At 31.7% G+C, this 70,184-nt stretch overlaps 8 protein-coding genes and 1 pseudogene across 11 annotated transcripts; 6 read left to right on the top strand and 3 right to left on the bottom strand.

Moving 5' to 3' along the window:
- The first annotated feature begins 11,338 nt into the window (after nt 1-11,338).
- Nucleotides 11,339-13,937, top strand: LOC110619490 (zinc finger A20 and AN1 domain-containing stress-associated protein 8). 2 transcript variants are annotated; one of them, XM_021762989.2, is made up of 3 exons: nt 11,339-11,498; nt 11,633-11,728; nt 13,139-13,937. In XM_021762989.2, the coding sequence occupies exon 3, from the start codon at nt 13,161-13,163 to the stop codon at nt 13,671-13,673; it is 513 nt and encodes a 170-aa protein (XP_021618681.1). In that variant the 5' UTR covers nt 11,339-11,498; nt 11,633-11,728; nt 13,139-13,160; the 3' UTR covers nt 13,674-13,937. The 2 variants fall into 2 exon arrangements, with proteins under 2 accessions (XP_021618681.1, XP_021618682.1); XM_021762990.2 differs by having other exon boundaries at nt 11,349-11,498; nt 11,600-11,728.
- Nucleotides 13,938-20,715: 6,778 nt separating this feature from the next.
- Nucleotides 20,716-21,771, top strand: LOC110619732 (zinc finger A20 and AN1 domain-containing stress-associated protein 5). Its single transcript, XM_021763283.2, has one exon. The coding sequence runs from the start codon at nt 20,932-20,934 to the stop codon at nt 21,469-21,471; it is 540 nt and encodes a 179-aa protein (XP_021618975.1). The 5' UTR covers nt 20,716-20,931; the 3' UTR covers nt 21,472-21,771.
- Nucleotides 21,772-25,288: 3,517 nt separating this feature from the next.
- Nucleotides 25,289-29,310, top strand: LOC110619735 (annotated as a pseudogene).
- Nucleotides 29,311-30,534: 1,224 nt separating this feature from the next.
- LOC110619728 (DNA damage-repair/toleration protein DRT100) lies at nt 30,535-32,047 on the bottom strand. The gene has a single exon (XM_021763279.2). It carries the CDS (start codon nt 31,870-31,872, stop codon nt 30,781-30,783), a length of 1,092 nt encoding a protein of 363 aa, XP_021618971.1. The 5' UTR covers nt 31,873-32,047; the 3' UTR covers nt 30,535-30,780.
- Nucleotides 32,048-36,459: 4,412 nt separating this feature from the next.
- LOC110618704 (putative tRNA (cytidine(34)-2'-O)-methyltransferase) lies at nt 36,460-39,343 on the bottom strand. Its single transcript, XM_021761918.2, has 7 exons — nt 39,128-39,343; nt 38,930-39,030; nt 37,879-37,947; nt 37,662-37,720; nt 37,190-37,250; nt 37,054-37,107; nt 36,460-36,861 (listed from the first exon to the last, which is right to left on the bottom strand). Exons 1-7 carry the CDS (start codon nt 39,294-39,296, stop codon nt 36,583-36,585), a joined length of 792 nt encoding a protein of 263 aa, XP_021617610.1. The 5' UTR covers nt 39,297-39,343; the 3' UTR covers nt 36,460-36,582.
- Nucleotides 39,344-43,006: 3,663 nt separating this feature from the next.
- LOC110619188 (SURP and G-patch domain-containing protein 1-like protein) lies at nt 43,007-48,582 on the top strand. 2 transcript variants are annotated; one of them, XM_021762462.2, is made up of 9 exons: nt 43,007-43,300; nt 44,456-44,902; nt 45,686-45,812; nt 45,941-46,047; nt 46,728-46,886; nt 47,274-47,414; nt 47,508-47,690; nt 48,088-48,266; nt 48,392-48,582. In XM_021762462.2, exons 2-9 carry the CDS (start codon nt 44,485-44,487, stop codon nt 48,416-48,418), a joined length of 1,341 nt encoding a protein of 446 aa, XP_021618154.1. In that variant the 5' UTR covers nt 43,007-43,300; nt 44,456-44,484; the 3' UTR covers nt 48,419-48,582. The 2 variants fall into 2 exon arrangements, with proteins under 2 accessions (XP_021618154.1, XP_021618153.1); XM_021762461.2 differs by lacking the exon at nt 43,007-43,300 and having other exon boundaries at nt 44,443-44,902.
- A 7,434-nt stretch (nt 48,583-56,016) lies between these two features.
- On the top strand, nt 56,017-59,387 carry LOC110619213 (transcription factor bHLH130). Its single transcript, XM_021762501.2, has 8 exons — nt 56,017-56,166; nt 56,515-56,667; nt 56,758-57,379; nt 58,070-58,374; nt 58,454-58,624; nt 58,724-58,789; nt 58,871-58,939; nt 59,034-59,387. Exons 3-8 carry the CDS (start codon nt 56,797-56,799, stop codon nt 59,103-59,105), a joined length of 1,266 nt encoding a protein of 421 aa, XP_021618193.1. The 5' UTR covers nt 56,017-56,166; nt 56,515-56,667; nt 56,758-56,796; the 3' UTR covers nt 59,106-59,387.
- A 575-nt stretch (nt 59,388-59,962) lies between these two features.
- LOC110619215 (ras-related protein RABA4c) lies at nt 59,963-63,646 on the top strand. 2 transcript variants are annotated; one of them, XR_006351241.1, is made up of 3 exons: nt 59,964-60,507; nt 62,492-62,995; nt 63,303-63,646. XR_006351241.1 is itself a non-coding variant. In XM_043958351.1 (2 exons), the coding sequence occupies exons 1-2, from the start codon at nt 60,281-60,283 to the stop codon at nt 62,940-62,942; spliced, it is 678 nt and encodes a 225-aa protein (XP_043814286.1). In that variant the 5' UTR covers nt 59,963-60,280; the 3' UTR covers nt 62,943-63,139. The 2 variants fall into 2 exon arrangements, 1 of the variants encoding a protein (XP_043814286.1); XM_043958351.1 differs by lacking the exon at nt 63,303-63,646 and having other exon boundaries at nt 59,963-60,507; nt 62,492-63,139.
- Nucleotides 63,647-66,375: 2,729 nt separating this feature from the next.
- LOC110619201 (beta-amyrin 28-monooxygenase) lies at nt 66,376-68,213 on the bottom strand. The gene is made up of 3 exons (XM_021762479.2): nt 67,209-68,213; nt 66,934-67,121; nt 66,376-66,856 (listed from the first exon to the last, which is right to left on the bottom strand). The coding sequence occupies exons 1-3, from the start codon at nt 68,149-68,151 to the stop codon at nt 66,554-66,556; spliced, it is 1,434 nt and encodes a 477-aa protein (XP_021618171.1). The 5' UTR covers nt 68,152-68,213; the 3' UTR covers nt 66,376-66,553.
- Between the last annotated feature and the right edge of the window lie 1,971 nt (nt 68,214-70,184).

The following is a 70,184-nucleotide window of genomic DNA, read 5'->3' as shown; positions in this document are numbered from 1 at the left end:
GCCCAAGAGGAGAGGGCTCGCTTGGCGCGGGTTGGGCCGGCCTGAATGGAGGAGAGGGGTGAGCCCGGCCTTTGAAGGCATACGGGTTAGGCTTGTCTCACGTGTGTATGGGCCTCTGCTTGATGGGCTTTTGGCTATGGTCGAGACCCTGGTCCGGGGTTAAGAAATCCAGCGGTTATCAAAAATAATATAAAAATTAAAAAACTTTTGCTTAAAGCTGATAGAGTAAATGCTAATAATATTTAAAGTACTAATTGATTTATTTTTAGTTTGGACAGAGAATAAAACCTTTTATATTATTATTTAAAGAATTTATTATTTTTAATTTATAAAATATTTACATAAACATAAAATTAAGTCACGTTACTAATCTTGATTAATGAAAAAATATTATCCATTAACAAAACAAAAACTATTGAATGAGGACTCACAGATTTAGTCTGAGGACTCACAGATTTAATCTGATAATAAGATTTGATATGATAGTAAAGTATATTTAAGTAAATCTAAGAGATTTTATATTTTATTTTTTCAATTTTTAATTATAAATTTTAAAAAAAAAATATTCTCCTTGCTTGGAGCATATAAATATATTAATAAAATTTATATATTCTCCTTGCTTTCAGCATAGAAATATAGAAATCAGCATTACCAATTTCAAGGGACGAGTAATTCTCCTTGCTTTGTGCATATAAATATATTAATAAAATTTATATATAATGATTTTCAAAATATAATAAATATATTTTTTTAAAAAATAAAAGCTAATTTCTTTACAATAATTTAAATTTTCGTTTAATCACTAATTTTTTTAAGTGTAATGTAAAGTACTTGATAAGATATTTTCTCTTAAAATATTTGTAAAATAGTAACAAATAATTATGTAATGCTCAATTTCAACCATGTACATTTGTTGGAAAGTTTAATTTAGCTATTTTGTTTAACTTTCCTCTAAATTAACTTCAGCTTCTTAATTTTTTTTGTTAAATTAAGAAATTTAACTAAAAAAATAAAGAGAATTTAAGTCTATTGATATTTATTTTCAATCAAGAAATAAATAAAATTAGCTTAAAAAATTTAATTTCTCAAGTTAAAATTGAGTTGAAATTGGAAGGGTAATTTACAATTAAGTCTTTCAAATTTAGTAAAATTTATTAGGTTGTCCTTATTTAAAATTAATATAACAATTAAATTTTTTAAATTTCAAATAATTGACAATTTTGTTAAAAATAAAATTAATTTATGATTAGTTTAACTTTTACTGACAAATTTACCTGTAGGAGGCCGAATTGTCTTTCCAATTTTACCCTTAACCTTTGTCGTCAAAGCCCTTCCTTGTTTAACAATTAAACAAAAGCCTCCGTTTACATATTTGCTCAAAGCAACGCATTCAGAACTCATCCAAAAAATAATTCTAAAAGAAAAGGAGAAAGAAAGAGAAAAACCCATGTAATTAAGATGGGAAAAATTGAATCTTTATATAAAAATCAATCCTTTATTCCAATCTGTAAGTAAATCCAATGAATCAAATAACAATAACTCTCAGCTCAATCCATCAAAATATGTCTCTCCAAAATAATACAGATGTAATAATATGTATAAACAATAAGAACCCATCTCGGATCTTGTAAAAAAAACAAAAAAGGAGATCTTTAGTGCTTGAAGAGAGAAAGCATGGACAACAAGAGAGAAGAGCAAATCACAGCTACGGGCATTCCCAGAGAATAAGCAGCTCCTTTATCCATAGCTGGAGCTGGTGCTGGTGCCAAATCTTGAGCTGAAACAGAAGCTGCAGCAGCAATAACTGCCACCATGAAAACAACAGCCAAGGACTTGAATGAAGCAGAAGCCATTGTAAATCTTGAAATCAAAGATATCAATCAAGAAACAGAGAGAGAGAGGGGTGAACAAGAACAAGAGATGTTTGATTATTGAAGAGGAGAATGAAGAGAAAGGGGGAGGCCAGAGAGATATATAGGGAAAGATTCCGTGTGGGCTCCACAGAGAACGTGGACAGGTGGATGGGAAATCAAGACACGCAGTTCAAAGTCCCCGCAAGGAAGAGGCAGCTGCTGGTTAAACAATTGGAACGTTAATGGGAAGCTGTCAGGTTGCACTGTTTTCTTTTCTTAAATTATTAGGTAGCCGTTAACCAACAATAATTGTCTATGATTCTTGACTTTTACTGGGTCTCAGACCTTCGTTAACATCGAGGAACAAACGGTCGGTAACGGTGAGTTTTAATGGAGTTCTTGGGCTCGACTGCACCATTGTTCATGGCCCATTTCAGCCATGGTGGTGTTTCTGTTTCCCTCTCGTAAATGTTGGCCTACTCTTTTTCATAGCTCATTACTGCAAATTAAGCTTTAAAAAGTTTAAGATTTAATATTTATATTTTATAAAGGGTTAAATATATAAAAGTATATATTTACTTGGTTCACATAGATAAAATTAAAATTCTTGAAACAAGAATGATAGAAGTATAGTCTTATTGAAATTATGATAGAGAGTAAATACAGTTCAATTTTGTTTTAAATGCAAACATGAGAAAATATCATGTCTCTTGGTGTTTCGTGAGTGAAAGAGAAAACGGGTGAGAGACAGAAGAACTAACAGAAAATAAAGATTTTGGAACAGTAACAAAAGGAGATTGAGAATAAGAGTGTTTTTGGGTCGATCCTCGAGCTATTTGTTTTCATTTTGTTTGGACTTTTTTTTTTTGAGTTTCTCCATCTTTATTTCTTTGGTGGTTTTTTTTTAGTTTAACTTTCGGTTTTGATTAGAAAAAAATTGAAAAAATCAAACCGAACCGATTAGAGATAATAATATGTTATTTTCAATAATATAGAGAAATTAAATCATATTAAGATTAAAATATTTTAATTAAATTTTAAAATGCTAAAAATAAAGTGTAAAAAATAAAAAAATTATTAAAAATCGAAACCGATTAAATCGAACCGAATTGAATCAGACCAGTTCGATTCGATTCAGTTTCTGACTAAAATCAATTCGGTTTGATTTTTATAAATACTAAAATTTTAGTTTTTGATTTATTCAATTCAATTTGACTTTAAACCGAACCGACCAAATATTCACTCCTACTGCCATGTCCTCTTTTTGACCTATTGTGTGGATAATCGATTCAGTTTCGAAAGCCTTATTTCTTGTGTTGTATGTTGTTTTCTTCTCCTATTTTTGTTTTTCTGGGTTTGATGCTTGGTTTGCGTTTTGCTTATTTTGATCTCTACATTGATTGCCTATGAAAGCGTTTTGGTGGTTCTTTGGGTTCGGCGGACGTTTCGATGCAATGTTTGTGTTCTGTGTGTGGTTTGGTCCGTTTGAGTTTAGTTTAATTTTGGTCTGATTTGATTTGATTTTGTCTTTATTTTAGCTTTGATTTTCTTTATTTGGGCCTTTGTTTTGCTTTTCAGCTCTCTTGTATCTAGCCCACCGGCCCTTATTAAATGCTATTTGATGAGCATTGATAAAAAAAAAAAAAAGAAAAATTATGTCTAGAATTTGAGATTATGGAGAGAGAAGGGAAGATGTCATAGAAAGATAGGGCCATTATTGAAGAATTTGAAGGCATTGAATAAAGGATAAGCTAAAAATTTAACTTGTATTCAGAGTTAAAAGAGGTCTTATATTTAAATTTAAATCTAAATCGATTATTAAAAAAACAAGAAAATTACTATTTAATTTCTAAAATATAAAAAAATTTACTAGTTAATCTTTCAGTTTTAAAAAATATAATATAATGTCTCTAACATTTTAAAAGATTTAATATATTTTTTAAAATGTTAAAGATTTTTTAATATATTTTTTAAAATAAAGAGGCTAATTAGTGAATTTTCTAATATTATAAGGTCTAAATAATTTATAAAAAAAAAAAGAGATGAGTTAAAACTTCCATTTTGCTCTTATATTGAGCTATTCCAATATCAATTCCTCCATTACATATCTACTTTCAATTCCTATCAATTGAAATATCCTCTATATTCTTAGGCCTCCCCCACCCAAAAATCTGCCATAAAGCTTCATAAAATCACCATAATTTCTGCCATAAAAAATTTCCAGATTTTAGTTTCTTGATAATATTTTCTTAACCGACCAAACTCCACACAATTACCAGAATACATGGTGAGTTTTGGATGGTTCAACTGGGTGAGGAATTATTGGTTTTAATCGTTACTTATGTATATTTACTCAAAAAAATCAATTTTTTTTAAAAAATAAATGATATTACCCATTAATTTGTGACGAAAAATATACATATATAGAGAATATTCTATAATTATCAATAAAAACAGTTTTTGCTTAGTAAATCCAGGACACAAATATATGAAGGAATCTTTGGCTGATAGACTAATAAAGGGTTTCTCTTACAGATTTGCGCCGCAAGATTGATTTTTTTTTGTTTTGATGTATAGGCTTGGGTCTTGAACTTGTATTAGCCTTATTTTCTATTGCCCTAATGGGCTTGTTGTTATACTCTTCACTTGGGGACTTTTTTTTTTTTTTCTTTTTTCTTTTTGTCCGAAGGGATTGGGAAAGTTGAACTCAACATTTCTTAGTTTAATTTTTAATGCAGTTATCATTGAATTAAGCACTCGACTATCTCACTTATGAACTTTAATGTAATGGAAAAAGTAATTCTGAATTAAGCACACAACTACCTCACTTATGGACTTTAATGTAATGGAAAGAGTAATTAAAAAAGAAACGGTTGAATCATAATTTATAATATTGAAATTATATGTATGAATCTATATTAAAATTCTTACTTTATTATTTTGAAAAAAACCCCTTAATTTGTGATTTTTTTTATTAAAAATAAAATACACACTAGATTCATAGACACAACTGAATTATTGTCAAACTATAATATGTTATGATTTTTTTTTCATCTATGAATGAAAGAGATTGATATTAATTTTGGTCAATGATTCAAGCTTGAGATTATGGGGCCATTTCGCTCTCATAGCTAGCATTTGTTCAGTACTCTATATCACCAACAAAGACTTTGAATTCGTATAACGATCTAATAATATTAAGATGAAAATATTTATGCTCTCATAGCTAGCATTTGTTTAACAGTCTCTAAGTAATTTCTCTTCTTTTTAACCGGGACTCTGGTGATAAACCTGCTAGTGAATATATTGGCTAGATAGACAAAGTTTCTCACGCTTCCCGGCTCTAGGCTATTAAACCATGTCTGAGCTGGTCCTTTCAAGGTCGTAGGGAAGACTTTGCACATTAGAGTGCAATTGCAACTCCATAAAGATCTTGTAATTCAACACATGATCCCATGGGTTTTCTGCTCCATCATATGTAGCAACATCGGCATCATGACCTTCTTTGATATAGTCCCAAGTTGGACCCTCTTGGTGAAAGGTGATGAGGTCGGCAACATCGGATTGGCATTTTCCCTGGCTCCGAGCTCCATTAGCAACTACTTCTTTAACTTTTCTAACTTCTAGTCAACCCCTACATCATCATTTCTAGGTCTCTTGTTCTTGCAGCGGTGAATCCCTCCCGATTCCTCACCTTCCAACTCTTCTTCAAGCTCAAATGAAACTTTCCTCCATATCATTTTCTATGAGATCCCTTACTACTTTGCTTCAGTTCATGCCATTGGTTCCTTTCTTCCTCTTGTCTCTTCATCCTCCTCTCCTGTCCTCTTGCTGCTTTGTTATGGATTCTGCCAGTTTAAGGTAGGTTAGGGCTCACTATTGTTGGGCCCTTTCATCATACTCAGCCAACTCGAGGGGAGGGGAGAGGGGGGAAGGGGGTATTAAGGCCTCTTTGCTGCAAAATTTGGTTTAACCAGTTAGCAGTGTTTTGAAGTTGTAAGGCCATACTTTTGAGTTCTTGATCGGACAGTGGGGTATGAGACGTGGTTATGGTCGAGTTTGGTTAGTGGTTTGGTAATGCAGGTGATGGGGTTGGTGGACTAGAAAATGAGAATAATAGGCTTTTTAGGGGTTGAACTCAGATCTTTTTGAGTGAGCCATGTGTGATTTTCTCCAAGGTTGGCCATGTGGATCTCAGTAGTTTAATGAGAATTGCAATAACATTTAGATCCCTTCGTTTCCACAGAAGGTGGCAATTGATAACGAGATCTAAAATGAGCCTAGGAGTATGTGTGGTTTGGTAAGCTTGGTCTTAGTTTAATTATTCTCTCATTTTATTTCTATTTTTCTTTATCTTTTTGGACGTGCCTCCGCCGTCCAACATCCTTATCCATATGTCACTTTCATGCGGATAGCCTGTGTGTGAGTACGAGATTATGATTTGCGTCAGGCGACTATTTAATTTTTTTTGGGCCTTTTGGGACACGACCTCTATTATTGCGAGCTTTGTTCTCATACGGACATTGATGATTAGTCGGGTCTGACCGTTTCCAGACTCTTTCGAACTCTATCCGATCCATGGGTCAGATCTTGATTAGTCTAGATTCCATCTTATGTGCTACGTTATGAGCTTCAATATGGGCTGCTGCATGTTTGGCGATCCGAATCCATTAGTCATAATAGCTTATCACATCCATATTATTACATTGTGACAATGAAAAGAATATGCCGAGTTTAAAGAAAAAACTGCATAAATTATGTGAATGATTTTAATAGCTTAATTTCTTTAAGTGTTGGCATTTAATTCCTGTGAAATTGTAAGATTAAAGACACAATCATTTGTGGTAAGTTTGATTCTCTTGCTTTGAGCATAGAAATATAGATCACCATTACCCATTTCAAGGGACGATTAATTTCTGCATATACTCGAATACATACATTCGGTAAATAAATATAAAATATACATCAATTGAATTTATAATATGTCCCATATTTAGATTTAAATTGATAAAATTTTATTGAATAATTGTCCATATATTTTAGTGTTAATAATATATTTCCCTACAATACTGCAGTAGTTGAAATTTTCACGTAAATAGAATTGTTTTGCTTTATACATACTGATCAATATTGAGTCTAGAAATTTTTTGGCTGATAGAGTAGTACTTAAGGATTTCTCCTACGGATTTGCACTGCAAGTTTGGTTTGTTTAATTTGATATATAGACTTGGGTTTTGAACTTCATAATTTCTCCACCAATTGTAATATGGCAATATCCGATTATTTCATCTCTTGGGTTACGTTCCCCCACTGGACTCGTTCAAAAGCAATAAGAGTCAAGAGATTTCACCATGCAAACCTAAAAATAGCACAAAAAATAACCATATTCTACCGAGAAAAACTCAACAAATCCAGCTTTATATACCCCATGATACAGCCAATATTCTTCAGGCTGCAAATTAATAAACTCCATATTCACAGGTAGATATTCGGCTTAAAGCTTTTTATCGATCATAATTTCATTTGGGCTTTTCTGACGATATCTGCCTGAACCACAAATGGAAATGAAGAAGGTTGCCTGTGCTGTCCTCTTCGCTGCGGCCTCCATGAGTGCAGTGATGGCTGAGGAGGCTTTCTCTCCAGCACCAGCACCAGCACCAACAAGTTCTGCCATTTCTAGCATGCCTGTTGTTGGATCTTGGTTTGGAGCCTCCCTTGCAACGTTCATTGCCCTCTACCTCCAATAAAAGAAAGAAAAAAAAAACAAAAGAAAAATCAAAGAGAAGGAGAGAGATTAAGAAGTAATAGAAGAAAAATGGTTCTGCCATCGTTTAATTTTTATTTGTATTATCTTCTTTTTGTTTTCACTTTGGAGATACTTTCTCTTCCTCTCATGTTAATCGATTGTTAAAAATGGAATTATTTGAAAAAAAAAAAAAAAAAAAAAAAGAAACCCTTGATGGTTATTGCCATAATTTCAATTTGATACTTGCATCTTTCTTTTTCCCATGTCTCCAACTGGCCTCTTGAAATATTTGTCCATTGCATTTCTGCATAACCCTTTCACTTTAACAAATGAATCTCCAATCAGTTTCTTCAATCCATCAGATGAAATTCCTATTACCCTTTTCATCTCGTTAAATGCATTCCCACTAGCCCAGTCATGATTGGGACATCCCAATGCAATCTGAAGGCTGAACATTTGGGCAAAGGAGAAGATGCATTGTTCTCTCAAGTGGTAACTGAGTTCCCATCGGGTTTTAGGTAAGACTCCTGCCACTAGGGGACAGGAGACTGCTTCCTGAGACTAGAACCCCACACTCAGCTTGAGTGCCTTGAGAATCTCGCTTCCACTGGAACATGCTGAACATTTTTTCAAATCATGCAAAAATGGAGAAATATTTTCAAAAACATGCAGGATCCGAAAATATTTTTGGATTCTGTGTGTCAACGCAGCGTGTTCACCAGTCATACTGGCGAACAAGCGTGTTCGCCACCTATGGTGTCGAAGAAGGGAGAGTTCGACACCATGGATGTTGAACTCTGTCTTGCTGAGCTTGTTCGCCACTATGAGTGACGAACAAGCTCGTTCGGGCCACGGAAGCAGTACATTCTGCTCTCGTGGCACACCAGCTTGGCGGAAAGAATTGTTCGCCACTGTAAGTGGCGAACAATTCTGCTGAGTGGCATGTTCGCCACCCAAGGTGGCGAACATGCACACAGGAAAAGTGTTCGCCACTTACAGTGGCAAACACTTTTCTCTTTATATGTGCATGCAACTCACATGCATGCAGTTGCATGCATGTGGTATGAATTTGTTCGCCAGCGATGCTGGTGAACAAATTCTTGTAAAAATAAAATTTTTAAAGTAAATATATTTTTAACAGTATAATAAATTTTAATTTTTTAAAAATAAAAATATATATATATAATATTTTAATAATAAATAATTTTTTCATACACTATTTAAATTTATAAAATATTTTAATTTTAAAATATATAAATTTATTAAATAATATATTAGATGATTTAAATTTAAATATTATAATAATAATATTATTAAAAATTAATTTTATAATAAAATTAGAAATAAATTATTAATTGATTGATGATTAAAAAATATATAATTTTAAGTATATAAAATAAATTTAATATTAATATATTTTAATTAATATCAATAAATATATTTTAATTAGCATAAAATTTTATTAATTTTTCTAAATTTTTTAAATATATATTTAAAAAATTTAAAAAAATTAATAAAATTTTATGCTAATTAAAATATATTTATTGATATTAATTAAAATATATTAATATTAAAATTTTATTAATTTTTCTAAATTTTTTAAATATATATTTACTTTAAAAATTTTATTTTTACAAAAATTTGTTCGCCAGCATCGTTGGCGAACAAATTCATGTGGTATCACATGCATGCATGTGATATAAAGAGAAAAGTGGCGAACACTTTTCCTCAGTCAACCTCTCGCCATGCCACTCAACAGAATTGTTCTCCACTTTAAGTGGCGAATAATTCTTTCCGCCAAGCTGGCGTGCCACGGGAGTAGATTGCACTGCTCCCGTGGCCCGGACGAGCTTGTTCGCCACTCATAGTGGCGAACAAGCTCAGCAAGGCAGAGTTCGACACCCATGGTGTCGAACTCTGCCTTCTTCGACACCATGGGTGTCGAACAAGCGTGTTCGCCAGTATGACTGGCGAACACGCTGCGTTGACACACAGAATCCGAAAATATTTTCGGATCCTGCATGTTTTTGAAAATATTTCTCCATTTTTGCATGATTTGAAAAAATGCTCGAACATGCTGGCACCATGTTTCATGGGAAGCCGAGACCTAAGTGCACCAGGAATACCTCTAGGAGAAGGAACTCTTGTAAACCTAGCAGTAGCACATGGAGAGCCACGGGCAATACAGGGCCATGTCATGATAGGAGTAGCTCCTCTGTGGACAGGGCTTCTCTTTACAACCTGCAAGAGTGAACCAGCTATGAGAATCCATCAAGCAGCATTTCTTGATCCACGTTAGATTCCACATCAAAAACCAAGAGAAGAATTCATCAAGTTAACATCCTAAATTGAATCTCAAAATGAAGTTTGAGCATGAACTGAGACAAGTCTTCCTTGTTATCAATGTGACCTGTAAACTGACCATGTGTGTTATAATTCAGCGTCTGTGGAAGGATAGACCTGGTCCAGACGACTTGGTAGATGATCAGGTGAATTATAAAAAAAGTTATAAAAATTTAAATTCAATATCTAATCATTTATGAATGATTAAAAATAAAAAGGCCATATATAATGTAAAATTTAATAAAATTGATAATTTAGTTCTTATTATTGTAATAAAAAATAATTTAATTTATAAAATTTTATTCTATTAATAAAATATTTTTCATGTTAAAATTCACAAATAAACAATACCAGTTTAATATTTTAAATTTTACATTTATAACAGTTTAATAATTTAAAGTAATTTAATTCTTATAATTTTAATATTTATGAAATTAAATTCTTTTAATTTAAATTAATTTCATTAATCAAAAGAATTGTTTTATTAAAAAATAAAAATTTAAGAGTAAATCATTTATTATTAAAAAAACGTGACGTGTATAATTGTCACAAAACCTCTTTTTGAAGGGAGGGTAAGATCCGATTAAGGAGTATAGAGAAAATTAGGAAAAGATATGGAAGCCACAAGAAGTTGCCACGTATCCTTGCTGACTCACTCACAACTAACACTTTCACGACACGCGGCACCCAACATTACACGTTAACTCTCCCTCCCTTTTCTTAAGCCTCAATCACACACTCCCAATCCCAGCTGATCCCAGAACTTTTGTTTTCTTCTAAATAAATTGAGGAAAATAAATATCTTTTTATATTTAAATATAAAAAGGAAAAAATAAAATTATAATATTATCTTTACATATTTAATTAAATCTCTATAAATTATATAGATATTTTTTATTATTTTCGAACATTTTCTTCTCACTTTTCATTTAATTTAAGAAAAAAAAGTAAAATCTAAAAGTTATTTTCCTTTTAATATTTTTTTTCTTTTTATTTTCCTTTTATGAATAAAACTAAATTGAAAATTACTTTTAATTTTCTTACATGTTATTTTTCTAGGAAACCATTAAAAACCAGAAATAACGTAAAAAAATTTCAAATAAGTATTAAAATTTCATTTATATAACATATAATATGAAAAATCACATCAGCTGTTATTAAATTTATAGTAACGCACTCACAGATTAACACAGTAATAAATTTATTTAATTATATTTTAAAAATTTTTAATTATTCATTATAATTTTTTTAAAATAAAATTCAAAATTTAAAAATAAAATTAAAATCTCTCAAATTTATCTAAATACACTTTAAATATAATTTTTCCTTTTATCCCTTACATAATAATGAGAATTATTATAAATAAAATGAAAATTTATCAATTCTGATTTATCTCCAATTTTCTTCCAAGAGAGCGATCATCTTGCTAGAACCCACCACTTTGGATCATTCCGCCATCTTCAACCTCACCGCCTCTATGTGATATTATATACCCATCTCGATGCTCGTTTTCTTCTCTCCTCTGTTTCTGCTGCCACCTCCTGTTTGCTCTACAGGTTCCTTTTTAATCCATCTCTACCTCTGTGTTTTATTTTCCTTCATGTTTTGTGTTTTGCTTCTGATATTTGAGTTGGGTTCCTTCTAATCTTGTTTTCAGTGATTTTTCTTTGCTGGGTTTTTTTTGATGCAGGGGAGTTTTAGGGTAATCTCTGGGGCACAGATAATTTTAGGACCTTGGGGTCACCGGAGGTCACCGGTTTTAAAAGATTATCTTCCCTGCAAACAGGTAACAGTAAGAGATCTGTTCTAGTCGCCCAGTTCTGGTTATAGTTATATTTATTGGTAAAACATTTCAATTTAGTATCTTTTATCTCTTAAACACTGTAATTTTTATTGAATTGGGAAGTGTTTGTTGAAGGTTGTTTCTTCATAGCGAGACAAAAACATATTTGTGTATGTATGTGTATGCACATACTAACTTTCTATGGTGGCGGATTGAAGATGGAGATTGGTTGTGTTGTAAGAATTTACTGTTGTTATTATGAATTTTTTAAAAAAATTTTTGCATTCTTTCCACCTTTGTACTTGGATTAATTTGTTTTTCCATTTTTGTGATAGTTAACCAATTGTTTGATTTTGTAAGTGTTTATTTGAGAGTATTTTGATGGATTATGCTAAAGATGACCTATTTCATGTGTCATTTGGGACCTCAATTATACTTGGCATTTTTCATTGCTAGAAAACATTAAAAGAATTGAAGTGTTTAAATTTGTCCTTTTGGGTTCTGATTTGTAAATGATGAAGGGGGAAATGCAAGCTTGTGCTCGTTCGGATATCCTTATCATGCTCTTTCCAAGTCATCAAAGAGCCACTTAAATGAAGAATGTTTGTCATGTATATTGTCTATGCATCCTTTTTTTCAATTAAACTTGTTGAGAAATTTATTTTTTACTGCTCTGTTTGTTTTCCCTGAGAAATAGAGTACTAATAGATAATCTCTAATGAGAGATTTATCTTTACTTTATTCAGGATTTGAAGCGTAACTATGGGAAGCAAAGACCATTCAGTGCTACATGTATAAAATATTGCATGGTATTGGTGTAATGCGTTAAGTTATGCATAAAATTATGAAGGGAGTTAAACCGGTAAAGTTAGAATGTTACTTGTTAGGTGCAAATTAGATCTCAAGTTTACTTGTATTGCAGCAACTCTAGAACAAACAATTTCTAGAAGTTTTGCCAAAATCCAATAGTTAAGGCTATCAATTTATGGTTGCCCAAAAAATTTGTTTTTGATAGCGTTAGTTTGAGCATTGACGTGTTCTTTGGACTTTCTAGTTCCCCTCACATATTTTGAAGTTCTTTCAGAATAATGAATTACTTCCTTATTGTCGTTCTCTTATCTTCTTTCCTTTTTTTCTTCCTTTTCGTTTTATTTATTTCTTCTGTATTTGTGTGACTTAGTGCAGCTTGTGTAATAGATGTGGAAATGCCTTTTCTTTTTATTGGTTTGAATTGTTAATTCTTTTAAGAGTTGAGGGTTTGGATCTAAAGTTAATGTTGCTTAATATGGTTGGATCAATTAGTGTTTGGGATTGGGATGTTGGGGGATAATTAGTTGCCTCTGCATTACATTATCTGTTCCTTCTGCTTCAATATTTTCACTTTTGTGTTCTTACAAGGTATGTCTGTTACAGGAAAGTAACATTTTGTTACATAATGGAGCATAATGAGACAGGATGCCAAGTTCCTCTTGACGCCCCCAAGCTTTGTGCCAATGGTTGTGGATTCTTTGGAACTGCAGCAACTATGAACTTGTGTTCTAAGTGCCACAAAGATTTTGTATTGAAGCAAGAACAGGCTAAGTTTGCATCATCATCCCTCAAGTTTGATGCAAATGGTAACTCCAGCAGCAGTGGGAATGAGCCTTTTGTTGGTGGAGATCTACCGGATATTTTGACGGAGTCTTTGGTCAGCTCAAGCCTGGCATCCTCTGCTTCAACACTGAACATGGGTGGTGATACTTCGGTGAAAGCAGGTCCAACTAGGTGCAGCACTTGCAAGAAACGTGTTGGTTTAACTGGTTTTAGTTGTCGCTGTGGAAGTATTTTCTGTTCAGTTCATCGCTACTCGGACAAGCATGGTTGCACCTACAATTATCAAACTGCTGGACGGGATGCTATTGCCAAGGCCAACCCTGTTGTGAAGGCCGAGAAGCTTGATAAAATCTGAGACGTGGATTGCAGCTCGAGGAAGGTATTACATTATGCTTTGTATGCCATGCACAAGGCTTCTGTCCAGTTTCGCAGCTTGCATCAAGATGTTTCGTCTTGAAAGGTTGAATAACATATGATCTTGCATCTTTCCAACTATTAGCCCTAGATGTCCTAAATGTTAGATGTTAAGGATGTGTTACTTGGCCCTACGTTACTTCTTGCTAAGCTTGCTAAATGAAAGGCACGCAAAGGTATGCTTGTGGTTTGCTGTTTCATTTCATTCCGGTTTCTCTTTCTATTCATGATTGATAGAAAGCTATGATATTTTGATATGATTGATAGAAAGCTGTGATATTTTGATGGTAGTCCGTCGATGCAGGGGAGTTTATGTTCTGTTATCTAGTTTACCTTATGCTTCTTCAGCTCTTGAATCTTTAGCCGAATTATCAATTGTTGGGTAGTTTTCGCATTATAAGATTCATCTCCCTGGCATCTGTTTGTCGCTGCTTTTGAAGTCGGAGCGATTTCATTTGTTTGCAAAAAATAATTTTAAATTTTAAATTGATCCAACTTTTCAAGAAAAGAACTATTTCTCTAAGGGTTTTTTAGAATTTATCAATTTTATTGGTTTTTTAGATTTTTTTAAGATTGAATATGAGAAATTCATTTCTTGTTCCTTTCTTTCACCATCTATTGTCTAGTATGAATCTGTTCTTTCAAGTGCAGAAACATGCTTGCTCTTTCACTATGGTCTTTCTTATTGTATTCTGAATGTTTAGTTAAATCTCCAGCTATGTCGCCACCTGAAAATGTTTTTGCGGCTGCTCCGATTGCCTTTGTTGGTCTAGATCAAATTTAGATTTAGAGTGGTCGCTGTCTGGTCTGTTTTTTTCCTTTTAATTGAACTCGAGTTCGGAATTAACCATTTGAATTGCTTTTCTATCGGATTAAATCCAAATTGCAATTATTTTAATATGATCTGATTTTGCTGTGAGTCGAGTTTTCTATTAAATTGAAATTGAAATTATTGAAGGATTTCGCCGTTCAATTTGAATCTTCCTATATTATTAAATTGTGATTAATAATCTTTCACGAATAAGGGTTTTTTTCTAAATAGGGCAATAGACCCAAAAAAAAGTGGAAAAATTAATTTAATTCGTGATTTTTAAATTTTGTAAAGTATTAAGTTCTGTGTTATCATAACTTATATGCATTATAAATTTCAGAGAATAAGCTTTATATTAATGGAATTTTATATTAATTTTAAGTGTTAAATAATTATATTTTATAAAATTTAGAAGTTAAATTATTATAATTTAATAAAGTTAAATGAAAGTTGGGAACAAAAGCAGTTGAAAGTGCAAATTGGCTTTTTATAAAGTTGAAAATTAAAGTAAATATTCTTTTTCAAATTGGCTTTTTATAAAGTTGAAAATTAAATTAAATATTTTTTGAAAATAAAAAGGAACTAAAAATTTGTAGATAGGTGGGACCAATCCTGAATCGGACCGGCGGATCCTTTCTTAGTTTCCTTATCTTCTGAAAGCGAAGTGCCTGGTGGCGAGGTCACGTGTAGCCAATCACAAAGCCTCAGTTTGGAAGCTTCATTGGTGATATGCCGCGTGCAAATAGCTGGAATTGAGAATGGATCTCAACCGTTGAAGCTTCAGCCCGCCCCCCGTTTGACTTTCCGAGGGCAAGTCACGTCAAGAGACCTGGTCAAATGCTGGACCCACCATTAGCCGCGAGATAAACATTTAAAGTGCTTAATATTTTTTTTAAAATTATTTTAAGTGTTTAATAATTAAACACGCTATTGCAGAGAATCTAATTAACACTTCATTTTATTACTGGTAAGAATTTTTTTTTTAACTTATTATCCTATGTTTGGTTATTATATTATAAAAATAAAAACATTAATAAATTTATGCATATACAAGTTGGTATTTTTCAAAAAAAAAATAATGTCTATAAATGGTTAGTTTTTTAAAATACTGTCGATTTTTATAAATGATTTAATTTTCTATTTAATTATAAAAATATTTTTTATTAATTTTTTTCAGTGCTTTAAAAATTAAAATATATGAAAACTTTTATAAAATAAATGGAGCTTAAGAAAACCAAAGTAATTAAACATTTTTATAAAAACCATGATAATCACATGTTTTTCAAGTTTGAGTGAGCAAGTAAAAGCACGCGCTGGTGGAGACAGGCATTACATGCACACATGTAGGCGTGAAGCACACGTGTAAAATACGCCCGGGGCGAGAAACGGGGATGCCCTTGAGGAAAGGTGGTGGCTGGTGGGTGGTACAGGCGGTCAGCTTGGGTGGCTCAAAGCCTCCTGCTTCCTTGTCACCATTACCACGCAAGTGGGCTGCGGTGGTTAGTATAATTTCACATTTGCCCCTCTATTTAATATTGTGGGAGTAATGGGCACATGGGTATAATGGACCCATGGGTATAATGGACCAAGTCTAAACTCCAGACACTGCGGGTGCGCGGTGGTGGAGATATGTACATTACGTGTCCGATTAGCCTATTTTAATTCCACTAGCTATTCTGCCCTATAGATAATTTTATTTACAAAATTAGGATTTTTTTATGAAAATTTAATTATTATTTATGTTGCATAATTGTTATATATATATATATATATATATATATATATATATATATTATAATTATAATTATTTGAAAATAGGAAATTGACTATAAAATCTCTCATCTCTTGATTGTGGAAATTTTTATTTATAAAATATAATAGAGTTAATAATAAAAAAATTATACTTTTAATTGTATTATAATTACATTATATGTTTTTTATCAATTTAAATTTAAATTTTTAAAATCGTTGAAATTGTATTTTATATTATTTATGCTGTTAAAATTTAACAAAATTTTTATGTCACTCGCTACGTTAATGTCATGTGAATAAATTTTAGAGTAAATTTTAGGATAAAATTAATAATAGTTTTTTTTTGAATTAAAAAATTAATAATAGTTTAAAATTTTAGAGTTGAATTGCAACAAAATTAAAAGTGTAGAATTTTTTTAGTAATTATTATTTTATTAATTTTTTTTAAGAAATCAGAAAATAAAAATTAAATTTATAATAGATAAATTATATATTTTTTTAGTCACTTAACTAAATCAGACTAGAAAATTAAATATTTAATTTATATATTAATATTTTTTTAAAATTCATTCTAAATATTAGTATAATTAAAAAAATGGTAGATTAATATTATATTTAAAAATTAAAACAATAATTAAAAAATTTTTAAAAAATATTTTATTATTTTTAATATTTTCAATTAAATTATATTAAATATTATTTTAAATTATTTTTCAATATTTTATAACTAATGTATTTAATAAGATTATTTTTTTAACTATAATTTTAAAAGTAATATTAAATAATAAATATATTAAACAGACTAAAAAAAATAATTGATAGTGATTTTAGTCAAAATAAAATTAAGATAAATTATTATTATTATTATTATTATTATTATAAAATTATTGATAAAAATTTTTAAAAAGTTTGAATAATAATAATAATAATTTTTAAAATATATTTAATAATAAAAATGTAACAGTCCGGAAACCGGTACCCTCTGTTTAGTTCTACTCACCTCTGCTCCTCAAGCAGAAACCTGACTGACGCTGCAACTGCTAATCCTGACGACCTCCCTGAACTGTCGGGTCCAAGCCTATACAAATGGACTCGAATGAGGTGTCAAACATACTCTTATCAACTCTTAAACAATCCCCTATAACCCCCTCTGAACCTCTGAAAACAATCACATAAACATGCAAAAGAAGGCTGGACAGAGCACCTTCGGCGGCACCTTCGGCGGCCGAATGTGCATGACAGAGCCGAAAGTCCATTCTTTCGGAAGCAACCTGAGGCAGCCGAAACTGCCTCCACAAGGGGTTCGACGGCCGAAGCCTCCCTTCGGCGGCCGAACCTGAGTTCATCCAGAACTCAGCTTCGTGCATGAACAAGCCTGCCAAGCACCAACCCCACTCCATACATGCATACCTCCTCCTTCACTCACATATACTCAGGTATATGAACCAAGGGGTCCAAAACTACCTACTAACCCCAACAAAACAGCAACTATAACACATATACATACTTCACCATTAAAACATCAAAACTAAACCTATATACATAACTCTCCCCTTAACCTCTTTAAAAGCTGTTATAAATCATTAAAACAAGTGTAAAGACTTCCCTTACCTCTTAAAAACAGAAGAGGAACAGCCAACTCAGCAACTCCTCCTCCAAAGCTTCAAACCCTCACAACTCTTCTTTTCTCTCAAAAACGTTCAACCCCTTTTGCAAAAGACCAACCCTCTGCATAAGCTGATTAAAGCTTGCAGATGAGTCAAGGGAGACGTGGCCAAACCTCTGGTCATGATCTGGAGGTGAACACCTGGCCAAACCACGGACTGAGGAGTGTGCACAACTAACCGACCACCTCAGCTTCGGCTGGCGAAACTGCATGCAAAACCATGCAACTTTCGGCGGCCGAACATAACCTTCGGGGGCCGAACATTGGGCACTTTCGGCGGCCGAACTTACCATTCGGGGGCCGAACATGACAGAAACTCCTTAGGCCACTTCTCCTCAAAACTTAACTCTTTGCTGACTCAAACCTTTGAACCACTTAAAAACCTTTTAGAAAACCTTCACTCTTACCCTTCTAGAACTTCTGACATTCCGGAATTCCACCGGATGGTAAGAATTCTGATGCCTGAACTAGCTGGGTATTACAAAAAAATAATAACTTAATAATTTTATAAATTTCTAACTGGATTTAGTTAAATAGTAAAAAAATAAAATTTAATTAATAAAAAATAATAGTATAATGAGAATTGCACGTATAATTTTTTTGATTAATTCTAAATTTTATAGATATAACGTAAGTAATTTTAAAAAGACAAATTTTATTTAATAAAAAAAAAAAAATAATTATAATAAAATAAAAAATACAAATTTTTATACCATTAACTTAATAAAATATTAAACCTCAACTATAAACAAATTGCTTAGTAAAAACCACAATCCTAATAATGTCAACGATAAAATCATGCTTAAAAATGAAACTATTTAATTTGATTTTTTATTATTTATATAAAATAATATATTAATTAAATAAAGTTAAATTAATTCCTACTATACCCCCTAAGGACTAAGGGCTTTAATTTGTGCTATTTTTTCCCCTTTAACAGAATTGGCTTTTGGGGTATTATAAAAATAAAATATTTATAATTAATACTAAAAATAAAATTTTTATTTAAAAAAAATATTAATTAAAGCTCAATGATTATATTGCAAATATAAAAAATAATAGTGAATGATATGCAGGATGGCAATTGGGATTTACCGTCAGAGTACAAAGAGTAGCTTCGCTTGAATATTAAGCTATCTAAGATGTCCACTTGATAGCTTCTCACTCAATATGACCCTATTTCAACATTGTGATTTAATTTTTATTTAAGAGTAGTTTAATTATTTTATAGTTATAATTGATGACAGCTGGATTTCTTTATTTCGGTTTGGGTCAGGCCCACAATATCAGCCCATTATCTAGAGGTCTTCAAGCCTCATACACGCATCAAGTCCGGTCCACTCAGGCTGGAGACCGGACTCCCATCAATCTCCTCAATCAGGCCGGCCAAGCTCTTTGGGCCCGACGAACAAATCTTCTTTGGGTTCAGCCCATATCATATTTTCCGGTTCAGCCCGGAATCAGGAAGGAGACCTACCCATCCTTCACGTGAAACTACCCGCACGCGCGTCCGGAAGAATCAAGGGTCGTTACGCATGGGACAGCGATCTGATTTTCTCGTACGTTTATATCAACGTGACAGGGACAGGTGGCCTAATGACATACATTCTATTACACGTCACTAGCGGATAAAAGGAAACAGATAAAGATAAAAGGAGAAATACTCTCCTTTACATCTAAATTTTTTTCCAATTTTATAGAACTCTTATAAAATTCTACTCTCTGAATCTCAGATTATCAATAATTAAATAATAATTTTTAATAACAGCTTTAATGATAATATCGAGTAATTTATATATACATATGTTTTGCAAATTAGCATAAATTTAATTTTCTTTTCCAAGTTTATGGTACATTATATTTTTCCTATAATATAATATAAATAGAAAAAAGGAGGAAATTGAAAAGGATATTGAAATATAATAATGCAAAAAAGCAAGCTTGAAAATGATAAAAATATGACAATTTGTCATCGGGTTATAAACGTGTATCTTCATCTTCAATAAATTGTAGCTTAGGTAATAAATAAAAATTAATTGATTTCTTTTTTAAAAATCAAAGTGTATTTTTCAACTAATAATATAACATACTAAAAATGATTTGCATGAATTAGTCGAAAGAAAGAAAATTGGATATTTTGACTTATTATTTACTGTGAGGAGTAATATTTTTTATTTGAATGAAATATAATGTCATAAATATGGAGAAAATATTTAAATTTAAACTCTCACAGAAATAGTCTGATGATAAATGTATTTAAATAAATTTAAATAGTTTTAAATTTTATTTTTAAATTTTTGATTTTTATTTGAAAAAAATTCAAATTTTTTATATTTAAAAAAAAAACCAATTAACTTACATTTAATTGGCTAAAATAGTAATAATTGAAAATACAATAATTATTATATTTTTATCATAATATATATGGAATAGGTGAAAAATGAAAAAGGGGCATGGAATAAAAATAGTTATTTCCATTAAGAAAAAATCAAAAGAATGACATTAGCAAAGCCTTCATTGAGCATGGAGCATCAATAAGGAATCAAGTGGTTAAAACACCGGACCCACACATCCATAAAATAGGCAAGCTGCATAGTATACTTTTCTCGATAATGACGAGCAACACGTCAGAACCCAGATCGATTAACCGTACCAAAACCAATATCTCGCAGGTAATTCTACTTGAATTCTAAGGATATTCTCGTAAATTCACGAAACTCTCAAAAAGAAATGTTTGATACGCGTCTCTATGAGGCCCATATTCCATCGCCATTACCGACCTCTCCTTCCCTTCATATCCCCATAGCCTCCTCTCTTTCACCCTCCAAATTCCACCTCTCCTTCTCCTCTTCATCTTCTTTTCTACCTCTCTTTCCCTAGAAAAGGAATCCGAGATTTCTCAATTTCGTTTCTAAATCCTGAGAAAAAAGGGATATTTGATCCCGTAGAATCCAAGTTTTGAATCGAGAAATGGCTCAAAAGACGGAGAAGGAAGAGACTGAATTCAAGGTACCGGAAACCCTTACCTTGTGCGTTAATAATTGTGGAGTTACTGGTAATCCTGCCACCAATAATATGTGTCAGAAATGTTTCAACGCTACTACCGCTGCTAGCACCTCTAATTCCACGGCGGCGGCTCCGAACACCTCAACGATAGCACCAGCATCTGGTGTCTCATCCTGCAGCGAGATCTTGACTAAATCACCGAGATCTAGCAAATCTCCCTCACCTGTGAGGAATCCGCTTCCTGAGTCGAGTCGAAAGGTGGAGACGTCGTCAGATCGGGGGAAATCTGATGAATCCTTGGCTGGGAGTGGGGTGAACCGATGCTCAGGGTGCAGGAGGAAGGTTGGGTTGACCGGTTTTCGTTGCCGGTGCGGAGAGCTGTTCTGTTGGGAACATCGATACTCTGATCGTCACGATTGCAGCTACGACTACAAGGCAGCCGGCCGAGAGGCGATAGCTAGAGAAAACCCGGTTGTCAAGGCGGCGAAGATCGTTAGAGTTTGATGAAAAAAAAAAAGGTCCAATTCGAACACAGAACATCAAAAATTCGCGAGGATCGGTACTCTCGATCCTATAATTTCTCTTTTTTCCTCTTTCAGAGATAGAGATCTCGTTGGCCAGTAAAGATTTAGGGGGAGGGAAGAAGAGTTCGATCGATGAAACTGAATCCAATCAATCATTATCAGGATGAAGATCAAGTTCTAAATTCTTCTACAGATTTTCTTTTTCTCTTTTTTTTTCTCTTTTTTTTAATGGAAGATCATTATTATTAATATGATTATTAATATTATTATTGTGGCTTAATCGTGTTTGCTCTTCATTTTTTCTCGATCTGATGGATAGATTCTGGTAATGGCAATGGCATATGAATGTAAATTAGAAGAGAAGTTTACGGCTTTTTCGTCATTTCGTGTTTTTTTATTTGGGGGGTTTGGCTTGCAAGTTGCAACTGGAAATTTCGGTCGGAAGGTTTAGAAAGATCTGGGGTCCACAAATGGGGAAAGATGACATGTGATGTTTTGTTTTCTTCCGTCCTTTTCTCATTTAAACGCGAGCTTTTGCTTATTGGGATGGCAAAATATCGCGATAAGTTTACTTTTCGGATGACATGATTGGCATAGAGCATGGCCCAATGAAACAACGCCACGTAAGCAGGTATAAGGGCAATAGAAAATCAAAAAGCTGTAAAGTTGGGCGTGAAGGGGGACAGTTGCGTGAGGAAATTGGTTATTGGGTTTAGGGTCTGTTATAAAATAATGGTCGTGGAGGAAGAGGTGAGTGGGGTGAGATCTCGAGAATGGTGTGATGATCGAACGGTTGTGATTGGGTGAAGTGTAAAGGCTTCATAGCGGCGCGCGTACAGCGAAGCATTGAGAACTAGGACGGGCATTAGAGGGTAGGGACCATCGGTGAAAGGAACTGTATGGTGTGTCCTTTCAGAGGCAGGAAAAGCTGTGAGAAGGATATATAAACCAATGGGAGATGGACATGTGTTGTTGGATTACAGCGAACTGGGTTTGGGTTTATTGTAATAAAGTCGTGGTGGATAAGAATTATGGCAGATTCCCGTTTATATTTCAAAGTATTTTTTAATTGGTAAACACATAAAAATTTTAAAAAATATTATTATTTAGTCTAATTAAATTTTTATATTTTAAAATATATATTTTTTATATATATTTTTTAATTTTTTTAAATATATTTAAAAAAATAATTTTTTTTATTAACTTTTTAATTATATATTTTTTAATTTTTTTAAATTTTTTTAAAATAAAATAAAATTACAGTAGTTTATTTATATATTATTATAATTTTAAAAAATATAAATAAAAATTATAAACGAATATTAAAAATAATTTCTCTTAAATTTTAATATTATTATTGTCAGTCTCTTACATTTTATTATACAGGTTAACAAGAATTAATAAAATTTGATGAGAAAAAATTTTAGTTGAATTTCGTAATATTATATAGATTAAATAGTTTTTTTTTTAATTTTATCTATTCTTAAAATTAAAAAATATTTAATTTAAATATTCAATATGTATTGATCAAAATTATGTTGGGTAAGATCTAAAGTTTCATATAGATTTAAAAAAAAAAATTACTTGGGAGTTTCAGTTAAAAAAGAAGTTAGATTTCCTTTTCTTTAAGAAAGAACTTAACACTTAATTTCCTCATTCTCCATTTCTTTAATATTATGAATAAATTGATATATAATTATTTTTAAAATATTGATTTCATAATATTTTAAAAGAATGAAGAATATTTCATATTACAATTATTTATATTAGATATTAAGTGCATGTTTGCCGGGATTCTATTTAATTTATTATATTTTTATACTACAACTAAGAAATTCCGTTAAGTTAATTTTGAGTAGATTTTAATATATTTAAAAACATAGTTTTTCCAAAAATAAGTTAATTTCTTTCATCATCAATTTTTTTTATAAGTAAATTTTTCTATTTTTAATGTTTAATTTGATAAATAATCGGCTTTCTCAGTCCGGTATAAGGTCAGGCTCATAACAGCTGTCCTTACCCAAAGGATAAGATGCTCCTTCAACAACCCCGCCTGGATCACTCGGCCATGAAGATTGGGGCTTGATCATCCGGCCTTGAGGTTGGATCTCCTTTGGGCCGGTCCCCTTACATTATGCTCGGTAATGGGCCCCGTAGGAGAAGATATCCGGCTCACATATCCAGCAAACTTGCTTGTGTACTGAGGAAATTAAATGACCGTTGCGTATGGAACAGATATCTGATATTTTCGTACGTCCGTATCCGTATGAAAGAGACAGGTAGTCCAATGACAGTGAAGTCATTACACGAGATAAAGGAAAAGAATAAAAGAGATGAGTATCCTTCTCTTCGACTAAACTTACAAAATCTATTGTAAAACCTTATTTTTATGGATATGAGATTATCAAAATTAAATATTTTATTTTTTAATTTACCTTTAAATAAATGGAGCATTTATAAAACATTAATTAAATTGATCATAGTTATATTAATTAAAGGATAATATAATCTTTTTGTTTTATTTTTATTAAAATTTGATATATTTATTGTTTTGGAAAAAAATCTCAAAAGATAGATTAAAAAAATTAGGAAATACTAGTCCCCTAATTTTTTTTTTTTTTAAAAGTAGACATAATTGAAATTTTTGGACAAATGAAAGATTTACTTTAATGAAAAAAAGTTAAAGGATTCTTTCTCTAATAAGGTTGTTTTATTTTCTTAAATTTATGGTAAAAAGCAGGGAAAAAAAAAGTTTATCCACTTGATTATAGGATTATGACTAGAATGAGTCGGTTGTAGACTTCTAGTTGCCTATACTAAATCTGGCTATTCTCTGATTTAAAATTAAAATCTATTTAATTTGAATTGAACTATTCTTCTTCTCTTATTTTTTTTTTTGAATTGAACTATTCTTCTTCTTCTCTTATTGAATTGGATTAAAATTGACTAATTTTATCCAATTCTTTATTTAGAATTAGGCTTTTTTTAAAAAAAATAAATAAAAAATAAAATCAAAACTAGACTAAAATTGAAGAATCATGTGATTCGATTTGAAAATCAATAATTTTAACTTAAAAAAGCAAAAAAAACAAAAAAAAAAGCTTTTTTTTTTTAACATTTTCTGCTAAAATTCAAAGAAAAAGGTTGTCACTTGTCAAGTTGATCATGGGTCTTTTCCATATTCAAGAAAGGCTTCTAAAAGACAAACAATTTAGTAAGACTCAAATGGGAAAGAAAATGTGGGTTTTGAACTCTGCTTTGTTCAGCCTCTTACCCAAAAATTTCTCCATCATCTTCCAATTTAAAAACAAATAATTGATGCTTTCCTCCCTGCAAAACTATTTTAAACAAGAGTTAGGCAAAAGTTGAAATTTTACAGCTATTTGCATGCCATGGCAGATAAAAAGTTGGCTAAAGTTCCTCTTTTAACTCAATCTCATCCATGTTAACTTGCCACATCTAACCACTTTTTGTTATGCAATGGGTGAAGATAATAGGAATTTCTCAAAATGAAGGCCTACCAAAAATAAGCTAATAGAATCACTCCATGAATGTAAAGCATACATGTCCTTGGAGTTTCACAGGTCCAGCACTATATGTTAATGGCAATTGAATTTAAAATTGAAAATTTTACTATTTAGTCGATATATTACAAAAAAACTCATTATTTGATTTTTCGATATTGATCATATCACGTTACATAATTAAATAATAAATTATGTAATAAATTAAATCATTAGGATTTGAGATCTCAATCATAAAATAATTAATCAAATAAAATTGAAATTCAATTTTTTATTTATTTTAAATATCTTCAATTTGGATTTTGAAATTCTGTTTTGGGTTTTTTCAAAATAACATCGAACCGTTCGGCTCAACGACAAGTCGTTTGATAAAAAAAATGCTAAAAAGGATGAATCATTTGAAGCTAAAGAGTCCGTTAAGATCGTCCATGAAAACGACAGGCCGTTTTCTGTTGTTTTAGGGCCCGCTAGAACTAGACTGATAAACACAGGCCCGCCCAATCCATACTCCCTCTTCCAGCAATTTTGAAAACCCGCGAACTTCGGAACTCACGGCCACAATGAACGAGATAAATAAGAGAGCGAAATGCATTCAATCTCATTGCTTTGAATCTCTTCCATCACCAGTCCGAGAATCCAGGAAAAATAGCTTTGGCTGAGGTAAATTTTCTAATCCTTCCATTTCCTGGATTCTGTGTTGTTTATGGGGCTTCATTTCCTGCTTTCACAACTTTAGATTGATTCATTGTTTTTAATAGTGTCCATTTCGTTTCTTGATTATCTTTCCTTTGCTTAAAATTGCTTAAATGTTGTGATCATATCATAATGCCCCGTCTTAATTGGAATCAGATTGCTGTGGAATTGTTATGCTATTTGAAGATTGAATTTAGGCTTGTTAATCTATTGATCTCGAAAATGGGAAAATCTAAGTACATCTTACTTGGATGTTCTTAGCTTGTTGTTTGCAGCAATGGAAGGGAGCCTTCAATACTCTCCGAAACCATGGTATCCAGAAGAGGATGATATTGGAGAGGGTGTCTCTAGGCTTAATACCATACTTGTTGCAACAATTCAGGAAACGAAGGAAATAATTCTCACATTGAGTATCTATTTTGCAGTCAGCTTTACTCCAATTTCCAAATGAGTTCCCAACGCTTGGAGAAACTTTATTTGGAGGCTAAAAGAGAAGCAGAAGATTCATGGAAAGAGAAGGAGAAAAATCTTCTGCTCCTGATTGGAAGACTTCAATTTGAAAAGCAAGAAATCCTTGAAGAAAACCGGTGTCTGAAGCTTGAGAAAGAGAAGTCTTTGGGGGAGCTCGATGAGAAAACAAACTTTCTATTTTTGAGAGAAAGAAGCGAACAAGTTAGAATTGATGAACTTGAAAAGGAGGTTAGGAAGCAGTCCAAGGAATTTGATAAGGGAATGGTATTGCATGATAGATTACTTCAATTGCTCCAAAGGAAATCCTTCATGACATTGGATAAGGGAAAACAACTGAAAGAGTATGAAGAAATGACAAATGGGCTGCTTGCCACAGTAAAGAGCTTAGAGAAAAAGGTTGAGGTCCTTGAAGATGAGCTTAGACGAACTACTATAAATGTAGTAGAGAAGAAAGAGTTGGCAGAAGTTTTACTCACAAGGATCGCCTTCCTATTGTCACATTTGACAGATATTAGTCAGTTGTCTACTGAGCATGAAAAAGAGAAGAAAAAACTTGTAGAAAAACTGGAACGTTTTGAAGAGGATGTTAGTGAACTCCAAAGGAAGCTTGAGAAAAAGACACAAGAACTTGAGTATGGAAGAGTATTACAAGCGGAGCTGCTTCAACAGATTGTTGTGAATAAATTGGAAATATTGAAGCAAAAACAACAGTTGGAGGAGTCTGAGAACCGTAAAAAACTGCTTCTGGAGGGAGTAAATGCTTTAGAGGAAAAAATCAATGAGCTCAATGAAAATATTAGAGGAAGCAACAATTTTGCTGAAGGGAAGGATTCATATGAAAAGTTGCTTCAGCAAACTGAATTAAAAGACTCTCAGCTCCTGGCTGAGAAGAAGGTAAGGAATGTCTTAGATGCGAACAAAAGTTGAATCTATATTTTCTTACTAATCCTTTGAATCTATATTTTCTTCATCTGAACAAAAATCCAACACTATTTTTTGTGCCTCTGATCCTTTTTGGTCCGAACTATCACTCTTGGACGAGAATAATAAAATTGAGATTCATCGATGAAAGTCTAAAGAAACAAAAAAAATGCTACATGGGATTCTCTTTCTCACGTGCAAGAAGAAATTTATAATTTCAAATAAGGTAATTTATATTATTTTACTCATCTTAAAACTCTAAGGGATGAGTTAAATAATTTTATACTTATACCACAGTGTACCTGTTTAAATTCTTATTTTTGCAATTGCAGTGTTCTTAAAACTGTGAAAACTCATAAACAAAATAACTTTATCGTTCCTTTCTTGAAAAGTCTCAATGATTATCAGATTATGACATGGATCTCTTACCATTCATCAATAAGGCCTTCTCTCTTGTGGGTCCGGACCACAAGAGAGACCGTTGAATCTAGGGCTAAACCAGTGGCTCTATCTATTTTCTCTAAACGCATAGATATACATTTTTCAGCTTGCGGAGTATTAAGAGATTCAGTTATTCAAGAAAATAAGAAAAAATAATTTTGTTATAGATTATTCTAGAATAGTATAGTTTATTCTTATAGATTATTCTAGAGTAGTATAGTTAGTTCTTTTTCTTCTTTGGATTATATATAAATATGAGATTTCTCAAGGCATTTATAATAGAGTAAACATTATTTTTTCCCTCTAGTAATAAGTCACTGACATGAGTGCTAGAACTCCTTTGAAAGTTTACCATGACTTGTAACTCTGGCTTTGACATTGCATACGGTACCTTAATTTAGATGTGCTCGTCGACCTCCTCGAGTTGATATGGCTGGTGTTGGTTTTGTGGCGTAGGTTCTCTTTATCTCTATCTTTCCCCCTCAATATACAAAAGAAAAGAAAAGAAAATAATCAAAATGTGGTCTAATGAAGGTTAGTGAAAAACAGAGGGTTTTAGATGCCATTTATATCAAGAAAGATGTTTTGTGCTGAGAGAATCTCTTGCAGTTGAACTTTAGTCGAGTCCCATTCTTTGGACGTTAGAGGTTTCAAGTATGTGAATTCTGCAAGAAACTACATTAGGACTGTTAGAAGTTTTGTTTTATATCCCCAATTCCATTTTTCATTTTTTTTATCTGACGTTGTACCTTGAGATGTTTTTTCATTTGAATTGTCACAAATCTACGCAGTTGCTTGCTTTAAGTTGTAATTTAAATATTTAAAGTACAGTGGCTTTTCATTTCTTTTGATATCCTGAACCTACGTTGCCATTGAGTTCAAACATGGATTTGCAGTTTTGTTTATTGAAGCTTTAGCTTATTTTATTTTATTTTTCCTTGCTAATATATTGTGATAAGTGATTTTTATGAGGTATGCTGCTAGTATCAGATCGTGTTCATTTTGCTATTATTTCTGCCTTTGCAGATATGCACTGAAATAACTTGGTTGGTCAAAATGGTTAGGGTAGTAGCATTGCTTAATCAGCAGGCAAAGGAGGAACAACGCTGCAAAATATTAGATGGGAAAATGGTGGATAAATCACAGTGCTCTCCCATTCCTTGTCATTGATAATGGGCATTATCAGACTCCTGCTAGAGCTTCAGGTACCTTAGTGTTTCAGTTATATGGAACTATAACTAGCCATGTTTTTGGATTAATTTCTCCTTATAGTTTATGGCTATTGATATAGGAGAATGACAAGGGTTCGTCTGGATAGGTCTTGATCTGAAATGAAAATGAATTTAGTTTTGTGTTTCAAGTGAAAAAATAATTAAAAAAAAAACATAAAATTTTAATATGATAGTGCTTCGGTGTTTTAAATATTTTAGAGAATTAGATTACCATATCTGAATTTGAAATAAATCTTTCAAGAAATTACTTAAAATTATTAATCATAGCCATGTGCGGTTGGCAGTTGTCTCAATTGCTATCTTAGTAGAGGTTCATTGACAATTTGATAGAGAGCATTCATTTTGGGAGGTAGATGTCTGTGGTTTTCATAGATGTGGACTAGTCCGGTTTTTGCCTATTTGCAATGCAAAGATGCCGATGCTGGGGTAGTTTACATAAATGATACTCCAATTTAAGAGTTATAATAGTAAAATATATAAACTTTATTTTATAATATAAAATCTTTTTAACTTCTACTTAAAAAACATAAATTCTCATTTCACCAATAATATAACTTTTTAATTTATGTTACTGATGTGATATTAAATTAAAAATATATATATATTCTCTTTTATCTACGATATATAATTAATTTTAATATTATAAGTAAAAAAATTAAATAAAAATTAAAGAGTTTTATTATATTATAAAAGGAAGTTGATGTACTTTATTATTATATATTCTACGTTTATATACCAAAAAAAAAAATTATTAAGTAGATGAAATATAAATTCGATGAAAATAAGTTTTACCATTATTTGATTAAATATTGATATTAAAATCTGTATAGGATTAATTATATGGATTTGCAATGAAAATATTTAACATTATCATATGAAAATCAAAATGTAGCTGCACCCAATTTCAATGTACATTCTGCTTTGCCCACAGAAGTTAATGGGTCATGTGGCTAACCCCGTTAAAAGTTAATGTGGATGTCAGTGGTGTAGGTTGAGCAACCTGCAGTTATGGGCCTTTAGGAACATGCATTGCTGTGTGAGATACTGACCATTGCTGTGGCTATTTATTCAATACTCTGCTAATAATAGCCTATGTATGTTGAAATTTATGTGTCGTCTTTTAATAAATGCACCGGAAAATATGGGTTTTGTCATGAATATCTATGTGAGAACGATGAATTGTGTTTTATTATGGTTTAATTTAGTTGCTTGAATCAATATTTTTTCTTTTAAACTAAAAATAAACATGCCTTGGTTGGTTTCAGTCTAATTCAAAATTATAATCAAATTAAATTGACATAAATTGATCTAAAGAAAAAAAAAGTAATATATTATTTCTTTGTCCAAATTCATCTTTATGATCCTAGTACTGTTTATGGTCATCACGTGCATGCTGTCTCCTCCTGCTTATGCTTTTCGATCCAAAGCCTTTAAACAAAGAGAAAGTGCTTGGGAATTTTCCCCTCTTGCAATAACTTCATTATTTCAAAACGTTGCGTTTCATTGAATACTTGCATTCAGTGCTTCAAATTAAATGTTTTCAGATATATGGGTCTCATTCTCCATGAATAAAAACCAATAACCCCAATATATTATAATTTTTTTGAATTTATATAAAATATAAATGAGATCATTTGTCTTTTAAATTTTAAAGACAAATCTACATAAATTTTATTTTTATTTATTAAAATATTTGAGAAGGGTGGATCAACAAATGATTATTTTTGAAAAATTTTTATTTTTTATATTTTTTTACAATTATTTCAACAAGGCCCGATTGGTCATTTATTATGAAAGCATGTGCTACATTATCTTCTCATATGACAATCAGTGACAAAGCATATGCTGTTCTCCACATGCATGCAACTGGCTTATCTTTGTCCATTTCAACTTTTAATTACTAATTTAATCATTTAAACATTACATCACCACAAATCACTCACTTTCACCTTAAAATAACAACATTTTTAGACAATAATCATCTCGATCCTCATAGCCCACTGCTCATCAGCATGTCTTCAATGGGTTTCCACATAGACAATCGTTGTTAGAAAATGATGATCCTTCGAGCTGATCGAACGGTGAACCCACTGGAATGGGCCCACACAGATGGTTGTGGCTCAAATCCAAATGTCCGATATACTTCGCCGACGATAATGAACGCGGTACCTGTCCCTTCAAATTGTTGTAAGACAGATCAAGGGCCATAAAATAAGATTTCGCCCCGAAAACGTCCGGTATGTTGCCCTCTATAGAGTTCCGGCTCAGATTTAAAATTCCCAGACCGGTGCAGCTCAATAAAGACGACGGTATCTTGCCTGATATCATGTTGCTGTCCAAGTTGAGGATTGAGAGAACCGGCATGTTGCCTAACCATGAAGGTAGCCAACCGGAAATCTGATTCCTGGATAAATCTAAGTCTGCAAGGCGATTCATCTTGGCTATGGAACTCGGAATTGACCCAGTGAGTTTATTTCGACTCAGTAAGGCCCGACTCAACATTTTCAAGCTACCGAAATCAGCTGGCAGCTCACCGGACACTTGGTTGTTACTTAAATCCAAATGCTTGAGATTCCCCAACTTGGTTAAGGAAGCTGGAATTGTTCCAGAGATCTCATTGTCGGCAAGGTTTAACACAGTGAGTCTCTGCAGGTTTCCAATATCCATCGGGATTCTACCGGAGATTTTATTCCCGACGAGATCAAGAATTCGAAGTGACTTCAAAGAAACTATACATTCCGGGATCTCTCCGGAAATACCTTTCCAGTCTGCGATGGTTAAAGTAGTGAGACTATCGAGCTTACATATCGAAGGGTTGATGAAACCGGTCATGTAACCAGATCGGCCGGCTTTTTCAAAGATGGGGTCTTCGGATTCACCGCGAAGGTTGATGTCAGTGACTCGGCCGGTGGTTGGGTCACAGCTGATGCCATACCATTTGGAGCAGTCGGTGCCTGTCCAAGTATTGAAGATCCCCAAGTAAGGCTCGTTTAGTGAGGATTTGAAGGCTAATAAAGCCTGCAGGTCGGACGCTGGACAGGAGTTAACGGTGGAGAAAATGGCGAGAAGGAGACCAAGTGAAAGAAACAACACATCCATGTTTCTCCTTCGCAATGTATAATGAGAAAAGCAAGTAAATGTTGTTAGGATGTGTTTCTCTTCTTACAGAGGTTGTAAGAATGCAGGAGGTGTGTCTGAAGAGAAGGATGTTTGTACTCAGTAATGGAGTAATGGTTGTCTAATAGACACAGATAGAAGCGATGGTTAGAGCTGGTGGGAGTTGGGCCTTGTTATATACAAAATTTTGACCAATCTGCCCTTGCTATAGCTGCATTATTATTATTAGTATTATTTTGGAGGGCAAGTGACAGTTTACTGTTAATTAGTTGCACATGTGTACACTGTACAGTAGGGTGTGAGCTTTAAGATTAATTTATTGAAAAATTATCAACACGTAATTTTTTTTTCATCGGGAGAAAATATAAAAATCGAATATAATTAATAGATAGAACGGGAAATAATATTTATTTTGTTATTATAAAAATAAATATTTTAAAATAATTAGTTTGAAAGACTTAAAATCCATTTTCTATACCTAAACTAACCTGATTATTAGCATTAACTTTATCATTGAATTATATAAATCTTTGTATTATAATGTTTTTTTTTTTTTCATATTGTGCTTATGCATATCTGCAATTTTACTCTCATAACAAAGTTGGACCCAAAAAAATCGTCTATTTCATTTTTTTTGTGCAAAATCCTTTGAAATTTTCTCTCAATTGAGTCCATTATTTTCAAAGAAATGACAAAAAGAACGGAAAGGGGACCCAGTGTATAACCTTTCTTCACTCTCACTATTACATAAAAGAAAAAAAAAGAAAAAGAAGAGAATTGAAGTTGGCCATCCCTATTTTGGATGGGCAGGCATTGAAAGCAATGTCCAACATGGGTATTGCAATAAGATCCTTTTGATGATATCAAAATTAAAATCTTAGTCTTAATGATTGAAAAAGTTCCTCTTTTCCAAAGTAGTTTTCAAGTTTCACTTATGCTAAACCCTAAAACCAAATAAAACAAAATCTCCTTAGGATCACAAAAATCCATAAAATAATTAGTGCTAATTGAGAGGCAAAAATATTTCTTCACCTTAATTATTCTTGCACTAACCTTGATCATTAATTAGATCATGTTTAATACTTAATTGGTTGTTGGGAAAAATATTGTCTTAAGTATATTATTGTACTTAATTTTGAATTAAATATAACCTTAATTATGATAAATAAGGTATCACCTAAAAATTTTCATTTCTATAAAGGTTATAAATTAATGCTTTCCATCTTCATAATTCTTTGAGCTTAATTCTTTGAGCTTAAAGGCTCCTCATATATGATGAATTCTATTAAATGAAATGATACTATACCTAATTAATTAATTAATTTCAAACCCCACCAACAAAATATCTAGTTAATGTAAATGGTTGGCAAAGTATAAAACTTAGGGAGCTGATTTGGTCGGTTTAGTTTAAAATCGAATCGAATCGAATAAATTGAAAATCAAAATTTTAGTATTTATGAAAATCAAAATGAATCGATTTTGATTAAAAATCGAATTGAATTGATTTGATTTGGTTCGATTCAATCGATTTGAATTTTTAGTAAATTTTTTATTTTTTACACTTTATTTTTTGTATTTTAAATTTAATTGAAATATTTTAACGATCTAATCTTTTTATATTATTGAAAATAATATACTATTATCACTAATCGGTTCGATTTGATTTTTTTGATTTTTTCTGATTAAAACCGAACAATCGAAATAACTAAAAATTTTGAAATTAATAATCGAATCAAACCGAAATAAATAAAAAATCAAACTGATTTTCAAATTAATTCGATAAAATCAATTTTTTTGATTTGAACCGAAAACTATTCACCCCTAATAAACACCAGATTTATGATAATTTATTTAAAATTAGGGTTGTTGATAGATTGAATACATACACTTAAAATGTATGTAAAAATTATTACTATGATTCTTGAGTCAGAGCAGGAATATTGGAAATTACAAGTTGTTGAAGATTGATGAAAGAAAGGGGAAGTTTGAGGGACCAAGTAAGGAGACAGGATGAACAAAGTATAAATAAGGTTATTAAATAGGGAACATATACATGTGTTCTACCTAATTAATCTCTTTGCAAATTATGCAATTCACTCCACCACACTCATCATTCACATCTATTTCATAAAATCATGCACCAATTTTTGCCTTTTCAAAAGCAAAAGTTTATGTTAGATCTATTCATCATTGTAGATAATTATTATAGAGTGATATAGTGTTCATCTCATATAATTAAGAACGAAAAATATCAAAAAAAAATTATCGTGGTCACAATTCTGTTTTGTTTGCAATCGATTCAAATTAATTTAATATAAATTATTTTTGAAACTAGTAAAATCGAACCGATCTGAATTGATTGTCATGAGTAGAGAAGGGTAGTACTTTTTATAAATTGATGGAGCGTTGAAAAACTCATACGAGAGAATAAGAGGAAAATTCTTCATCAATCCCTAAACTACTAAGCAAGATAAATAATGGGGGTAGCGATGAGGGATGACCCACCATAAGCAACTTGCATGAGAGTCATGTGATTAAAAAGCAAAAGGAGAATACATACATATAAATAGATCTGCCCACTTTTATGTCTCTTACTACAAATCTTTATATGATCAAATGGCATTGTTAATTATGATCATTAGTGGGTTTAAGCATGGTTAATTACTCAAATCCATAATTAATAATAAAAAATTAATTACCTATTAATGTAAATGCTAAAAGGTTTGAATTCTTTTTTTTTTTTAAAAAACTAAAATGTTCAAACTCAAGAATGCTGAATGATGTGAATAAGGTGAAATACTTTATAAACTTGTCTTTCTCCAAGTTTCAATATTCTCCCTTTATCCTCTAAGGATTTTCAAAATAAATTCAAAAAATTATCCGCTCAAAAGTTTATCCAAAAAGGCTTTATTTAGTTTAAAATTGAACCGAATCGAAAATTGAAATTTTAGCATTTATGAAAATAAAATCAAATCGATTTTAATCAGAAATTGAATTGAATCAAATCGGTTTGATTCGATTTGATTTGATAGGTTTTAATTTTTAATAAATTTTTTATTTTTTATTTTTTAATATTTTAAAATTTAATTAAAATATTTTAATTTTAATATGATCTAATTTCTTTATATTATTAAAAATAACATATTATTATCACTAATAGGTTCGGTTCGGTTCGATTTTTTTAATTTTTTTTTATCAAAATCAAACTAAATCGAAATAATCAAAATTTTTAAAATTAAAAATCGAATCGACTCGAAATAAATAAAAAACCAAACTAAAATTTTAAATTAATTTAGTTTGATAAATTTTTTTGATTTGAATCGAATACGAATCCCTCCTAAATTAAAAAATGTAGCTATCCAAACATCTTAGATATTGCTTACGGGGAAAATCTGTTGAAATGAATTGAAGTTAGATTTAAAATTGAGTTGGTTTAAATGTTAATTTAAAAAAATATTAAAAAATTAATTTAAATTGAATAATTTCAAATTGAAATTGAAGAAGAGTTGACGTTTAATTAGGAGCCCTCATATTCAGAAATGAGAACGGGATTGATGGCCAATCTTATGGCAGAGCATATTTGCAAAACCAAATCTTTGTTTGATTAAGGGAGGGATTAAGTATGTTAATAATAAGCCACGTGGCATAGCGTAATTAAACGACAGATTGAGGGACAGAAAAAGCTTGCAATATCATGGGAGAACATGGGGCTGCGTTGTCTTGATTAGGACATCATTCAAAGCCTATCATGTGATATGGTCAACTCCTGTAACTCTGAATCCTTTTATTATTATTATTTATTTTTGGAATGATAAATTTTCTTTAATAAATAGTTAAACTGCCATGTGTCGGTGGATATATTGATAATCTTTTCAAAGAATTACTTTATTTATTATAATTGATTTCATAATTAACAAAGGAATTTTATCTTTAGACAATTGTTACATTGCAAAATATTAAAGTCAGGAGACAATTGTTGTGTTGCAAAATATTAATGTTGGGAATTAATTAATGGCAGAAAATAGAATTTACAGTGATTATTTAAACTTAAACGTTTAGACCGAGAGAAAGACCTTCCTCCCTCTCTATCCCTTTGCTTTTTGTCTGTTAGTAACGTTCAACGGTCACTCTGTTATAGTGCCACCTGTTTTTGTCACTCAAGTCTATACGTACGGATGTATTAAGACTCTTCTCCGCGTCAGACAGCTATTTAATTCCTCCGGCGAACATGCGCCTAGGGCTGTGAAGTGATTGGACCTATTATCTCTCCTTACATCACATCACCGGACTGAATTTCTTTCCGCTGGATCCAGACTCGCGGGTGATCCGATCTGCCCTACATATCTATATTAGAGCCCGAGATGCTGGGTTGGCCGGCTTAAGAGGCTTCGCAGATTTGGGGCCAACTCTGTTTTGTTAGGTCTGGCCTTGCCCAGAGTAAGGTCAGGGTGGACCCAGCGGTTAACCACTGGGTCATCAGTGGTTATCGGTTGCTTTCTGGAAATAATAAGATAGTGGATTAATGTTGAATTTCACTACTTCTCAAGATATTCAAGATGAAACTCAAGGAGAACAAAAATGATGTCATACTAAATTGAAAATATAGCACAACAAATTATGCTATCTCTTCTCAACCCAAAATTTCTAATCCTGCAATAACAGGTTTGAGAATGAAATAATGGTACAGTACAATCATGCAAATATATCCTCAGTAATGAATGTTTGCTCGTTATTCGACCAAGTTTCGGAAGGGAATTTAAGCTGCTCATAGTTTAGTTGCCTTGAAGCTTCATACAAAGCAATTCCAACACTCACAGACAGATTCAGACATCTAACATATGTTTCAACCATTGGAATCCGAATGGTTCCCCCACCAATGACTTCGTTTTTACAGTCCACCAAGGCCTCGGGTGGTAGGCCACTCGTTTCTGAGCCAAAAATAAGGTAATCACCTCTTCTATAGGAGAATTCCTGCAAATTTTATCCGATGCAAGTTGTAGCATGTTTAGTTTATTGAATGTTGGTTAATTTGCCAGGTTGCAATAAAGAAAGAAAAATTAAGTGGGGCATCACTGGTCGGAATACTATGAGATTCATCGTTAATTAACAACATACAAATTAATTCTAACACCAGAAAGAGATAAAAAGAGATTGCAAACATACTGAATGAGTTGTTGTTCCTCTTTTAGTAAATGCTAACAATCGCTTATCGCCTTCCTGCATCAGAAAAAGGAAAATACATATTAAATCAACAAAAGTTAGTCGTGTTCTAAAGTATCGTTATCAGTCCAAGAATAACCTGTTGCCTGAAGTATTCTCGAAACTCTGTCCAAGAGTCATGAACTTTCACAACTACGTATCTAACCAGAGTTAATTTAAGGCAGGCAATAAAGTATTAGGGGTTGAATCTCAGACAATGAAACACGATAAATGTTAAGAGGGAAAGCTGTAATTTTTCAGTTTATTATGCTGGGTTTTGAAAAAAGCATGAGAGGTGAGCATCTCAAAATCAAACAGGTTCACAAATCAAAACAGAAAAAGGAATACAGTATTTTCTTTGTCCAGGTTTAGAACAGAGGCTGCTAATGTTATGACTTAAGCTTTCAAAGACTAAAAAAGAAAAAAGAAAAGCCTAATGTCTTTGCTTCTTTGATTGTCATATTAAGCAACATGTTATTTTAAACCCAGGCACATATCTTGCTGAACAAAAAACTGTTAGGAGAAATCAGAAAAATAATGGAAAGAATCTCGTATTTCATATGTGAGGATACGGCCAGTAATCCAGTCCTGCGCGCTTTAGTTTTGTACTGTCAACTTGGAATCCCAAGGGCTGAAAGAGGAAGAGATGCACATTAGGCGAAAATATACCACCGAATATGGTGAAGAAGTTCAAAGATACAGGAAAATTATTTAACTCTCTGCTAACATAATTCAGTGATAAAAAATTAAAGAGAATGAGGAATTGAATTATCAGGCAGCAATATTCACCCCAACTAAGTGTAGCCCAACAGCCGATGCTGCACATGTTCTGGCAATGCAACCTGTGTTTCCTGGAATCTGCCAAGGACAAAATAAATATTTCTCAGAATAAGGTTTGGCATACAGGGGCAGTCTGCAGGCCCAAAGAACACATAGAGATGCGAGTGTGTGAGCGTGTGAGTGTGTGTAGTTACAACATGTTAATATCATGTATGATGCATGACTATTTCATTTATCCATAAATACCTAATTTTAAATAGTTTAATTTCCCCAAACTTTCAGCACAGATAAAAGTTAAAATTTACTCCACAACATTCAAACGATAATTGCAAGTAACTTCAATAATCAGTTTATACTAACTGGCAAGAAAGATAGGAGCGGTTCATACTAAAGAAACAAACAGCCAACTACATGCTGGAATTCAAATTCAACCAACCAACCTTCTGTGTTGCAGAGAAGGAAGAAAATGCAGTGGTTGTTTTGGACAAGGAAAATGCAGCAGGAATATTAACTGAGATGGTTTTTACTTAACCTCCAACCAGACAGTATCCTTTAATTGGCTTCCCAAATAGACCCAACTGAACCAAGCATGCAGAATCTTGATTATACTACAGCCTAAAGCTAATGGTCTCAAATCCATGCCATTTCTCTCAAATAAACAACTTGAACATTCTAATGATACACATACACGGGCTTTAACATGTGTGCCTTTTGGGAAACAACAGTATTCTGAAATCATTATGACATTCAATCTTAGATCAATAATCAAATGGCTTCAAATTAGTTCCACCAACACAGAACATAAAGATTATACTTTTTCCCCCAATTTTTTTCCTAATTCAGTAACATTTATCAAATTGTAAACAAGCCATTTGTAATATAAAATATTAAATTCACATTAGAAAGCGAGAAGCAAGCTTCAATCAATCAACTTGAACAATAAAAATCTAACTCAAGCACCAAAACCAATATAGTTACCCAATTCAAACATAACCAATGCTGAATTTAAAACTGAAACAAAAAATTTTGAACCTTTTAAAGCTTAAACTATGGATGATACCTGAGGAGAAACTAATACCACTTGAAGAAACTTATTTCGCGGGACTTCACTAACAGCCTCGCCTACTCCATTGGGCAAAGAATTCCCATTTCCTCTTTCAGCTACAAACACAAGAGAAAACTAGTAAACAACCCAGAAAAAAGATCAAACAGATACTTTTACACATGTGTATTCTCAAACGGAAAGATGGATTATTACACACAGAACAGAGAGGAGAGAAGCGTTGAGAGAAAGAAAGGGAGGAGAAGAAATGCCTCTTCCTGAATTGGGTTAAGTAGAAAGGACGCAAAAGAAGGGTTCTTGAACGCAAATGGAACGGTAAAGGGCTTATGGCGTTTAGGGTTCTTAAGCTACAGGCAGAGTCCATCAAAATCCGTTGGTGAGTTGCAGTTGGGTTGGCTTGGTTCTATTGATGTTGTTTGATGCTATTGCCATTTGGTCCTTTTTATTTCTATAATTGTAGTATAGACTATTTTTCATTGCATTGTAGCCCTTGCAATTTTTGAATTAGATTATCATATTTAAGTCTTTACGTAGTATTAGTTTATTTTTTAATTTTAAAAAATAATTCTTAGCACAAGAAATTGGAATTAAAAGAAAATATAATGTTAAAAAACTAGTGATTAAAACAATCATTACTATGGAGGAAATTAAAGTGTTATTTTTACAAAAAAATTTTCAATAATTATTATTTTATATATTTTTTTTCAACAATGAACATAAAAATAGTTATTGATACAAATCCAATATAGATAAAATCAGCTGAAATAGCTGTCTCTCGTGGGTGAATATTCGGTCTATTCAGTTTAAAACCGAATTGAATTAAATAAATTGAAAATTAAAATTTTAGTATTTATAAAAATCGAATCGAACTAATTTTGATTAGAAATTAAATCAAATCAAATCAGTTTGATTCAATTCGATTCGATTCGATTTGATGAATTTTAATTTTTAATAAATTTTTTATTTTTTTATAGTATTTTAAAATTTAATTAAAATATTTTAATTTTAATATGATTTAATTTTTATATATTATTAAAAATCATATATTATTATCACTAATAAGTTCAGTTTGATTTTTTTTAATTTTTTTATTAAAATCAAACCAAACTAAAATAATCGAAATTAAAAATCGAACCAAATCGAATTAAATAAAAAATCAAACTAAATTTTTAAATTAATTTAATTTAATCGATTTTTTCAGTTTGAGTCGAATATTAATCAGCCCTGACTGTTAGAACCACAGCAAGCAAGGTCGTTGCTTCCACTTGTGGCCTTTTTCGACCGCCTTGACACCTTAATATAAAGGAATCTTCTTCTCTTTGTGTATATGGACATTAGGTAAATTGAAAGGAATTAAACCATTAAATCAAAATGGGAAACTATAAGAAATACCTTATAGAAATTTGAATTATGTGAATTTGAAATATAATTATATGTCACTTGTATAAAAAAATATAATATACATGTATATTTTAAGTTTATTATAAATTGAAAATACTTAAAATTTACAACCATTTTATATTTAATTATTGTAATTGAATTCACATAGATTTTTTTTTTTTGAAATGGGAATTCACATAGACTTAATTAGTCAATTTACATGATATATGTATTTATTCATCAAATGATTTGTCTAATAATTTATCAATGTCTAAAAGCAAACAGTGGATAGATCATTCACTTTACTCTCTAGTTTTATCTAGAAAGAGTTTTTCATATTTTCTTTATTTATAGGGTTAGACTTCATTGGTGTTGAGTACTATCAACTTTCCTTGTTCCTAATTTTCTACTAGTGTGTGGGTTTCCCTCTTTCCTTTCATTGAAGTTGTATGCATATTTTTTTTAAATTTTTTTTAGGTTTTGGTGCAAATGTTGAGTTTTGATAGAGAGAGACTTCCCATGTAAATTTACAATTTTTTTTTGCTTTATTCTCATTTATGGAAGTGCTCAAAATAGTTAGTTTATCGACTTTGTTGCGTAAAAGATTTTCCTATTTTTCAAGCTCTAAGCATCTTTGGAGTCTTCAACGGTTGATTTTTAAAGAATAAAACAGTCAAGAATTTTGCTTAAGAACTTTTCCAACATCCCTAATAGGACTAAGCTTGTCATAATCTACCTTAACTAAATTGGTTTGAGTATGATTAGATTTGCTATGAGAGCACTTGTTTTTCCTTATTTTTAGTACATAAGTAGTCATATCTAGCGGTGTAAAGTGAAATTATCTCTTCATAGCTCCAACGAATTTGATTTCTCCAAAAAATCTAGTTTTCTTCTTTTTTTTTTATTTAAATAAAAATTGAACCTCTCTTTGAAACTTCTAGAGAGAGAATTTTTTGGTTCTTTTTTCTTCTTTTTCTTTTTGGGGCGTTGTCCATTCCTCTTACCGTTGGTGTACAACCATCCTATACCCCTCTAGGTCGGGGGATTGTTTCCTTCCCTCATCCAATGGTGGGTTTAGTCCCTCCTCCCTCTGGCGAAATTGTGGATAAATAAAATTTTCCTTTGTTTTTTCTTAAATCCATGCTCATGGTAGGAATATGGATTTCTTTAGTGTTGTTTCTTTAGTTTTTTATTGGGTTGGTGTCCAGATTTGCTCTGGTTTTTATGAGCTTTTCATCGTTGATTATGGTATTACAATTTGCTGGTTATCTTCTTTGTTATGATGGAGTTTTGATTTTTATAGCCCTCAGTAACCCTAGAGTCATATAGCCATCCTTCTTGTCGGCCAACTCTTAAGGACCATGATGTACAATGGCTCTGTTTGGGGGCTTTATCGTAGCCCAATAGTATTTTATCAGAAATACCTTAGTTCTGGGGTTTGGTTCGCTTTACAATGGAAAGATGTTATGCATGTAACCACTTTCATTATTCTTCAATACATCTAAGTCCAATTTTTGGCACAATTGAGTGAAGTGGTCCTTTTCTCAGATTTTGGTACCATGTCTTTCTCCTCTACAACTTTCTTTTCTCGGTTTAGGTGCTTCAATTTTATTTTTCTTTATTGTTTGCTTGAGTTAAATATATTGTGGATTTATCTTAGTTGATCTGTGGAAGCTGGGTGTTGAGGCTCAAGTTCCTATGACGATCCGATGTTATGTGGACTTGGCTTTTGACGAGTGGGCTAGGTCGGCTTTGAACATTTTTTTATTATGTATCTAGTTTTTGCTGGTTTTTAAGTCCAATTTAGATTGTAATAGGCCGATTTACTGTAACCAACGATATATCTCTTGATTATTGTTGGCGAAATATATATATATTTCTTGAACATGCATTGCAATACATTTAAAAGGAATTCAAAACCTATCAACCCAAAAGCATAAACCTAAATACAGGCCATGAGAACAAAACACAAACCCACCAACAGAAACTACAATCGAGCTATCACCGATCGATTTGCCACCTCCACAAACCACCGCTGAGTTATCACCGACCATTCGCCACCTCTACAAACCACCAAACACAAATAGGAGAAATCTAAAAAATTGAAAAAAATAAAAAATATATATATAAAGAAAGGAACCTCAGAATCACTCTACCCAATAACAGATCTGAGCCAAAGAAACTACCAACAACCAAAATAAAATAAGTATCAGAACTAAAGTTTAAAATTTCAAATCCACACAAAAGAGAGCTACACCACATAGCTCATGGATCAATAGAGCCCTTGGGAATAGAGATAAGACGTAACAGTGCAATTCAAAATTCGACAGCAATAAAATCCCCCTTTGAGCATAGATAAAAACCAAAACCACATTTAAAGACCACAAAAACAAATATTTGAAGAAAATATCCAAAAAAAAACTACAAAACTAAAGAAAATAAAACGAAAGAGCACCGAATGAACAGAAAAAGCTGAGACTACTACTCCGCCGGGTATCGAACGCACCGCTCCTCACGCTCAGTCACTTTCTTTCTCTTTTTTTTTTTCCTCTCTTCTTATACTTCTCAATCACTGGCGATATACACGTACAAGGTTTTCTCCAATCTGTCAGGTTATTAGGTTATGGCTTTGGGCTTTTCTTATAATACTAAATCTCTGGATACAGTGTAAAGCCCATGTTGTTCGGTGAAATGAGTGAATAGTATCTTTGACCAAAATAAAATGTCTAGGGGCAAACATAAATTTTCCAAGAGGGCAACACTGCAAATTTTGCGATATCAAAGTAACCTCCACGGACACGGGTTTAATAAAGCCCGCACGCATTCTCTCCCTCCTCTCCCTCCCCTCAACGGAGACGGTAAAAATATAGAGGTCTGGGATTAGCCCATTCTCTTCTTTGAATCCCTATCCATCCCAGTTATCTGCTCGAGCAACTATTAAAAAACTACGAATTGCCGGTCTAGATCATCTTTCAGTTCATCAATCAGGTACTATTTTTCGGAAATTTGATTTTATGAGATTTGTGTTTTTTTCTGTTTTTGTTTGTGTTGCAAAGGTTTTGAATTGGTTTTGTTTTGTGGATCTGCTATAATGTTAAGAGGAATTGATTGAATTGTGTGACAAAGAAAAAGAGATTGAGGTTTGTCGGCTAGTGTTAGGGATTGTTTATAGCTACGCGATGATTGAAAGGTTTTCGTTGTTAAGTCCCATCTCGATTGAAGGATGTGCTTAAAACATTAATTTTTTTCCTGGGGAAAGGAAATTGTTTCATTGGGCTATTATTGTTTAGGGTAAAGAGGGATTTTGGCGGTGGAATGCAATACTCCGTTATGGCTTGTGAATGATTAGTTTGATATTCTGACTGCTTGATTATTTTTGATGTTATGAAGTCAAGCATTCAACTTTCCACCACCCCAACCCCCCTCTTAATTTAATTTTTTTCTTTATCGATTGTCGCTAAAACCAACGAGTTTGGAGTTGTGCAACTTTAGAGGTTTAAATAAGTTTATTCTCCCTGCTAAGTTTGAATCTATTATTGTGCTGCAAATGGAATTGCTAATCTGAGATTAGGATTTGGGTGTTCTATCGGTGGTGAAACTATGTCTGCGGTGGTTGATTACCAGACCCCTCCATCCACTTATGCCTATCACTTTTAGAAGAAGTTGTTTTGTTCCAAAATTATATGTCCTTTTAAAAATATTGAGGAGTATAAGTTATTCTTTTTCCAATTCGACTTTTATCTCTCCTAAACAAAATAACTTTTTTTTTTATATATATATTTTTCTAAAACTTATCACTCTCATTTATTTCTCTCTTAATTATGTCACTTTTTTAGTAGTAGATTAATAAAAAGAGGACTATTGAGGTTGCAGTAATTAAGTGAGGTAAAGGTAATGTAGTCAAATTAAGGGGTAGTTTATTATAATTGCAAGTGATTTAATTGCTTTCTTAATTATCATGCAACGACCTTAAACCACATATAAAAGTGGACCAAGGAAGCAGTTGCTTTCACTTTCTATAATATTTTGTGTTTTGTGGAGTTTATGACCACTGTTAATGTGAAGCTCATAGTCATAAAGATCAGCCAGAAGATTTATGTCTAAATAGCTTGAAAGCTTATTTTGAACAGTGGCCTCCTGTAGACAGCTTAAGCATATTTCACTTTCTGGAAATGGATAAAGAAGCACCTTCTAGTCTTTTTGTTAATGATGGTTCATTCATGGAGAGGTTCAAACAACTTCAGCAAGAGAATGGAAAGGACCAAGAGAAGGATAAAGGTGCTGTAGAGAAGGAATCTAAACCAAAAACAATCATTTCAGGGACGCCAATTCCTAAGCCTTCTACTGGTAAAATAACTATGCAATTAAAGAGTAATAGTGCAAGCAAGACCCCTCAGCTTCCTACTGGTGGAAAACTTGCATTCAGCTTGAAACAGAAGTCAAAAATTGTGGCTCCTCCTGTTAAGTTGGGTGAAGATGAGGAGGATGAAGATGAAACAGATGCTGGGAGTGTTTCAGTTGATACATCAGCAAAACGACAGAAGTTGGGTGAACTGGATGCCCCTGAAAAATCAAAACAAGTGGATGTTGGTAATTTCTGCTTAACAGATATCCTTTTCCCCATCCTCTTTTGGTTGTGGTTGCAATTGAAGTTTGCTGTACTTGTGGATCTTTTGAGTATTCTGCTTCCTGAGTTAAGGGATATCAATAAAGCTCTTCCAATTTTGCACTTACGTTGATTTTTTGATGACTTCTATTTTCTTCCTATCCAATATGACTCATGCAGCCTCTCTATCACTTCAATCCACAATTGGTTAGAATAAATGTGTTGATTCCTGTTTTTACGCTAGAAATGCATGATTTTGTCCTGAACTATTGTTTTGCTGATGTTGTGTTATTACAGTCATGATTCTTTGCATTATCTCTTCTCAGCTTGTTTCTGGTGAAGCAGATGATGGGGCTAAATCAAATGATTTTGCCCAATTATCTGCTTAAAGAAGATTGAGTGCTGGACTATTTGTGCTTAACCATTTGACAGTTTCTATTGTCCTTCGCCTTGGATGGTTGCATCTCTTCTCAAAGAAAATAGTAATAATAATGAGTTTTGAACCAATAAAATTAGTCCCCTTCTTTAAGTCTGATCTAAGAAATAACTGGACATGTCTACTCTGTTCCTGAATGGACAAATGAAGAGGACAAAACATTCTTGAATATTTCTTGTCTGATGAATGCAGCTTATACCCTATGTATCAATCAACATTGGTCGAAAGAGATGTTCAATGAAAGATTTGGCATATGTGGCACGCTGCTACAAGAGTAATTTGAATTCTCTTGTTGCTCTTGGTATTAATCAGTTTTATAAGTGATGTGCAGCACCACCTTCCCCAAGTGATCCTACAGTGAAGAAAGTTGCAGACAAACTGGCAAGTTTTGTTGCCAAAAATGGAAGGCAATTTGAGCATATCACACGGCAGAAGAACCCAGGGGACACACCATTTACGTATGTTTTGTATGATATCAATTTATGCATTAATCTTTCTTGAATGTCATTGCATACTTTTCTGTTGATTCAAGCTGCGCCCATCAAACTTGCATAATTATTTATTTGTGGTGTTGCATTTTCTTCAGATTTCTATTTGACAAGACTTGCTCAGACTACAAATACTATGAGTTTCGGCTTGCTGAAGAGGAGAGGGCTCTTTCACAGACCAAGTATACTGAAATCTCTCCTGGTGGTGTGTACTTGGATCACTGTTTTTGTATTTTATTATATTCACTGGTCCCTGCACAGTTCCTTTTCATGGAAACAGAGGAAATATGCTTTGTCATGTCTCATGGGCCTTTTAGAGTAATATTATTTACTTGATTTAATTATGATTCTTTTGGTGTCTTGTTCCTATTCCTTTTCCAATTGTCTATTTTTTTACTTTTATTTGTGTATGACCCTGTTTCTACACTTGTTTCTTTATTGCTACTAAAGGTTAGACCATATGGAGCTTCAAGAATTCTGTGTATTGGGTGCATGTGTTTTCTTTTTCTTCTTTTTACTCTTTAACATGTTTGTCTCAGCTTCTGAATGTTTAACATCTTAAAGTGCATATTGCAAGTATATTTCAAAGGTGCATGAAGAAAAAATTTGGCCCCAAGTGGAATGTACTGGAGCGGAAAAAGATCATTAAACTGGACCCAAGTAGTTTGGAATGAGCCTCATTTGATAGATTTGCTTGTCTGTGTAATGTTATGGCTTCTGTGATGAGGGAACAAAAAAAATTCCATTTGTAGGATAAAGACAGAGAAACATTTTAGTTTTGTATGCTGAAAATCTCCATTTAGTTTGCCCCATTTAAAGTTTGTTCAGTTGAATTTTCTCCATCTTTACAGTTAAATTTGAATGTTAAAAATTTTGTCTGCCCAGGTGCTACAAGTTCTTTAGCTTCTAAATCCACAGGCAGTTCTCAAAGGTTGCATCAGCAGCAACTAAATTACCAAATCCCCACCTCAGCTCTGTATGACGTCACAGATGAGCTTGGGGGTCCATTCACTTCAGCACAAACAGCATCAGCAGGAAGAACTGGTAAAAGCATATAGCTACATCATCTATTTATGGGGTTTGCATGAGAGTTTTGTTCAATTGCTTTGCCATGGACAAAAACTGTTATTCTCTTCTTTTTCCACTAGACATGTTATGTAACAAAAATCCTTGTAGTTAATATCATATGAATCTGCAGAACTGCACCTGTTCTGCAGCTTCCCTCTTGGGTCCGTTCATATCCTCTGAACTTTGTCTGTTTAGTAAATCTTGTCCCTTTATTTTTTCCAAATGGGTCCTGCGACAGATTTTGTTTCTCATTTTCTACTCAAGAAAATGGACTGAAATCAAAGCTCTGTTAATTCTGCGGACCTTATGAATCAGTTATCTGTTTTGCCAAGCTTACTGTTGGATTCACTTTGTATGATGCAGCTGCAGGTGAATCTAGTGCTTCTGGAGGTACAGATCCCATAGCAATGATGGAATTCTACATGAAGAAGGCGGCTCAAGAAGAGAAAAGGAGACAGCCTAAACAGTCAAAAGATGAAATGCCCCCACCTTCTTCCCTTCAAGGTTAATATATACTTCTGGTTTTTTGTTGGCAGGAAAACCCTGGTCTCTCCATGGTGATTTTTACGATGGACTTTCTGTATTTTCTTGGTGCAGGAGCTCCATCAAAAAGAGGTCATCACATGGGTGACTACATTCCACAAGAAGAACTTGAGAAATTCTTGGCTTCCTGTAATGATGCAACTGCACATCGTGCTGCTAAAGAGACAGCTGAAAGGTCAAAAATCCAGGCTGATAATGTTGGGCATAAACTTCTGTCCAAAATGGGTTGGAAAGAAGGTTCTCTCTCTCTCTCTCTCTCTCTCTCAGTATTTATCATATGGATGTTACTCCGTCTTTCTAGTGAACCATGTCCTGTGCAGATATGTTCCTACAAGTACATACGCATACAAAATTATTATAGGGAAGCTATGATTATGGTCCTGATTCCTGGCAGAATTCCTCACTTTGTGTTGCAATTTATAATGCTTTTGAGCATTTTGCAGCAATTATTGGCTCTTCATTCAGGATTGCTTATTTTGTGCAAATTGAACAAACCATGGAAGTAATTAATAAAGCAATTTTGTGTGAGCTTAATAGAGAGGGTTAGAAGGAGGTTTAGATGCTTTTTAGGCAAATTACCATCTGCTTAACATAGATGATTAATTTGGGGGGGGGGGGGGTGTGTGGCTTTCAGGTGAGGGTCTTGGGAGCTCCAGAAATGGCATGGCAGATCCCATCATGGCTGGTAATGTAAAGAAGGACAACCTGGGTGTTGGTGCTCACCAGCCTGGGGAGGTGACTTCTGAAGATGATATATATGAACAGTATAAGAAGCGAATGATGCTTGGTTACCGTTACAGGCCCAATCCTCTGGTACTGTATCTGACATGTTATTTTCCTTGTCATAAGTTTTTTCTTCTCATTTTCCTTTCTGTGTTTGATAACACTTGTCTTGAACTTGCAACGTTTAATTGTGGTCTCTTGTTTCTTCTGTACAGAACAACCCTCGAAAAGCATATTACTGACGAATCCCACTTGAGCTAGTTGTTTATCAGGACCTGTATTTGGAAAAATAAATAGGGATTGGAACTACTTATCTTAGTTTATGAAGAAAAGATTAAATTTGTATTCTATGCTTGGTATTTTGTGAAAATTGGTGTTCAATGACAAGTTATTCGTTTGTTTTTCATATAGAATACATGCTAAGGAATGTCATCATGCTGATGAGTCCTTGAGCTGCCACCCAGCCTAGTATTTTGCATGACAGACGCAAGAGAATTTTTTCTTTTTTTAAACTATAGGTGTAGTTTTCTGAAATCAATTAAATTAAATCATTTCACCCTTTAATTTAGGGTGAACTATAAAAATGGTTTTAGTTAATATCATTACTAAGTAATAATTTGATATTTTCATCAAACTTAAATTTTGATATTTAAAAAAAAAAATCAAAATATTCTTATATAAGGGATGTTTTAGTATATTGTTTGGTGGATGAAAATATTAATAATGGTAAAATTTAGAGAGTAAATATTCATTTATTTGAAAATTGATTAATAGATATGCTAGGGTTTGCATAGATATTAAAGTGTCTAATACATTTGAAAATCACCCAAAAATAAATTGAAAGTAAACTAAATTGATAATTTCGGTGAAAACTGAATTTATTTGATTTAAAAAAATAAAAATAAAAATTCAACCATTCAATTTAACCCAATTGGGTATAATCAAAATGGACCGAAAGTTGAAATGAGGGATCTTACTGGTAGTCCCTTTAAACCATGTAATTTTATGATTAGAATTAGGTAGAACCGAACCAATCAACTGAAAATTTCACGCGAATTCAGGAGAACAAGAGAAAGGTTGTCCTGAAAGCATCTTGTCTGTTAATGATGCTGAAGTTTCAGAGATACATATATTCAACAAGACATCATCATATTCATATTCATATTCATATTCATATTCATATTCCATCTCCAAATTATGATATCTAAAGAAGGGATACATGAGAATCCAAGCAGTGAATCCTTATCAGCATATTATTATTATTATTATTATTATGTAGGCAGACATGACAGGAATCCTTGTACTTTTGAAATAATTCCAGTGTTTAAAATTGTAAAGCTAGCTGTTTAAACACTGTGATTAATACAATAATAATACCTCAGATGTTGCTGTGGAAATCAAATGCTTGGCAGAAATTAGTTTCACGTGTCTCTGATACTTTATTAGACTTTTGAAGGTTGAAAGGTTGTCTTTTCTTTATTTTCTTGTCTCTGATTCTCCCATTTTCCCATTACAGAATCTGATTCCTTCGACATGCTCCATTGTTGTTCTCAGACTTGCAACACATTAACCTCTGTTTTTATGCAGTTCAAAGAAAATATATTGATGGATGTATTTACATAATTTTCTTATCACAAGTGCTTGGTTGCTTTTTTTTTTTTCTGATATCATTTATTGGGTATCAAATTGGATAAGTATGGAACAAATTACCCTTTTCATTTAAATTTTAAATTTGTTATATATATATATATTTTTTTATTTTTTTATTTTTTTTTCTTGAAATAGAGGAACACTCTATAACTTTTGAAAGGTCAATTCATGGCAAAACTGTTCCTCAGATAGCCATTGGAAAGAGAATCAAATATTTCTAAAAAAAATTCCTTTCTATCTATTGGTGCTCCTTTGCATATGCCATTCCATTTTTCAAAACATGCTAAGGTGGTTTTTAAAAATATCAAAGAATTCAATATCACAACAAAAGGTTTTTTTTTTTTCAAATAAAAACAAAAACTTAATTGATTTATTTTTAATTAAATATTTTTAAGTAATAAAATATAATTGAACATAAAAATTATAACTAAATTAGATTTAAAATGAAAAAACAAAAAAAAATATATTTTTTAAATTAAATAATTGAATTTTTCTATTTTTATAAATTTAATTATTTTAAATATAAAATTTAGAGAAAAAAGGAGAGTGGAAGGTGATGTTGGAGTCCATTTTTAATTATTTGTGTTTAAAATAAAAGTAATTAAGCTTAAAAGTGAATCCATCCCATATCAATCCAAGATTATATAGCAAATCAAATCTTACTAAACAACAACATAAACTAAGTAACCACTAATCAAAAGCCTTGCTTTGAGATAAGACTATACTCTATGCTTTATTTTTTTTTAATTTAATTTATTTCTCTCTTATAAACTAATAAATTCTATTGGGTATAATCCCATTTTACAGTTGTCCATTAGGTCATGGATTAACCTTTTCCATTATTTTTTCATAACAAAATGAAAAATTATTCTTTAATTTTTAATATATATAAATTAATTAGTTAATTTCTCAATTTTAAAAAGAGATTTATAATTTAAACTCTGAATATTATTATTATTATTATTTTTCTCTGTTAATGAAATAGTATTTCCGTTTATTTCTGCCGTTAAAAATATAATAAAAGACTAAATTACTCTCTCTCTCTTCTCCTCCTCCCTCTTTAAAGAGGAGAAAAAAGAGTTGATTCTTCTTCTTTCTCTTCTGTTTTTATTATCATTATCTTCTTCTCTTTTTTCTTTATTTTTTTTTATTTTCTTTTTCTTCATCATCTTTTTTTTCTTTTTCTTTTTTAAGGAGAAGGAGAAGATTATTTCATTGACGGGAGAAATGATAACAACGTTTTCATAGATATAAAAAAAGATAAGAACGTTTTAATAGATTTTTGAAAATATAGGAATCTATTTGTTAATAATAGTAATATTTAGAGACTAAATAAATGTTTTATTTGAGGGCAAAATTGGATTCTAAAAAAAATGACAGAAATACTATTTTATTAATAAGGAGAAAAAATATTCTAAAATAAGAATATTTTAATAGATTTCTGAAAATGTCAAGACTGATTTGTTAGTAATGGCAATATCCAGGGACTAAATAATAAATCTCTCTTTAAAAAATATATTAAAATATTTTTGAAATTTTAAAAAATTTAATACTTAATTTCTAAAAGTGTAAAAAATCCTTAGCTAGTTAAAATTAACAAAAAAAAAAATAATTAGTAGATTTTTTATGAATATATATATATTTAATATATTTTTTAAAATCAATGTATCATTATAAAAATTAAATAATAAATTTTAAAAAAATTATTTAAATCCATTGTAATCTCTTCCTTACACATCTTTTAGGGTACACCTCATCATAAATTAAGGTACTTAGAGATTCATAATCAACATTTATTTTTAATTAAGATGTCCTATTACTTTTGATGAGTAATTATCAATCACAAATTGTGGTTATCTCTATTAAAAATAATAAACAGAAAGAAGACTACTCAGCAAACACTATAATAATAAAAATAAATTTCTTTTTCCCCTTTTTGAAATAATATTTTAATATTATTTAAGTGGTAGATCCCAAAAATAATTTATTTATTTGATTTTACTTTTCAATATTTTTTAAGAGAGAGATGAAGAGATTCCAATTAACAAATAAAATCCAACCTTTTCACCAAACCTCTTCTAAAGTGCATAACTTAATATGCTCCAATCACTAAGCTTCATAATGCTACTAATTAGGTGAGTCTTGGTGACCACATTATTTCAATTGGTTTTCAGAAATTAAGGAGAGTTCAGAAAAAAAATATCAGATTTAATTCACTTTTAAAAATTAATTTAAAAGAAAAATATTTAATAAGTTATAAAAATATGTCATTATTTTATATAAATATAAAAATTTAATGTATTTCTCTTATATATATTTAAATTAAATAACATAAAGATAAATGTTCCGTTATAGAATACGATAAAATTTTAATATTATTTTAAAATATGGTCCAAATTTAACTCGCGGTAATTCAAATGGAGAGGAGCGAATAAATCTTTTAATAACAGTTGGGTCATGAACACTCGGTACTTACTAAGCTCATAAAAAAGGGGTCAGTCATGAACACTCCGGTACTTACTAAGCTCATAAAAAAGGGGTCAGATCAAAATCTCATAATAACCCAACACATCAGTCAACTTTTATGGATGAGCCTTAAACCTCAGGCTAACAGATCTGATCTAACACTTTCAAGACTCGAGACATCAAAGTCCGGCCTACTCGATTGAATGGGTCAGTAGGGCTACATACTCATATGCATCCAAAATCAAACACATACAGATGTAGAGAGGAATTAAATAGTCGTCTGACAATGAAAAAAAGGGGACATTCGTATGTACGACCCTGCATAACGAGAACACGTTGTAGAGGAGAAATATAAGGAGGAAAGAGGGTAAAGCACGGGATTAAGTTCACTTACACATACCAAAAACCCTATCTTTTTCTGGATGTCAGATCATATATTACTCTATACAATCCAATGTTATAATTTAATAAAAACGGCAAGAATCGAGATAATGAATTGAATTGAGAAAGTGACTTTATGTTTTAATAAAAATTCAAACTCGGTATTTCATTAAATTTAAAATAATTTTAGTACTATCGTATTAAATATATATATAATAAATTAATATAATTATTAGGTGGAATTTGATTAGTGTTATTTTTGTGGATATAGAAATTGAGAAGGTAGTGTCTAAGTCTTTAATTATGATATTTATTATTTTGACAAGGCTTATTTAAAGAGATGGCTACTTACCCAACCAATTGAGCAAAACAAAATAATATAAATACAATTTTTTTTTGCTGCCCTTCAAGACAAGATTTATACCCATATGTGTTAGTTTTACAAAAAATTATTGCCTTAAATTCTGACTGACTTTGCTTGTATGACACAAGTGTAACCAATTTTTTTAGTAAACACAATTATTCAAGATTGTATCTTTATTATATTCATTTTTTATTGTATTCAAATTAATATTTTTTGCTAATTAATTCTTATAAGTGTCTTAAATATTAAAAAATATATTTCTAAATTTTTTTAAAAACAAACACAGCCTAATTTTATGATTTTGTCCTGGAAATTACTTAATCATCACACCAATTATGTATTTGAAAACTAATTGGTTGATGAATTAATGGATAAAACTATCAAATTGAAGATCCATCTGCTTAGACTATCATCTCATGTGTAGGGTTGACATATTATCAAAGTCAACTATTTAGTAAACTAAAAAAGAAAAGAAAAGAAAAGTCAACCAATGAACAGTGATGATAATTAGACAAGCAACATGAGATTAAGGTGGTATTAATTTAATAAAACAAAGAGATTAATCCAGTAATTAGCTTGCATTAAATTGTGAGCAATCAAGAAATGGCCACATGTGTGAATACTTAAATCTCCATTTTGGTCAATGTTTTCCATTCATTGAACAGCTATAAACACATCAATTTCACATGATGATTTAATTATAAAAACTGTAAAAAAATTAAAAAAATTAGGGTTTACAATTTCTTGACTAAGAAACTTTCTTGTTTGTCTTTTTCCCCTTTCTTCATTGAATCTTTTGCTCAAAACTTGTAGGCTGTAGCCTCCATATATATAAAAATAGCCTTTTAGGATTGTTTTTAAAGTATAGAATTATATTAGAAAACTACCTGTGGAATTTACCAATACCAGACTTTGTTTCAGTTCATGGTTTGGCTTTCTTTAAAGATAGGGTCCATTTATAAATTATATTTAAATGAAATGAAAGTGATGGTATAATTTGAAGGTCAAGATTATTCTTTTTTTTTTTTTCTAATTCATTTTAGATATTATTAAAAAATAGTTTTAAAAAATTGTGTTGCTGTTTTAGTATTTTTATTATTAAAAATTATTACATTTAATGTAAATACTTTTAATAACATTTAATTAATAATATATATATTAAAAATAATATTTAATAATATTTAATCGAATATTCACTCTTGATAATCTGAGATCCAAAAAATAGAGTTTTACAATAAATTTGTGAATTTAGGAAAAACTTAGCCCTAGAGAAGGTTATTTCCTCCCTTTTATATTCTTTTCTTTCCTTATGCGAGACGGCTATTCCGCTATAGGACCACCTATCCCTTATTGCAGGTTCGTACGTATAGGTGATCTCAGAACCATCTCTGTGTGGCAAGCATTTAATTCTCGTGAGTGGACATGCCTGCGAAGTGACTGAACCCGCAATCATTTCTTTCCGTATCCGGATTTAAGGAAAAAGGACCGGAATCCAGGAAGGTCTGGCTTTAAGGCTTAACTGAACTGGACCAGTCTGATCAAGTAGCTTAAATAGAAGTCCAGTCTGGAGAATGAACGGGTTGAGTCCGACTTATTTGACGGCTTAGGAGCCTCCTGGTTATAGACTGCTATTATCAGTCCGGCCTCATGATGGGATGAGAAAGCCCAGCAGCCATCAACTCTTTAACTAAAAAAATTTACTTCTATCCATACGAATAGAATTCAGTTTCAGTCTAATAAATTTTGATAATAGCTGTGGTTCTGATAAAAACAAAAAAAATTATTCACAGATGGAAAAAATAAAATATATGCATCCGAGACAGTGGGGCAGCCATGAAAATTAAAGAAAGCCACCAAGCCAAGCTGGCTCTTCCCCTTATCCAAAAGAGCAACTGCGTCATTCCATTCTCACACGTATAATAGTTTTCCAATTTCCCCCCTTCCCTATTTTAATTATATATATATATTAAAAGACTATCAACTCTCCATCGCACCGTAGAGTCGCTTCACCCAATAAACCAACGCATCACACTTGCTATATTCAATATTATTTTTAAATTTATTTATTTTTTTAATTATTAAAGTATTTATAAATTTAAATATTTAACAAGTTTATTTTAGTTCATATATATATAATGGATTAAATCTTAAATGGTAGGAATATAAATATATACTTAATTATATTACTTTCACTTAATATATAAATTTATTAGAAAACGAGTTTTTGTAATTATTAAATCAAATGTTATTTTTTCTTTTATAAAATTAATTGAAATCAATTCTATATAAATCTAATTTAAAATTATAAAATAAAAATTTACAATATAGTGTATGAGATGTAATATAAATCTACAATGTAATTCTAATTTTTTTAATCTTTAATTTTTATTTTGTTAACAAAATAATTATTTTATTAAATTTATTGTTAATTAATTATTAATTAAAGAAGTTAATTTAAATTAAAAAGGCTAAAATATTATAAATATTTAAATTATAAAATTTAAATATTATAAATTATTAAAACTAAAGGAATTAAACTTTTTAATAAAAATTTAAATGAATAAATTATTATAGTTTAATAATAAATTTTAATATAATGATTATTTTATTAATTTAATTAGATATTTTTTATTAAAATAGTAGGGATTAAATTGTAAATTTAAAGAAACTTCAGGGATTAAGTTATAAATTATCTTTATAAAAAATTCGTTTTCGCGTTAACTCAGAGCTTATTATAGTAATAATAGCTTAATGATCCACAAATAAAAACCCATAAACAATTCCAAGTTGCCACAAACAGACAATCCACATATCTGGTTTAAGAAACCCGAAAACCTAGAAAAATCCAAAAATCTTTCGAGGGTAGTTTGGTAAAGCAGCAAGGCCTACATGTCATGGACCACCTTACATCATCATCAATGGCATCCTTCTGCAATTATGTTAAATTTCAAGTGTTTTTATGTAACACTGCCTGTACATATATGTACATATGTGGAGGGACATGAACAAGAGTGACTGTTCAGCTTCTGGGCTCCCTCTCTTTATTTCTTTCTTTCTTGTTTTTTCCTTGATTTCAGTGATTTCCAGAGGAAAAAAGAGTGATAAAAAGCTGAAACCCAGAAAGTTAAGGTACTTTGTTGATAACTCTGATGATGTTAAATTTGAGTTAATTACTTGTACTATCTCTACCTGTCTTTTCTTGTGAATTCTTTTTGTCTTGAAGCTATTCCTAATGCTAAAGAGACATAAATCAACAGAGATTCTGTGCAGAAGCAAGCTGTTTTTCTTCTCTTGTACATTTCTACAAATAATTTAAGTGCATTCATGTTTACATGTCCTCTATATTGTATTAGATTTGTAAGCTAATATCCCTTTTTGAAATGTTCTGTGTTAAGGCTTGATCAACAATATACTAGTGTACAAGCTTTTTGACTTGGGTTCTCTCTGAAATCTAACAATCTTCTTGTTTTTTTGCAGCCTTTTCCTTTTTGGTTGGATTTGCTGTGAAGGAAACCTGATATTTCTTGGGTAATTTATTCTATTGAAGAACAAGCAAACAATTTTGAAGCTTAAGTAAAGGTTAGAGGTCTGGTGCTCAAGCAAATCAAAGCAATATTCACATTTGCTTAGGTACATATTGTTCTCATTGAATTATCAGCAATTTGAACTTGGCAAGAAATTAATAGACAAGGAGATTGATGAATGATTCTTTGTTTTTAGGTGGTTTTCAGGGCTCCTCAGTCCTCAGAACAAGGAGACATGAGTCTCTTGTATAGTCCTAGTTTCAATTACCAAAATGGAGAATTAAGAAGGAATCAAGAATACATGGATTTGAATCAGCATCATTACCATCAAGAACAACACCAGCAGAATTCTGGCCTAATGCGGTATCGCTCAGCACCAAGCTCATTTCTTCAGAGTCTTGTCAATGGCACCAGTAGCCATGGGGGTGATGGTGGGGGCGTTGAAGGTGAAGATTACCGCTATTTTCGATCTTCGAGCCCTGAGATGGATACCATGTTGGCAAGATTTATGTCAACATGTAATGGTTCAGGGGATTCCAATCCTCAGAATTTGCAAGAATATGGAGAAAGACCAGCAATGAAGCAGGAAATAGAGGATTCACAAATGGTTTATCAAAGTTTACCAATCAATGATTTGACTGATGATGGAAATCCTGTGAATGTTGGAAATTCTGTTGATAACACTTACGGTGTTATGAACTCGATGGCCTTGGAGAATTCTATGCAGGCATCGAAGATGAGTACTTTGAATGGATCCAATCTTGTTAGGCAAAACAGCTCTCCAGCTGTATTTTTCTCCAACCTAGGCGTTGACAACGGTATTGTTATTTGTTTCTTGCTCTTATTTGAATTTGCACATGAAAATTTTAGAATTATATATCTAAATTATAAAATATAATAATGTTGTCTATTGTTTGTTTTCCGAGAAAGTTAGCAAGAGGAAATGCAGGAATCTATTTTTCTTTTTTTAAATATTTGTTTAAGATTCCCTTGATTCTTGACTGGAATGATATCAAATTGCAAAAATTAAAAAGAAATAAATTGAGAATAAAGGAACATGCTCTTTAGATTTCTTTCACTTTTCTGCAATCAAACAATATTTTTATTCTTGTTCCTGACTTGGCTTGGTGGCACCATAAAGATTTGTTAAACCTTTTCACCCAGAAAAGTTGAAGGTACCTCTGAAAGTTTTTCTTTATGCAAAGAAAGCCAACTTTTGGCATTTCCTCTTTTTCTTTTATTCCCATTGAATTACTCGAATAGTCGGTGAAAAGAAATGGTTTCTAGCTCAGAATCGTGGAATAAAATTAGTCAATGCAGCTGAGTTATGTTTATACAGTTGTCTGAAATCTTAATCTTGATGGTAATGTTCAGTTTTTTCTTGTTTCAATTAGATCCTAATTGTGTTCTCTTGAAATATTAAGTTCTGCCGTTGTGACCAGTTAATTCCCTGTTGTTCATTGCTTCAAGATTGAACCATTGATAATTCTTTTTTCAATGACTAACAGGCTTCACTGTAACAAAAGATGGGGGCAGTTTTCGAGCTTGCAATGGCTTGAACGCAGAAGCTAGCCCATCTATTAGTAGGTTAAGCAATCATCTAAACTTCCCATCAGGGCAGAGGTTTTTGCCTCGGATTGCTGAAATTGGAGAGGAAAATCCTGGTGCAAGTAGTCCTGAAGGTAACACTGGCAAGAGACAGTACATGAATTTTGGAAATGACTCGTGGGATGATTCTTCATCGAATGACTTTAAACGGTTAAGAAGTAATGATGGGCATGTATTTTCTGGCTTAAATATGTTGGACAATCAGGTAAAATTTGCAGAAATTGTGTAGCTATTGTTAGTTTGCTAAATTCTGTGGAAATGCTAATGCTGTAATCTTTTATTAGAATGGGAATTCTGGAAACCGCTCAACCGGTTTGACTCACCACCTGAGCTTGCCTAAGACAGCTTCAGAGATGGCAACTATAGAGAAGTTCCTGCAATTCCAAGGTTCTGTTCCCTGTAAGATTCGAGCGAAAAGGGGCTGCGCTACTCATCCTCGAAGTATTGCAGAGAGGGTAACATCCCAATTAATTCACTCACTCATCAAACAAAAATCTTTCTTTTTTATTCACAAGAACAATGAATTAATCTTTTGATGTACGTATATACTGCAGGTAAGAAGAACGCGAATCAGCGAAAGAATGAGGAAACTGCAGGATCTTTTCCCCAACATGGACAAGGTAGTTCAAACTTCATGGTCTAGATTAATTTCTATTCAGTGATTATTAGATACTAAATGCTTAAATCATTCTTCTTTTCAGCAAACAAACACAGCAGATATGTTAGATTTGGCAGTTGAATACATTAAAGACCTTCAAAAACAGGTTAAGGTAATATATAAAAAACACCAATGATGAATCAATGTCAGCTTATCTTTCAACTTCGTTTACCTTCTCTTACCTAATTTTCTTCGTTCTTTTGCAGAACCTGAAAGATACAAGAGCAAAGTGCACATGTTCAAGTAAACAGAAACTGTATTTGAATGCGTCTGCTTGATTTGTTTCTGTACATATAGAAACTAGGAAATGTGAAAGATTCAGAAGAACAACCAGCTACTTGATTCTTAATGTACTGTAGAAGAATAGGAGAAGAGGAGATTGTGATGTTACACTTTTGCTTTGAGCTAGTCTTAGTGATGAATCTCTTCTGGCAAGAAAAAGAATGAAATCAGATCTTCCTGTACTGTAAAATTCTTTGAAGAAGATAGGTTGCTTTAGCACGTATTTATGTTGTAATTTCTTGAATGAATTTCTTGAATGAATTTTGTGTCTTTTGGTATGATTCATTTTAAGAAAAAAATTCAAGTAAATTCTCATAAAATCAGATAAGATTTTAATTTGTTTTAAAAGGAAAATTTTTTAAGTTAAAGAAGAATTTAATTTTTTTTTCATTTTAAAAAGAAAATTATTAAAAAAATAATTAAATTCAAATTAATTAGTGAGTTCACATTTTGATTCATGTGAAAGCTATTGTGTTCTCATTTTCTGTGACACCACTTTTGGCAATTGAAAATAAATATTAATTAACAGTCAAATCTTTCTATTTTTTTCCCTTTGGAAAAAAAATTATTTTAATTAAATTCTTAACTTTATAGTAAAACAAGCTAATTGAATTTCATTATCTTATGATCCCTCTTCTAGCCGTCCAAATGACTAATTTCACAATAATTAACTTAAAATAAAAATTCAATTATTTTTAATTAAATTTTTTTATTTAAAACAATAAAAAAAAATTGTATAATTATGTAAATATTTATTTAAATATTTCCCGGCATTATATTCCATTTTTAATGTTTCCAAATAAGTGAACGTCATCGTTTTGATCGGGCTTATACAAGTCGTTGGTTTCCTCTTCCATTTTCTCTCTCTCGCTCTCGCACTTTCCGGTGCTTTTCTCCTGTCCAAAGCCACCATTTTTCTTTTCCTACATATAATCAAATAAAAATCCCACCTTTTCCCTGCTTTTCCTTTCACTTTCCATCAAACCCAGACTCAGGCTTTTCTTGAGCTTCACCTACTCTTCTGCAAGCTTTGATCTTTTCTTCCCACATGTTTTAACTCAAAGAACTTTGATCCTGATCTCTCTTTACTATTCATACTGTAACAAAGCTTTGAATTTTGTTTAAATAGCTCTTGTATAAAAAGAATTTGAAAGTGATATAAGAGAGAGGGATGTCGAAGCTGCAAGTGAATTTCAATCAGAACATAGACTACGTGTTTAAAATTGTACTGATTGGTGACTCGGCTGTGGGGAAATCGCAGCTCCTGGCTCGATTCGCCAGGAACGAGTTCAATTTGGATTCCAAAGCCACGATCGGAGTTGAGTTCCAGACTAAAACTATCGTTATTGATCACAAAACCATCAAGGCTCAGGTTTGGGACACTGCAGGTCAAGAACGGTACTTTTTCTTTCTCTCTTTTGGAGTTTAGTTGAATAATTCTGATCAAAGAAAGAAAAAAGACCTAAAATTGTTGGATTTGAGCTGTGATTGAGTTTATCTGTATGCATCTACTCAATTTCTTGGATTGTTATTTAGTTTATTGAGCTAATGATTTATTTAATGATTGATTGAGAAAAAGTGAAGTCAGGTTTGATTTTTCACTCAGTGTTGAGATCCCAAATCTTCTTTTTTATTTTTTCATTAACATTTTTGAAGCTTGATGTAATCTGGATTTCATTGATTTGGTGGCTGAAAAACTGAAACTGCATTTTCCATTGACACCGTGTATGTGTTAAATCATTCTCTTGAAATATACCTCTTTGATTTATCTTGCCCAGTAATTACATGATATACAGAATGGCAATTGGTCTGAGGAAGGCATGAAATGGAAACTAAAGATTCTGTCACTACGATTTTTCATTATGGAAGTGTGTGATGTGATCATTAGAGTTTTTTTATTTATATAGCATATGCTACTATATTACAACAGGTTCTGATCTCTTGGATGCTCTTGTTTTTCTAACGCTTGTGGAAATGATCAATAAAATTCCTTAATGTATGTAGTTCACTGGTGAAGCAATGGTGTGTGGATGATGAGTTGAACCTAACCTTTGTTTTTTGATGCCATTGAATTTTGTTGGAATTTAACAAGTTGAGGCTCGGATGAGGCAGAAGAAGGGCAGTCATTGGTGTTTTTCTCCCCTGCAAGCAGGGGCGGAGGGAGGGTACGGTACCGGCGACCGGAAAATGCTTTGAAGGGGATGAAGGTGCCGCAGCGGCGCAGCCGGTGGTGCCCTACCAAAGGGAAGCTCCTGGCTCCGCCCCTGCCTGCAAGTATCATGCCTCTTTGAGATGTTTTACATACTGTAACACGTGAAATATAGCTAGCCCTACGATTGAGCCATGGGTACACTAGTTTAATGAATACAGGTACAGATAGACCCAAATAATCAAATCATGGGTCAGTCTGCCCATAAGCGCACCTGCAGGACTTGAACCAGTCTGTACAACATTATATGTGCGCGGGCCATCATCACACCATATTGCGCCTGGCAGTGGGATGGAATGGTCTTTGAACGGTAAGTCGACTAAGCATCAAATGAGCCGAACCATGAGCCGGGAGATGAGACAGTGATGTAACTAGACAGGACAAAATGTAACGATGAGGGGAAAATATATGTATAAGGAGAGCTTCTTAGAAAGAGGGACCTTCACTTTGTCTTGAACCCTCTTAACTCTCCATTACTACACAGCCTGAAGAAATACAAGCCCAAATCTTACTCTCAAGCTCACTATCCCTCAGACACTTCACCCAACCCATATTTTCTTACACTCACTACACGTGGCAAGATCTCCAACCCTGTGGACCTCAGACTCATCACATACTATTGTTATTTATTAGTTAGAAACCATATAGTTCTGACTTATGAAGTAAAATAGTGGGAAAGAAAGAGAGAACTGTGTCATATGATGAGATGAGTTCAGTAATGTGAATATGTTTTCTTGGTGGTTGGAGGCTTATCTATGTTTCTGGTAATCAATACGTAAAAGGACATACAAATGTTACATAATTGAAACTTTAGAATTAGATTCTCCAGATTGATGTGTTCCCTAATACTGATAGACAAACTATTGAAAAACCTTGAACACTGGTAACCTTGTGCAAATGGAAGAGTGAAGATAATGAAACTAATGATGTTGTGATACATTGAAAATGGTTTAGTTGGTTGAACTAGACAACATAATTTCTGTTTCTTCAGAAAGTTGGACAGGCATGTGTATGGGTGTTTGAGAAAAAAGTTGCCTTAAACTTTCTGTTAGAAATGACATGTATTTATATGTATATATCTACATTTATCTTCTGTATATTAAATGGAACATTTATATGGGCACTGATGATGGTTGCTTTTATCAATTGTGAAAATTGTGGTGGCATTCTTAGGTATCGAGCAGTGACGAGCGCATACTACAGAGGGGCAGTGGGGGCAATGCTGGTCTATGACATAAGCAAGCGTCAGTCGTTTGATCATATAGCAAGGTGGTTAGAGGAATTGCGGGAGCATGCTGATAATAACACTGTCATCATGCTTGTAGGTAACAAGTCTGACCTGGGGACCCTTCGAGCTGTTCCAACTGAGGATGCCAAAGAATTTGCCGAAAAGGAAAACCTCTTCTTCATGGAGACGTCAGCTCTCGAGTCCACTAATGTTGAATCAGCTTTCCTTTCTGTTCTGACAGAGATTTATCGAGTTGTCAGCAAGAAGAGCCTTGTTGCAAATGACGAACATGGACATGGAGGAAATGTTTCACTTCTCAAAGGAACCAACATTGTTGTTCCTGGACAGGAGCCGGAACCGGAAGCAAGGAGTTCAGGTTGTTGCAGTAGATCATAGGATCATTACCTTCCTTGCTGCACTTCATGGGTTTCTGCTGTTTATAGTTTCAGGTAACCTGGTCTTTTATAGCTTCATCAACTATGTGGTTTCTTAATTTGGGAAATTTATTATTTCGTTCTTGTACTATGGAGAAACTCATTAGTTGGTTTTTCGATTTTGAAAAGTATATTAGAACATTTTGAGATTTTAGAAAATCTATTAATTAGTCATTCTGTTGATTTTTGTCTTTTTAAGTATTTTACTATTAGTCCCAGTGGTATAGAAACTAACGAGTTTCCTATATCACAAAAGCTAAATAGTAATTTTTCCTCTTGCTTTTTCTTGATTAACCTGAGTCAATTTTTCATCTGGAAACAGATCATTGCACGGCACTGTATGGAGTTTTGTATATCAGGTAATTGAACTTTTACACTTTATCAATGACTTGCTGGCTCTTTTTCACATAGAGCTTGTGGATCATTGAGATGTTACACAGTATTACGTGGCTGTAAACCGAAATTGGCTCATTTTGTTATAATTAGTAGTTAGCTGTGGTTGGCACCTGAAACAGAAATCTTTTAATTTTACAGCATACATAAAAAAAATATGCCTACAAAAGATTCAGAATGTTTTTTTTTTTTCCCTTCCTGTGGACAGCATTTCTGGAATGTTGATTCAACTCTTGAATGACTTGATTATTCCCGAAATTTATTTCTGATGAATATCTTGGAAGTGTCACTGTTGTGCTGCGAGTTTCCCACAACTGCTTATGTAGTTGATTTCAGTTCTTGGTTCAAGGCTCAACTTTCTGATCAGCCACAGTTCTTTTTCTTTTTTTAGTCAGAGATAGACAGACGCATACAAGTCTTAGAGATAAGACTGAATCATTGTCAAAACCATGGTCTTCCAAAAGTATTGAAGGAAGCTGAAGAGCAGGAGAGAGAGCGAGCAATAATGTTATTTATTAGTCTTAATTAATAAATAAAATAAAAATTAATTATTGATTGGCTTAGTTTTAATCAGGAGAGCAAACATTTTCAAATTAATTTTCTATTTTCAATATCATCAATAAAAAATAATATGACCTATAAAAATTACCTTGAAAAAACTGAACTAGAAATCCAACTAAGAAATGAGAAGAAAATATTTGACCCATAGCACTTTTTTCTTTTTTAATTATTTTAAAATATATAAGATACTAATTAACAATCTAATTTATAATGATAATTGCAATGCTTTAGATTACCTTTACTCTTGACGATTTAGCCAAGAAAGAAAAGAAATGACAAAAAAATGTATTAGAAAGAAAAAACGTGACATGAAATGGGTTTTTTCTTTCTCAATTAGGGGTTAAAAAAAATTTGGGAGGAGTTATCTCTTGAATATGGAGGTGCAGGTGCAGGTGCAGTATTCAGTTCAAATTAAAAAAATCGATCGAATTGAATTAATTTAAAAATTCACTTTGATTTTTTATTCATTTTGATTTGGTTCGATTTTTAATTTTAAAAATTTTAGATATTTCAATTTAATTTTCATCAAGAAAAAAATTAAAAAAATCGAACCGAATCGATTAGTAATAATAATATATTATTTTTAATAATATAGAAATTAGATAAGTTAAAATATTTTAATTAAATTTTAAAATAATAAAAATAAAGTATAAAAAATAAAAAATATTAAAAATTTAAATCGATTAAATTGAATTGAATTAGATCAATTTAATTTGATTTAATTTTTGACTAAAATTGATTTAGTTTGATTTTTATAAATATTAAAATTTTAATTTTTAATTTATTCGGTTTGATTTAATTTTAAACTAAAATCAGTCTACTTAAATGAATTTATTATGAAATATATATTAATTGAATTAGTAAATTTCAAACACACGTTTATATTAAAAAAAATAAAATAATTTAATTTTTACTGTTTATATCAATGTATACACTGGAATGTTTATTATAACTTTAAAAAAGAGAATGCTTTTTCTGACAACTGTATGCCTCCATGTTTAAAATCGGAGAAATTTATAATTTAGTTTTTTAGTATTATGATTGTTAACGAGTCAGTTTTTATATTTTTAAAAATTTATAAAAATATTTTTAGTTTTTTCTCTCCGTCAACGAAATAATCATTTCGTTTATTTTTACCGTTAAAAATATAGTAAAAGACGAAATTACCCCATTCTTCTCTTCTTCTCCTCTTCTTCTCCTCTTCTTCTTGTTCTTCTTTTTCTTCATCTTTTTTTTTCTTTGTTTTTTGAGGAGGAGGCGGAAGAGGTGGAGGAGGGACTATTTTGTTGATGAAAAAAAAACGATAAGAACGTTTTAATAGATGTGAGAAAAGATATGAACTATTTCGTTGACGAAAAGAAACGATAAGAATGTTTTAATAGATATGAGAAAAGATAAAAACTTTTTAATAGATTTTTGAAAATACAGAGAGAAACAATTTCGTTGATAGAAAGAAACGATAAGGAGTGACTATTTCGTTAACGGAAAGAAACGATAAGAACGTTTCAATAGATATGAGAAAAAATAGGGACTATTTCATTGATGAAAATAAACGATAAGGACATTCTAATACATATGAAAAAAGATAAAAATATTTTAATAGATTTTTGAAAATATAGAGACCGACTTGTTAATAATAAAAAGATCTAAGAACTAAATAAGAAGTTTTATTTGAGGGTAAAATTAGATTTTAAAAATTTTTTCCTATTTTTTTATCTAATTTTAACGGAAAAGAGAACGGAAAGACTATTTCGTTGATAAAAAGTAAAGATAAGAACGTTTTAATAAATTTTTAAAAATACTCGTTAATAATAGCAAATATCCAGAAATTAAATTGTGAATCTCCTTAAAAATAAATTATTATCCTGGTAGCCAGCCGAGCATTGTTATTAAATTGGAATCAAATTGGTACTGATTTGAGATTATCAGCCAATCCAATCATTCAATAGGAATAAAATTCTGTAAAGTGTAGGCAAAGAGTATTGAACCTAATAATAATTTGTTTATTTATCTCATAATATATGATTAATATTTGTAAATATTAAAATCATATTTATATATTTATAATAATTTTTACATTGGAAAGATAATTAATAATACTAAAAATTGAATATTTCTATATAAAATTTGAAGATAGTGTCAAAAATAAAAAAAATTCTTTTGCACGCACTTGGATATTGTATATATATAGGCTAATAAAATATTATTAATTTAAATTTAAATATAAAATTTACCATAATTTTAATTAATATTTTATTAATTTATTGCTGATGTGGTATATATAAAATTTTCCCATAAAAGTGTATATATATAATTGGATACATATAATATATATATATATTTGGTAGTTGGTTTTATATTTACCTAATATATTTCCAAACGTAAAATTACTTCTCTCAATTTTTGAGAATTTGAAAGCTAAAAAAGAAAAATAAAAATTTAAAAAAAAAGTAATATATTAGATTTCACACGATTACACAATGGAATACATTAAAGGGGAAGCAGAAAATGCAAGTAATTAATTATATGTATAAAGTTTCAAGCCCAGGAATTATTAGCATCATTTTGTATGCTTATATTTATTTATTTTGCATGAAAAGCCACTCTTTTCTTGGCAAATTAATCATGCTTTTGTGGATAGAGATAAACTGGAAGCCCTTTAGCTGGTATTGGCATTGGATCTACAACAATTTTCTCATCAGGAATCATCTTCTTCCACTTGAATCTCTTCACTATATTGTGTAAGAAAACCAGTATCTCCAATCTTGCATACTCTTTTCCAGGACACATCCTTGGACCTCCTCCAAATGGAACGAACGTGTAAGGTGCTGGCCCTGATCCTTCGAATCTTGATGGATCGAACTTCTCAGGCAGTGGAAAATATTCTGGATTCTTGTGTGTTGAATGTGTGCTCCAATACAACTGCAAAAAATTTGAACGAAAAATGGTAAAAAATATTTAGTTAAATAAATAGCTTGAGAAGTTGTAATGAGGCTTACTTTCCAACCCTTTGGAATGGAGAAACCACCATAGTTGAAATCATGTAAAGCTTCCCTGAAAGAACCCTGTAGAGGTGGGGCTAATCTCATCACTTCACAGACAACATTCCATGAATATTTCATCTTCTGAATGTCCTCCCAGTTTAATAGCTCCCCTGGTGCTTTTGACTTCAAAATCTCCAATTGCTCTAATATTTCATGGCAGATATACATATAAATTACAGAATTTCATCGAGAAAATATGCAAGTAGGGAGAAAGAGATGATTTCAGATACCTTTCAGAACATTATTGTAGATTTCAGGGAGCTCAGAAAGATACTTGACCACAAAAGTGATGGAAGCACTAGCAGTATCATGACCACCAATGAGCAAAGAAATTATTTTATCAGCTATCCCAATATCTCCCAAGCGTTGCCCATCTTCATCAGTAGCTACCAACATATGTGACAATATATCTTGCGTTGGAGAAGCTTTATTCTCATCAAGATCCTTCCTTCTTTGCTTAATAATTGCCAACATCTCGTTCCTGATAATCCTGGAGGCCTTGATTCCTCGATGGAAAGATGTTCCAGGCAAATCAATGGGAATAGACATGATTCCTGACGCCATATCATTGAAAGGAGCAGCAAACTTGGTAACCCGTTTCCTGTCCTCCATGCTCACAAACACTTTACAAGCAACTGTAAAGGTGTAAAATTTTGCAAGTGGATAGACAGAAACTTGTTCCTTGCCTTCCCAGAAATCCTCAAAGTGTCTCTGTGCCATAGAATCCATGACACTTATGTACCTTTGCAGGGCTTCAGGTTTCAGAAAGTGAGGTAACATTTTTCTCATCCTCATACCTTCTGCTTGGATAGAACTGTGTGCAGAAGAAGGGAAGAGTTTCAGGATTGACTTAGGCCACCAAGCAGTGACTAGCTTGTTCTCGTTAGAGAACAAGAACTTGTTGCCATGAGCACCACAAACAACAGCAGTTTCCTCACCAAGAATTGAAGTACTGAAAATTTGATGAGAGTATTTGGCCATTCTATCAGAAATAAATTTCTCAGGATGACCTTTTCTGCCTGTGGAGAGAAATTCCAGACTCTCTCCAATGTATGGCAAGCCAAAATTGCCTGGTGGGAGGTTAGTGAAACTTGGCCTGTACAATAAGACAACAATTGGGAGAGAAACAAGGATAATGAAAATGGTTAAGGCAATGAGAAAGAACAACTCCATTTTTGTCTTTGGTGAAAGCTTCTCAAAAGAAAGTAATTTGGCTGAGAGGCATAAGCAATGTGCATGTGGTGGCCATTATATAGAAGAAGTGAGAAATTGGGTTAACATTAAAGCTATAAAGTCAAAGAAAGTTGGTAGTAAATAATTATGGGTTTTGTTTATTATTTTTCATATTGAGTTTGGTAATGAGAGACAGGTGATCTGTGAGAAAGTCAAGATTAACTTGAACTCAAGCTAATTTTGTATATTAAAAAAATTGTAGATTTTTGCCCATTGCCCTTACTCAGTTATATACTTCACTAGCACTGAGATTCTTGATGGTACAAGCCATGTGATTCTTGCATGCCATGCAATTTTCATGCATAGGTTAAGTTTCTTCACTATTATATTTTATAATTTAGATAAAATATTTTAATTTTAACTAATTTTTTATTTATTATAAAAAAATAAATTATCGTCTATAATGGTAGAATTAATGAATTTCTATGCTACAATTAAGGAAAACGTTATGAAAAATTATTTCTATTTAATATAGAATTTATATTTTTAAATAAAAAATAATGTATATTTATATATTTCTAAAATAGAAAGATTTTGATATGTTTGTATTATAGTTGAAAACCTTTAATTTATGATATTATACTATAAGTGTTATTTTTTTCTTTTATTATTCTCAATTTAATATTTTTATTTATGATAATAATTAAAATATATAAAGTAATTTAATATTATTATTTTAATTAGACCGATTTTTATAGTAGTATGAAATTTTTAAATAATTATATGCATATAAATAAATGTGAGAGATTTGTTATGGTGAGAACCAAATTCAAGTGTGATTTGGATTGGGAAAAAAAAAGAAGGTTTTAATTTTGCTCATTATGATCAAGCTAAAGTTGATGGGATGGCATACTAACAGTAATGGATCTTTTCTCCTAGGAATCTCCCCAAGGCAGCTTCTGAATGTGAAGGGTTTGCATACGGAGCTAGATTCGTGATTTTAGATATATTCCCATTATTCAATTCACTTGCACCTTAAAAACATCTTTTAATGATTATTTTCAGAATTTATTTAATAATTTGTAAATAATTTTCTCCCAATTGAATTTTAATTGATAAGAGCTTTCATTTTTATTGATTGAATAACCTTGAATATCTTTATTTATAATAAAAATCAAATTAAAGTAAAAAAAAAATTAATATTTCACATAAATACAAAGTGGCATGAATATACATTAGGTCTAGGGGTGAGTAGATTCGGTTTAAATCGAAAAAATTGATCGAATCGAATTGATTTAAAAATTTAGTTCGGTTTTTTATAAATTTCGGTTTGATTTGATTTTTAATTTTAGAAATTTCGATTCTTTCGGTTTGGTTCGGTTTTAATAAAAAAAGCCGAACCGAGCCGATTAGTGATAATAATATGTTTTTTCAATAATATAGAGAAATTAAATCATATTAAGGTTAAAATATTTTAATTAAATTTTAAAATATTAAAAATAAAGTGTAAAAAATAAAAAATTATTAAAAATCAAAACTGATTAAACCGAATTGAATCAAACCGAATCAAACCGGTTCGGTTCGATTCGGTTTCTGACCAAAATCGATTTGATTCGGTTTTCATAAACACTAAAAATTCAATTTTTGATTTATTCAGTTCGGTTCGATTTTGAATTGAACCGACCAAATGCCCACCCTAATTAGGTCACTGCTGCATCACCAGTCCAATGGCTAACCCTCCATGTATGATAATCATAACCCATTAAAATCAAACATTAAAATATTAAAAAATTACTATTTGAATCTCAAATTTAAAAAAATATATTAAAATATTTTTAACATTTTAAAAAATTTACCTTAAATATTTTAATATATTTTTTAATTAATGAATTTTTAAATATTTCCGTTAATTATTTTTAATTTTTGTCCTGAACAACAGGTAACCTTATTGACTCTGAAAACAATGTGTGATTAATTCCTAAAATGGACAAAAAAAGGGTAATTAATGCATTAATTAAAATCTCAATTAAGAA

This window comes from Manihot esculenta, chromosome 7, assembly GCF_001659605.2.
Source record: "Manihot esculenta cultivar AM560-2 chromosome 7, M.esculenta_v8, whole genome shotgun sequence".
Taxonomy (NCBI): Eukaryota; Viridiplantae; Streptophyta; class Magnoliopsida; order Malpighiales; family Euphorbiaceae; genus Manihot; species Manihot esculenta.
Note: the sequence above shows the minus strand (reverse complement) of the source record. Positions and strands in the feature narration are given on the sequence as shown.

Excerpts from the sequence above, each read along its gene's own strand:
- LOC110619201 (XM_021762479.2), bottom strand. The coding sequence starts at position 68,151 with ATGGAGTTGTTCTTTCTCATTGCCTTAACCATTTTCATTATCCTTGTT. Across the intron at positions 67,122-67,208 it reads CTACAATAATGTTCTGAAAG|AGCAATTGGAGATTTTGAAG; the intron begins GTATCTGAAATC and ends ATGAAATATTAG. Across the intron at positions 66,857-66,933 it reads CCATTCCAAAGGGTTGGAAA|TTGTATTGGAGCACACATTC; the intron begins GTAAGCCTCATT and ends AATTTTTTGCAG.
- LOC110619215 (XM_043958351.1), top strand. The coding sequence starts at position 60,281 with ATGTCGAAGCTGCAAGTGAATTTCAATCAGAACATAGACTACGTGTTT. Across the intron at positions 60,508-62,491 it reads GACACTGCAGGTCAAGAACG|GTATCGAGCAGTGACGAGCG; the intron begins GTACTTTTTCTT and ends TGGCATTCTTAG.
- LOC110619728 (XM_021763279.2), bottom strand. The coding sequence starts at position 31,872 with ATGGATGTGTTGTTTCTTTCACTTGGTCTCCTTCTCGCCATTTTCTCC.
- LOC110619490 (XM_021762989.2), top strand. The coding sequence starts at position 13,161 with ATGGAGCATAATGAGACAGGATGCCAAGTTCCTCTTGACGCCCCCAAG.
- LOC110619732 (XM_021763283.2), top strand. The coding sequence starts at position 20,932 with ATGGCTCAAAAGACGGAGAAGGAAGAGACTGAATTCAAGGTACCGGAA.
- LOC110618704 (XM_021761918.2), bottom strand. The coding sequence starts at position 39,296 with ATGGACTCTGCCTGTAGCTTAAGAACCCTAAACGCCATAAGCCCTTTA. Across the intron at positions 37,251-37,661 it reads GCAGGACTGGATTACTGGCC|ATACGTAGTTGTGAAAGTTC; the intron begins GTATCCTCACAT and ends AACTCTGGTTAG. Across the intron at positions 37,108-37,189 it reads GAGAATACTTCAGGCAACAG|GAAGGCGATAAGCGATTGTT; the intron begins GTTATTCTTGGA and ends TTTCTGATGCAG.
- LOC110619188 (XM_021762462.2), top strand. The coding sequence starts at position 44,485 with ATGGATAAAGAAGCACCTTCTAGTCTTTTTGTTAATGATGGTTCATTC. Across the intron at positions 44,903-45,685 it reads ATCAAAACAAGTGGATGTTG|CACCACCTTCCCCAAGTGAT; the intron begins GTAATTTCTGCT and ends AGTGATGTGCAG. Across the intron at positions 47,691-48,087 it reads CAAAATGGGTTGGAAAGAAG|GTGAGGGTCTTGGGAGCTCC; the intron begins GTTCTCTCTCTC and ends TGTGGCTTTCAG.
- LOC110619213 (XM_021762501.2), top strand. The coding sequence starts at position 56,797 with ATGAGTCTCTTGTATAGTCCTAGTTTCAATTACCAAAATGGAGAATTA. Across the intron at positions 57,380-58,069 it reads CAACCTAGGCGTTGACAACG|GCTTCACTGTAACAAAAGAT; the intron begins GTATTGTTATTT and ends AATGACTAACAG. Across the intron at positions 58,375-58,453 it reads TAAATATGTTGGACAATCAG|AATGGGAATTCTGGAAACCG; the intron begins GTAAAATTTGCA and ends ATCTTTTATTAG.